The sequence below is a fragment of the Camellia sinensis genome, chromosome 12, assembly GCF_055761805.1.
Source record: "Camellia sinensis isolate YWXY chromosome 12, ASM5576180v1, whole genome shotgun sequence".
NCBI lineage: Eukaryota > Viridiplantae > Streptophyta > Magnoliopsida > Ericales > Theaceae > Camellia > Camellia sinensis.
Genome location: NC_138972.1, coordinates 150,327,682 through 150,399,770, shown reverse-complemented (window position 1 = coordinate 150,399,770; position 72,089 = coordinate 150,327,682). Strand labels below are relative to the sequence as shown.

The 72,089-nt window shown below is 39.3% G+C and overlaps 1 long non-coding RNA gene across 1 annotated transcript; it reads right to left on the bottom strand.

Annotated features, from left to right (window-relative positions):
* Positions 1-21,380: 21,380 nt before the first annotated feature.
* On the bottom strand, positions 21,381-51,098 carry LOC114268144 (uncharacterized). The gene is made up of 4 exons (XR_014347507.1): positions 50,652-51,098; positions 50,218-50,346; positions 23,607-23,839; positions 21,381-21,558 (listed from the first exon to the last, which is right to left on the bottom strand). It is a non-coding gene; the product is annotated as an uncharacterized LOC114268144 (long non-coding RNA).
* Between the last annotated feature and the right edge of the window lie 20,991 nt (positions 51,099-72,089).

The window sequence follows — 72,089 nt, the reverse complement described above, 5'->3', positions numbered from 1 at the left end:
GCATACAACTGGGGTGGCGCTGGCCTGGCCATACTCTACGGATGTATAAGCTCATCCTCTCACTGTAGCGGACAGTTACTCGGAGGCTATTGGCGGGCTTGGGAGGTATATGTCCCCTTTTCTGTTTTACATTTCTGCTTTACATTATCTGTACACTATACACTGCACACATGCAATCTACTTTACACTGACTGTATACTACACACACTATACACTCTGCACAAGACACTGCACAATACACGGTTTCGTGATTTCTGCTTTATTCTACATTCTGCTTTATCTGATAAGTGTACTGATGTTTGCTCTGTTACACTCTGCAGTTGTGGATATATGCCTACTTCCCGAGGCTTGCCCCAGTGCCAGATGAGGAGGTCCCCCTTGGCGTTCCATTCTCTCATTGCTTTAACGTGAGATGCGAGCGAAGGCCACGAGAGCCTTTCATATTCTTCTGCCGATATTTCGACACCATCACCGCCGCAGAGGTATTTTAGAATTTACAGTTCATTTAAACTTTGCTTTACATTATTCTTTCAATAACAGTAGATAACGAACTGTATATCATTTATAGATCACCTGGCAGCCCTGGGCTCCGTTGCCGGACGTGGTGAGGGATCGGTATGTGGGCGCTCAGGAGACTGCGCGATTCAGGATTCTGCTGGAGGGCCTGGTCTGTTGGGCTTGGTATTTGGGCGAGCGCTTCCTGCGCCAGACCTTGGGCTTACCGGAGCAAATAGTCCCGGAGATGCCTCCTACCCACATGAGGCATATTGAGAGGTATACCCTGGCAGAGATGAGGGACTACACGATCGGCTGGGACTCGAGGCACTTTCGAGACGAAGGCGACTACACCGAGTTTATCCAGGCCTATCTGATGCCATCTCTGATTGGTGCCTGCCGAGTCGAGAGAGAGAGACCTGCGGCGCCAGCGGCCGGAGCAGGGGCACCGAGGGCACCTCCGGCACGAGATAGGAGTGGATCTCGGAGGGGACGGGGAGCTGAGTGGCCAGCACTGCCCACGATGATCACATGCCGAGGGCAGGGTGGAGAGACTTATCAGATTCCTTTCGCTCCTCCTCATGCTGATCATGAGCTTGTCAGAGTCTATGGCTCGACCCCGGTATGTACTACTAGACTTTACATTCTCTACAGTCATTTCAATTCATTTGATATCTCGCAGAATACTAATGACTTCAACACTTTTGCAGGCTTCTGTCGAGTACACTCACCAGTCCCTGGAGTTGACAGCCTCAGCGGTAGGGATGCTGCAGCGGTGCATCGACTTGTTGACCATCTACAATATCCCAGTAAGTTCTTTCAACCGCAGTCTCAAACTCTGCCTAATCTGTTTCATACATGATCTGATGCATCATACTATCAACACGACACTTGATACACAGCACTCACGGAACTGACACACTGTAACACTCATACTACTCACAGCGTTGCTCACGGCATTCACACTGGACTCATACACTGCATTCTGTACTGATACACTGCCCACAGTATTTATACACTGTACTCATATACTGTATTCGGTATTCATACTCTGCTTTGCATAGCATAACTGATGCATTTGCCATTTGTCCTTTTCAGGCCCCATTCCAGATTCTAACCACGGGAGGTGCTCCAGTTGGACCATCTGTTCCTGTTTGAGGAGCAGGGAGAGCAGGGTGAGGGACCACAGTACACCCCCGCACCAAAGCTGGGCGTACTCATGTTGAGAGCAGCTCACGGGCACTGATTCCAGACGATGATGAGTCTGAGGCAGATGTAGATTCATCTGAGGATGAGACTGGAGATGACTCGGGCTCGGGCTCAGATGGCGGAGCTGGCGGTGATGGTCTTGGACCTTCGTCCAAGAAGAGGACGAGGACGGACTCCCGTGCCTGAGATGACTGATGCTGATTCAGACATTTTCTGCCCTTCTTCTTAGCTTTATTCAGACATTCTGTTGCCTTTTTCCTTTTTTTGTTTTACTTTTCTTTTTATTGGTAGTTTGAGCACATTGTACTGCCTCAGGCAGGTTTTATTTCCTCAAAACTATGTATTTGAAAAGATGGCGGAATGAAACAAGCTCTTTTGTTCAAAAAGTGTTACATTTTTACATTCTATGCATCGCATTGCATTACATAACAATGTAAATGAGATTGAACTTTTGTTTGAAAACTAAGCACTTGCATCATAATAATCAGGTAGTGAACCAATTAACGACAAAAACAACTCGATAAACAAAACAAAGAACTCGACAAGTTAACCAAGTGTAAATACAACTCGATAAGCAAAACAAAGACTTAAAGAGGGCGAAATACAACTCAATAAACAAAAGTACAACAACTCGATAAGCAAATTGAAGTAACACAGACGTGACTTCACAAAATCATCACTGGAAGGCACTTGAAGTGGAACCAGTCATAAGTTCTCAACACATTAAGCATTTAGACAGCTCATAGGACAAGAGGGGAGGCCGTCGGCTAAATGTAGAGGCTATCAGCCACAAGAAATGGCCATCGGCCAACATTTTTAGCTGATCGGCCAAAATGGATGGTCGGTCGGCACTATATTTGGTTGGTCGACACTATATTTGGTCAATCAGCCAAAAATGGCAAGAACCACCAGAATGTTGACACCTGTCTTCCACTTACATCTTATCTTCTACAAAAGCCCTAGCTTCGTAGTTTTGCTCATTTCAACACTGTTTTTGCACCAAATGGAGGAGTTCCTTGTCCAAAACCTCACAAATTGGATTGCCAACTTGGATGGCTCGGAAAAGCTGAATTTTCGGGGCTTCGACATAAATGCACTATTCACGTTGGGTTGCACCCCGCTGCATTTTACTTTCCTCTATACCGCGGCAAGATTTTGGAATCCGGTAGCACACGTCATTAGCTTTTGCAGTCAAGAGATGTGTCCTACTTACGAGGATTTCCAAGCTTTAATGGAATCCGAGCTTAATGAAGAAATCTTGCCTCAACTCCAGTTCGGCCACGTCCAAGCCCTAGGACGGATGTGCGGCCTTACTTTGCATGACGTTCGGTCATTGATTCATGATGGAGAGTTGGACATTTCGAGCTCGGTTCATCGGTTTTCTGATGCTGGTGACCGCGGCAACCATCATTGGCAGGGTTATCGACGACATGCGCTTTGCTTATGCTTGCTATCTCATTTCTTGCTTGTCCCGGGCTCCGGTGGGTTTAGCACTCGTTTGATTGGGGTCGCCGAGGGCCTGAAAGAGGGTAAAAGCTGCATTGCTATGACATTGGCCGAGACAATGATGGGCTTAGACGCTTTTCATCGCCGGGAGACGGCTATGTTTGCAGGGAGTCCACTACTATTGCAAGTAATTTTTCCCACCCCATCTCACATATATTGCTCATATCACTCAGCCCTCAGGCTCGGTTTTTCTCTCAAAACCCTTTTTCTCACTTTTTCTCTCAGTGTACACCTCTCTATTCTTTAATCTCTCATTTTTCATCCCTCTCCAGGTATGGTTGATGGACAAACTGAGAGTGGTGGACTCATGTCCAACGTATTCAGCTCGCAACTATTTCTCCCGACGACGTCTGGTCGATGCCCCAGATGAGGGATGGTAGTACGACTGGATGTGCCGTTTGTCCGCAGACCGCATTGCTTGGCACTGCCCTTGGCTCAATCTGCTGGCAATGAGTTACAGCATGACCCGTCAGCCCAGGATTCAGTTGATTGGCATGACACACTGTGTATTCTATTTTCCGTTCCTGCTCCGGCGTCAGTTCGGACATGATTAGACTTGCCCGGAAGAGGGAATTGTGTACCCTGCCACATATCCGGTCCGAGGCGCACAGCTAGCCTGGTATGCCACAACATGGAGGACGAGAGAGCTTCTGGCCCCCGTTCCTACTTTCAGTTACACCCTTTCTGATAAGTGCATGGATTGGCTCAATGAAGAGGCACAGGTAGGGCCCACTTTGGCATCAAAGGCTTCAACCAGCTCTGGGAGGGGACGTAGGAACACCTGACTATGCCCCGGATTTATTTGCTTTTAATCAGAACTTTCAAGTTTTCTTTATGAATGTAATGAAAAGCAACTTCAATTTGTATTCAAGAGCAGGAGAACTCTGTATTGAAATCAATAAAATTGAAGGTTGTGGGTACTGAAAATTCTCCGTTTGGTCCAAAAAATGGTCTAAGTTGTAAAAAGATTAATTTGAGCAAAATCAACTTTTATTAAAACTTTTCAAAACCATTTTCGATATGAATCAGAACTGGACACGCTTGAGATTTGTCACAGAGATGCACAACCCCGGATCCCAGCAACTGGAAAGTTGTCCCTAGTCTGAATAGCACTGCACCAGAGATTACAACCGAGCTCTTGAATGGTGAATAGACAAATATGACCAAACATGATCACATGGACAAAGTTGATCGGGGAAGTGTTTATGGCTGGACTTCACGATAAAGTTGCCTACGTATCCCAAAGATGGGAATCAAGCCTTACGTAGTTCGGCTTGGGTTCACTTGAGTATTTACGCTCTCCTTTTGCACTCTAACTTTTGCCAAGGCCGCCCTTTGCGGGTTTTCAACCTTGCGAGCTCAGTTTTTATAATTTCAAATTTTTCATGCTCTAATTTTTGCCTAGGTCGCCCTTTCGGGTTTTCGGCCTAGCGAGCCGCTCAGGGGTAATATTTTTTCAACTTGTCCATGTTGATCGGCTGTGAGAACTCTAGGCCATCTAGGTCCATCAGAACGACAGCTCCACCTGACCAAATAGACTTAATGATGTAAGGGCCAGTCCAGTTAGGTCTGAACTTGCCCCTAGGGTCGTGGATAGGAGCTCGGTTGTCTTTGAGCATCAAATCTCCTTTTTCAAATTCTTGGACTTAACCTTCTTGTTAAAAGCCCTGGCAATTCTGCGTTGATAACCCTGAACATGGTACAGTGCTTTCAGTCTTCTCTTGTCAAACAATATAAGTTCTTCGAACCTGCTCTGCTGCCAATCTGCCTCAGCTATCTGACACTCGGCCAGTACTCGTAATGACGGAACCTCAATTTCGATAGGCAGAACGGCCTCCATCCCATAGACCAAGGAATACGGAGTCGCCCCAGTAGAAGTTCGAATTATAGTCCGGTAGCCCCACAGAGCAAATGGCAACTTATCTGGCCAATCCCGATAGGTTTCCATCATCTTCTGCAGAATGTGTTTGATGTTCTTGTTGGTGGCCTCAATTGCTCCGTTGGTCTGCGGCCGATATGTAGATGACTTATGGAAAGCCACGTTGTACTTGTCCAACAAGTCAATCACTTCCTTCTTGAAATGGGAACCATTATCTGAAATGATCTCGTTCGGGACCCCATAGCGACAGATGATGTTGTTCCTGATAAACTTTGCAACATGCGAAGCCTTCAACACTGCGTAAGATTGGACCTCAACCCACTTTGTGAAATAGTCTATCGCGACCAGAATGAACTCATGCCCATTGGACCCCTTCGGAGTGACAGCCCCGATCACATCAATCCCCCAGACTGAAAACAGCCATGGCGAAGTCATGTTATACAGCTTCGACGGCGGGATGTTCGTGTGGTTTGCATGGATCTGACATTTGTGGCATCGCCGGACAAAGCCAATACAATCCTCCTCCATGGTGGACCAGTAGTAACCCCGTTTGAGAATCTTCCGGGCTAGCATCACCCCATTCATGTGCGCTTCACACTTTCCTCCATGGATGGCCTCCATCAGGCGCTTTGATTCTTCGTCATCAACACACAGCTTATGCATCTCGAGATGACCTCTCTTGTACAGTTTTCCTCTGTAGACGATGAACTGAGCAGCCATTCTTCTAATTGCCCTCTTATCTTTGGCATTTGCCCTTGGTGGATACGCTTCCTTTTCCTAGAAGTTCCAAACATCGTAATACCAGGGGTTCTCATCTTGAACCTCTCTATGGCAGCAAGAAGCTCATAGGCCGGTGCAAATTTCTATTCAATGATGATCGGACGCATCCGGACTCCAAAAGGGATGTCTATCATGGAAGATAGAGTTGCTAAAGAATCGGCGAACCTGTTGTTCTCTCTTAGTAGATGAGCGAAGTTCAGCTTCTCAAACCGAGGAATCAGCAAGTCCAAGGTCTGGTGGTATATTCTCATCTTTTCTTCTTTGACTTTTCAATCTCCTTTTGCTTGAGATACAACAAGGTTCGAGTCCCCGATGACGTCCAACCATTTTGCCCCTAATTCTAGAGTTGCTTCTAAACCGGCAATACATGCCTCATACTCTGCCTCATTGTTCAATACTTTGAACTGGAGTTTGAATGCTAAGGGTATGAGGGAATTGTCGGGTGCTATCAGCAACACCTCTATCGCATACCCATATTGGTTTAACGCTCCGTCAAAGTACATCATCTAGGTTTCATCTTCGATATACAGAATGGCCTCGTCTGGGAATAGGTACTCAACTGCTTCATCCCTATCCACTGGGTGATCGGCTAGGAACTCCACTACCGCTCTCCCCTTCACTAACTTGTGTGTCACATACTTCAAATCAAATTCGGAAAGCAGAAGCAACCAACGGGCTAGCCTACCCGTAAGTGCCGATTTCTCGAAGAGATATTTGATGGGATCTAATCATGAAACCAGTATTACTGAGTGAGCTAACAGGTAGTGCCGCAGTTTCCTAGTAGCCCATACCAAGGCTAAGCAAGCCTTTTCCAGCGGAGTGTAACGGGTCTCGTAATCCAGCATCTTCTTGCTCAGGTAGTAGATAGCTCTCTCCACCTTGTCCTCAGACTCTTGTGCAAGCATACAACCCATTGTAGTCTCAGTCACTGAAAGATACAAGATCAACGGTTTCCTCGACTCAGGCGGTGACAACACGGGTGGGTTCTGTAAATATTGCTTGATCTGTTCAAAAGCAGCTTGGCATCGGCTGTCCCATTGGAACTTCGTTCCTTTCTTCAGGAGACCAAAGAGTGGTTCACAAGTCAAGGTTAATTTTGAGATAAACTGTCTTATGAATTGCACTTTACCCAGAAAGCCTTGCATCTCCTTTTCAGTCCTTGGTGGTGGCATTTCTAAGATGGCCTTGATTTTGGAAGGATCGACCTCGATACCTCTCTGTGTAATCAAGAACCCCAGCATTTTCCCTGCTGTAACCCCAAACGTACACTTCTGAGGATTCAGCCGCAACCGAAATTCTCTGATCCTTTGGAAGAACTTTTGCAAGGTGGTGTAGTGGTCCTCTCTTTCCTTGGACTTGACAATCATGTTGTCCACGTACACCTCAACCTCTTTGTGGATCATGTCATGCAATATCGTGGTCGCGGCCCGTTGATAAGTAGCTCCAGCGTTTTTCAACCCAAATGGCATCACCCTATAGCAATAGGTTCCCCACGGGGTGGTGAAAGCAGTCTTCTCCCGGTCTTTGGGTAACATTACGATTCGGTTGTAGCCTGAAAAGCCATCCATGAATGAGAGTAATGCATGCCCCGCAGTGAAATCCACTAGCTCATCGATATGAGGTAGAGGAAAGTCGCCCTTCGGACTGGCTTTGTTCAAATCTCTGAAATCCACACATGCACGAATCCTGCTGTCCTTCTTTGGCACTGGAACTATGTTGGCCAACCAAGTTGGGTATTCAGATACCAGCAGGAACCCTGCGTCAATCTGCTTGGTGACCTCTTCTTTGATCTTGATAGCCCAATCTGGGCTAATCCTTCTGAGCTTCTGCTTGACAGGTTGGGCCTCTGGGTCAAGAGGGATCCGGTGCTGTACAATCTCAGGATCAATTCCAGGCATGTCTTCGTAGGACCACGCGAAAACGTCTTTGAAATTTTTTAATAAAGCGACTAAGCGCTCGCGTTCCTCCGAAGACAACGTGGACCCGATCTGGACCAGTCGCGGGTCCTTCTCAGTACCAACGTTAATTTGGATGATTTCATCAACTAGTGGTTTTACAAACCTCTTCTACTCTTGTTCTAGCAAATATTTTAAAACCGGAGGAATTTCTTCCTCGTCGTTTTCATCAAAGTTTTGAAAGTACTGATTAATACAATAAATCAAAGGCACAGAAAAATACTCAAAAGCCACAGCCACTTCATTCTCATCAAGTACTTCATCCAGTCCATCCAATCCTTCTGTTACAACAGATTCGAAAGAGAAAGAAAAAGGCGACCTGGACAAGACTGTGGCATCCGGGTTGTCATCCCCAGGAATACCGGACTCAGACTCAGACAAGTTGGAACCTGATTCCGACTCACAAGACTCGGTGGAATCAGATTCAGGCTCACTACCTGACCCGGTGCTGCTCGATAAGAATCCCTTCTCGTACTGCTAGACGAGGGAGGGTGCGATGGACGCATCCAAAATGGTTGAAGGTGGGCTCGCAGCTATTTCATTCCCTATCATAGACACTGAGAGATCATCCCCCAAGCACTCATGTATGATCGGAGGATCTGATAGTAGACTAGCCAGTGCTACCCCCATCTCAAACTCGGTGCCCTCGGAATCCATTTCCTTACATTGCTCAACCTCAGCTGATGGGTCTGCCTGCTCTGCGGCAATATCATCCCCGGACAACTACAAGTCGAAGAAGATCTCAAATCCCGGCAGCCGCCTCTTCTCTGCATTTAGCCATGGCTTTGGGAAGCCGCAGAATGGAAAGTCTTCCCCCTCCTAGACGAAGCGTCCGTTTAGGGTGCCTTGGATAGGCCGATGCATGAACTCAAAACGCTTCCCTGCCTGCTTGGCTCTGGCTCTCCCGGGCATTTCTTTGCCTTTTCTTACCCAGTTTTCTTTGGTGGGCAGATAGCCCAAACCAAAGGTATGAGGACTGTGCGGCACTTCGGCCGATATTGTAATGCCCTTCCGGCCACTTCTTCCTAGTCCCATCCTAGGGATATGCTGGAGCTTGTTCATGAGGTATACTGACTGTGCGCTGACGTACAACCCCTCATCAACAGCCAAAATGTTCTGTACGACCCGGGCCTCGGCTAGGGTAAATCCTGACAGGAACACATCCTCTGTGCCATGCTCGATTTCCAAAACCGATGTAGATACCTCTGGCGGCGGATGGATTGACGAATTCCCAAAAACAATAGCCACCCCCTTCCCACGGGGGTATTTCAACATCTGATGTAGAGTGGAAGAGACTACCTTTACTTGGTGCAGCCATGGCCACCCTAGGAGTAGATTAAAGGTTGCGGGAACGTCCAAGACATGAAAATCAACATCGTGTGTTCCTGGACCGACCTGGGTCTGAATCTACACAGTCCCTTTCACCTCTCTGCTTGTATTGTCATAGGCCCTTATTACCTGGGTGGTTGGAACAAAGTCCGCGGGCTTCAACCCGATTGTATATGCCGTCCTTGACGGGCACACGTTAATGGCGGATCCTATGTCGACAAGAACTACCGGTATTCATTTGTCTCTACATTCCACGGAGATGTAGAGTGGTTTGTTATGTTCCGAGCCCTTAGGCAGCAATTCCTTGTCAGAAAAGGTTAATGTCGGGGAAGCCCCTCCCGGAAAGACCAGTCCTACCAGCTGCTCGGGCGTGGTGTCGATCGAAAGCTTGGCCTTGTCCATCGCAGAGAGGACAGCCTGTCTATGTACCCTTGAAGCCATAAGCAATCCCCAGATGGAGATGTCTGTTTGTATCCTCTTTAGCTGTTTCAGCACAGCCTCCTCTTCGAGCAATTTATCCTTCTGCTTTTTTGCCTCCTTGTCCTTTCCGGACACCTCTGGTTGATCTAGGTGTGGGGGTTTGAAATACCGCCCGCTCCTAGTCATATGGTCAACCTCACCAATATACCAGGTATCATCCAGCTGGTTACTCCCCCAGTCCTCATCTGTGTGGGCAAGACATAGGTCGTCATCTTCCTACCACATACCATCGGCAGCCGACAGACACCTGTCTGGCTCCGTCACAACTATTCCTGTGCCCACAGGACCTTCCGTTCACGTGCCCGTAGTATGCTCTGTCCCCACAGGGGCCTTGGCTTTTCTGGCTCTCTCAGAATCTTCGATCCTTTCTCGCTCAAACTGCTTCAGTACAGCCTGCCGTTCGGTTTCCTTTATTCCTAAACTGCCCGTGTTCTGAGCAAAATTCGTTACACCGGTGCTCTCCAACGATGCAAACTGATTCCCGGCCCTTCCGACCACTGTTGATGTCCCCGTCCCTAACAGACTCTGTTCTGACTGAGGCTGCTTAACAACATCTGGCTCGTCACTGAGCCACCCAGTAGCTTCTGCTGACCCTTCCAAACGAAACCAGTTGACAGTCACGTCTCTCGGATCCTGTTCGTTGAAAAACTGAAGGTTGGCGATGTCCTCTTCCAAATCCGCTAGGTCATCTAGCCCTTGATTAGGTCCATCTTCACGTACTACACAAACCTTTGCCCCCACTGGCAATTCCACTCTTGACCTAACCTGGCCCGCTGAGGTAATGTAACCGTTCGGGTTGTATATGAAGCTTGTTGACTCCTCAGGCTTTGTATAATCATTCTCATCTACTCCGGCAGTCGACCCACTTCTATCTTCGATAGCTACCACCACCATTTCAGGTTGGGTTTGGGAGATGTCCAACATGCACAAGTCAGTGCCGTCGGGAATGAACACCTCCGGCTTGGGTAAGATATGTATGCTGGGGTCGTATGACACAATCGCGGTTTGGATTAGATTGATACGTTTGGGAGGTGGAGCTTGGTTGTGTGGTGGGAGAGGGTTGGTTGTGACATTCGGCTTCTCCGGAGGCACGATCACCCTATTGTCAATGAGATCCTGAATCTCGTGACGCAATCGAAAGCACTGGTCGGTTTCATGACCATGCTATTGGTGGAAGGCGCAGTACTTTGCTGGGTTATGGGAGGGGGGAAGTTTTTCTGGCAATGGCCGCGGCTCCAAGGGCTTCAAGTGCTCTTTTCTGATTAAAACCCCCAAAGCTTTGGACAGGGGCATGTATAGTGGAGTGAAGGTTCTTTGGCCTTTGGGTGCGCATCTAGCTGTTTGCGAGCTACTACCGGACGCACCAGTGAATGGCATAGCTGCAAGGGCTCTTGGGGTATTGGTGGTGGTAACCATACTCACATCTGAAGATCTAGCAGCTGCAGCACTACTTGTGCCCGCATTTACACTGCGGTTGAAAGTCCTCCTGGGTTGCTCTCTGTCATGGTCAATCAAACCTTGTTTCATAACATCCTCGATCTGCACCCTTATCTCATGTAGATTTGCAAAGGTGGGGAGGGGGAGAACAATCATTTTCTGCATGAGCTTGGGTTGGAGGTTGTGCACAACCATCCGAATCTGATCTTTGTTAATAGGCCTGATGGTCATCATCGAGGCCTTGGCCCTCCACCGGGTCACAAAATCGGAGAAGCTCTCCTTCGGCTCTTGCCTGGTTGTCTCAAGATCACGTGTTGTGATCTTGATCTGTGTATTGTAGGGGTATTGAGCTATGAAGGCCTCAGCCATCTCCTCCCAACTTCTCTTAACGGAATCTTCCAGTTTTGCATACCAAATGGCCGCTACACCCGACAGGGTCCGGCCAAACAAGGACAGCTTCTGTAATATGGTGAGGCCCATCGGCCTTAGTATATTTGAAAACAGCCGCAAATGCACCATAGGATCCCCAAACCCATCGAAATGATCTATGTGTGGCATTTTAAACCGGTCCGACAGCGTCACGGTTGAGTCGGTATACCCATTCTCAATATCTGGAATGGACTTCACACCCTGAGACTTCTTGAACAGCTTTTCAAGCTTGCTCACTTTCAACGTTGTGGGGTCCACCTCAAACTCAAAGGGAGAATCCAGTAGGTTGGTCTGTGCTTTGGATAGCTGGGGTAGGATCGGGGGCGGAGCAGGCCCGATTGGAATGTTCGTATTGTCTTGGACATTAGCTGTCTCCCCAAATATTGGAACTGCTGGTGGGGGAGGAACTTGGTGTGAAGCAGATGCTCCGATTTGCTGCTGTAACCTGGTGATTAACTCTGTCTGTTGGGACATGACCTCGGCCTATTGTTTGGTAAATTCTGCTTGACGGGCAGCGTCCTGCTGCATAGTTCTCATGCTTTCCTGGAGCTGACGCATCGTCTCCTCCATTCTTGCCATGCTGTATTGATCTATTTGAATGACCGGTATATCTGTCCCTACAGTAGAAATTGAGACCTCAGCCTGACTGTTCACTGGTGGGGTAGACCACTGATCTGGCGGCCGCTGTACCGATACACTGTGCCTTTTTGACCTCCGTCTAGTAACCGGGGGTAAAGAAAGGAACACTGCTTGTCCGTCTATCAGATCCCTGGATTGATTAAGTCTACGACCTCTAACCCAGAGTGCTCGGGGAATATCTACCTGGTCGGATGCAATTGTGCTAAACTACCTTGCAAAAAGCTAAATAAAGCAATAATAAGGAAATAATGAACAGAAAAACGGACAGCATAACAACTTAAATAAAGACAACACATAGTTGGCAAACACAAGCTGAAAGAACTGTTCTCGACGACTGATCACTGTTCCCCTAAATCACTGCCCCAAAACTGAATCTGATAACCACAGATATAACTGATTCTCAAAACACTGATGCCCGCAGGCCTGATACCCAGACTTGCAAACTGATACATGCATTCCTATAGAGACGCACTCTGAAAGCACATAGCAAGCAAATGAGAGCCAAAACACCCCTACATTAGGGTAGGGTTTCCCTGTCCTATTTTGTCAGGAGCTAGGGTTTCATTACGCACGCAGCGGTTTCAAACAACCTACAATCGGGTAAGCAACCTGTCCTAGTTTGGAATAGTCACTATGGATTCCGATATGCACTAGGTCGAATGGTCAAAAAGGGTGCCCCGGTGAAAACTGGGGTTTGTGTTCCCGTCGTGGCAGAGCCCGCAACCGATCAGCCTTATGGCACGCTTCTCAAAGCGAGCCTCCGGCAAACCGTTCAGGAATAGCATACGGCAAACACAGTGTCCTAGGCGCACCAATGCAAATACAATGCAAAGAGACACATAAGTGTTGTCAAAACAAGATATCATAAGTTCGAGTCAAGTTCTCTAACTCGCCAGCGGAGTCGCTAGAAACTGTAGACGCACCCCCGTGGGCCTTATGCTACAGTTCGGACTCAAAATGTCACGATTCTTAATCTGATCTCACAATGTGCGATGTGAGATTGATAAATCACCAAAGAGTCCAAATTCAGCAAATCGTTTTAGAAAATTGATTTTTGTAAAGAAGTGCCAAACATGGACTACTTTTCTAGATACAGAGTCGCCACCTAAATATTTATTTCGGGGGAACTTAGGAAACCTTGACTCGTTGCCTAAGGCCACGTGTCCGTCATCCCCAAAGTTACCTCAGCTCGGGAACTTGGGTACGATTGGAGAAGGTCATCTATGAGCACCCCCGCTCACCCGATCAAAGATCGGCCTTTACTAAACATGATATCTTGTTTTTGAAAAACACATGCGTTTTTATTCCGGTTAATTAGCTAATCTTACTATGTGATGCGCACAACACACAAGTATAGACTAGATCGCCTAATTTGGAACAAAGCATCGCATATCCGTTTGTTTGGAAATATTTTGAAGTTTGCTACTCACAAGTAGGCTAAAACACGGATTTCAATGAATTGTTCCAATTCAAGTAATCCAACCTTCACCCACAGGCATTCAGACTGTTATATCATATAAGTAATTAGCCTCATGGTAAGCATGCTGTCATGGCGAAACTCACACTCATGCAAGATGCTAAAGCATAAAAGCTTACCTAGTACTCCGAGCCAAAACAGAAACTAGTTAGTAATCAATGCATGATCCTAGTTCATGTTTAAGATGGCTAATGCAACACATGCAAAATGCAACTAGAAATAGTCTCGGCTATGCTAGAAATGGCATGTGAAATGCGACACTCGATACACGTATTCAACTTGGTATTGAAATACAATGCAGTTAGTATGATGCGCCGAGCCCGGTGCATGCAATACAGATGAATGAATGAAAACATGCTATCATAAGTATGCTAATCAAAACATGACCTAGAACTAACCATCAAAAGCAGGTAAGTAAAAGGGAGAAAGACGTAGGGTTGGAAGACATTCACACATGCACGCACACTTATTACAAAATTCGCCCTCTCGACGGAGGGTCCGAATAAATAATACAAATCAAATAACTAATCAACTAACAAGCTAATTAATTAATTACACAACCAAATCGAAATAAATAACTGGTCTAAGTTATTAAAACGCTGAAATGGTCTTGGGGCGAGGGATGTATGCACGCTTGTACGGCTTCGCTCGGAAATCCATCGCCATACTACATGTTGCCTTTGTTTGCACTGCTCTGTTCCTCTGAAGACTACACAAGTCTTTGTGATGCTCCAGAATCACTCCCTAAGCACTGTGGGAGGCCATCAGCCAAGAGGAATGGTCACCGGCCAAGGGGAACTAGTCATCGACAAGAAATGGGGCTTTCGGCCATAAATTTGTAGCCGACTGACACTGAAGATGGCCGACCGACCATCTCTTCCTGCGGAATCTTGTTTTTGCTGCAACAGAGGACAGACAGAGCATGGCAATGCATTTTCAAGGCAATGTTTGCACCCCCACCCTCCTTATCATGTTTAAGACTCAAAGGAGTATGGTTCTCGACCCTCGGGCCATCAATCACGCATTTTAACGCATGATGGCCAAAGGAGCCAAGTGTGCAAATTAATGTACAATGAATGCACAAAACACATGAATGCCTTACACTCTATTATGTTAGATCAAGAGCGTCGGCAACTAAGGATTGAGGCACGTTTCGTCACTTAAAGTACGAAACGTCCCTCGATCCTTATGTTTGGTTTGACACCCCAAACCAAGCATAATGCTATGCAAGTGTACCAAATACAATGTAAAACATGCAACCACTGCAATGCAATATGAGCATGCTAACTCAATGCCATGCAATGCTACCTAAGCATGCAGGCTAAGCTAATGTAACATGAACATGCCAAGTATGCAACAAGGTTATGTAATACAACTAGCTAAACATCATGCAATATACCAAACATGCAAACATGATATAATGCAAGCATGCAAATAATGTAATGCAACATGGAAATGCAATGCTATGCGAACTAAGCATGCCAAATGCAATAGGACTCAAACATGGGCACAAGGCTAAGGTAACAAGCATGCCAAATGCAATGCAACCTAAACATACAATGCGACAAAATGAGAGCTAGCAAGCATGCAAAATGCAACCTAAGCATATGATGCGATAAGCATGCAACAACTATTCCAACATCAAGCACGCAACAATATGCAATGCGATAAGCATGAAATCAACACACAAACCACATGTTCTATGGACTTATACTGAAAATGGATAGGCCTCAGCCATTACCAAAGCAGTGGCCAATACACCAAGACTAAGGCACCAAAATGCAAGACAAACATGCACACATATTAGTCCAATACTTAGGCTTAAAAGCACAACTCTCAAGAGTGCTCCAAGAGTGATAAAAGTGGAAGTGTAACAACACTATAAGCTCTGAAAATAAGCATGGAATGATTCCAAATCAACCAAACAATGCAAGCAAGGCATGCTAATAGACTTAAAGCTCAAAGCTAGCCATGGGACTTGAACCATGGCCATATCAACCAAGCCCCAAAGGACCAAGGCAACCCAAAACAGTCCCAAGGCAGGCCAAAACAAGGCTAGAACATGCATGGGATGAGGCCAAAACATGCTAGAAAGGTGAGCACAAAGCAAAACGCATACAAGGCCAAAAGGGGCAATTGCACTACACCTATTACAACCAAACATGGCAAGACTTAACCAAGGAAAATCAGAGCTATGATATGTCAAAATAAGCCCAAATACCCACTTAGATGGCATCCCGAAGGCCTAAGCATAGAAGCATGCGCAATGACCTATTCTTAAGGCATGAAACACAAACTGTGCAAAGCATGGAATAGGTGATAAATGTAAGTGTGTGACCATGAAACATGGACTGAAATCACATTTCACATGATGCCAAATCATGAAAATACTTCAATTAACACATGCTAATGAACTCAAGGCATAAAGCTTACAAGCTAAAATGCAAGGTGGCTATACAAAGCATTGCACATGTGATCCAAACAATACCAAACAGAGCTTAAACATGGTAAAACATGACTAAAAACTCCTTTGAATTAAGCCAAAATATGCAAGCATGATGGTCCAAGTGCATGATGCATATTAAGACAAATAAGAGGATTGCAAGGCAAGTGTATGACGCATGCAAGAGACCACTAAACCAACTTAAAACAGAGATATATCATGCCAAGATAACACCAAAAAACTTGCTGAAATGGGGCCAAAACATGCTATGCAAACATGCTAACATTATGAGCCAATAACACAAGCATATGAGACATAAGGAGAGGGGGGTGTCCCTCTCCTATTCAAGACTTCAAAACCACTTCTCCACCACTGAAAATCCTCTGGATTTCAGTGGTGAGAAGGTCAAAATGAGATGATACCACAACTCAAAAGTAAAGGCACAAAACAAGGCCAAACAAGGCCTAAGGGGGGGGGGGGACAACCCCCAACCAAAAAGTGACCTCAAACAATCATCTTAAGCACACAAAAACAGAACTTTTTCAGTTTATAGTTAAGCTTAAAACAATATGCAAAATAGGCTAAAAGCTTATGCAAGAATGGGGAATAAAGAGGATAGTTTCTCACCCTTGAAGAATCTTTTCAAGAACACCACTCCAGCACCTTCTTCTGATCAAAACCAACTCAAAAACTCTAGAATCAACTCTTTAGCACCTTTGTAACTAAAGGGTGGTGTATTACTAGGTGCTTTAGTGTAAGAATAAGAACAAAAACACCCTTTAGAGCACTATAACACACAAATATAGAGAGAGAGAGAGAAATATAGAGAGCGAGTGATATATATCTTCTATATCAGTTTCTTGAACCCCTGAGAAGGGAGGAAGAGCTCCCTCTTTATAGAAATCCAAATGCAAAGCTTCTTGGAGAAGCTTGCATAAGGATGAAATCCCTCCATACACGTGTATGGAGGGAGTGAATTGTGCATGCCAGCTATGACAGCTGGCATAAAGTATCTACCAAAAGCAAATAGAAAGGGGTTGGCTGGAAAATATGGCCGATTGACCAACAAAGGTGGCCGACCAACCATAAAAAGTGTCGACTAGCCAACACCTTTGGCCAATGGCAAGAAAAAAGGGCTGATGGCACAAAGCCTTGGCCTGTGGGTTGAGGAAATGGCCAACAAGCCACTCTCTTCCCTCAAAAACAAAAACACAAGTGTTTGGTCCATAACCAAGCACAAAACAGTCAAGTTGAGAGATCTTAAGGCAAGGCACACAGTCGAGGCCTTCGGGAACTCAAAACGAACATGAGCATGGCTGATCATCGAGTGTTCAAACGATGACGTCCAAGTCTTGAGGACGGTAAAAAATGGGGTGTTTACAGCCAATATTCAAGCAATACTAATGATTAATTTTATTTTTACAGATGGTTTTTGGTAGGGGTGCAACTCGGGCGGGTTCGTTTGGGTTGCGAGGTTGTCCAAGCCCAGCCCAAGTTGTCCTGAGATCTGCCCAGGCCCGCCCAAGCCCGAATTGTAACCCGAGGTTGCCTGCCCAAGCCCGACTCGAATTAAACCCGAATTGCCTAAGTTGCCCGAATTGCCTGAATTGTTTTTTTGTTTTGTTTTTTTTTTTTTTGCAGCTACATTATTAAATTATTAAAATTTGACTCTATTTACATTTTTTTTATATATAGAAAATTATTAATACCATCAAAACAAAAAATTTATATAATGTAAGAGAGATGCCGCTATAGTAGTCTTTACAATTTATAAGGGAAAATAAAAATAAAAAAAAGAGTAAGATTTTATGTTATTTGTATATATAATATATATTCAATATGATTTAATAATCTAAATTACTTTAATATCATGTAATAGCTAATAATTTATATATATATATATATTTAATATTTTTGTATATCTATATATGTATAATTCGGGTTTCGGGTTGCTCAGGTTGTTTGATGTCTTTGCCCAAGGCTGTCCAAATTTAATTCGAGCTTCTAAAATTTTTGCCCAAGCCTGTACCGAACTTGAAAATATCTTGTCCAAGCCCTAAAAAATTCAAGCTGGATTCGGGTTGCTCGAGTTGAGCCCGCCCAAGTTGCACCCCTAGGTTTTGGCGTGGAATTGTTGATACGACTTTTTTTGAACAATTACGGAGGACATTGTTTTAGTCTACATATTACTATCATCTGTATATATTATTTTTTTGGCGTGGTACAGATTACTTTTTTGTGTTTATGGGGCATGATTTTTGTTTAATCCTCTGTTCTGTATGAAATTATATTTTTGAGATTGGATTATACTTCGTTTATATAGAATTTCTATTACATTTGAAATTTGACGTTAAATATGAATTTTTTGGATGGTTGAAAGAGAAATGTGTGCATGTTCTGGAATGATTGATAATATAATCAATATATGGATTATTTTGTTTATATACAGGGTACAGGTTGCACCAATAATGTAATGAATACATGTGGTCAAGAAATTAATTAAAAAATCAGATTATAAAGTTTTTGGCTACTAAATATTTGGTAGCCAAAAATGTAAGCAAAGGTTTTGGGTGACTAAATATTTTGTAACAAAAAAAAAAACAAAGAACAAAAGACTTTTGGCGACCAAATAGTTAGTAGCCAAAACAATATTGTCGGCTAAATATTTTAGTCATGAAAGAACAATACACCTTTGGCGACAAAAATGTTTGGCCGTAAAATACAATGCAATGAAAATATCCAGTCTTTTGGCGACTAAACTATTTGGTGGCTAATGGTGGCATAAAATGGCGACTAAATTTTGTAGTCGCTAAATGTGTTATTATTGGCGACTAAAATATTTAGTCGTTGAAAAAGAATTTCATTTTTATTTGATCACGTTCGGCAACTAAATCTTTCGTCGCCAAAGGTTACTAAGTTTGTTTTAGTAGCTGAAGATAATATAATTAGCGACCAACGTGAATTTAGTTGCCATTGACTATCGCCGACAAGGCTTCGGTGACTAAATGGGCAACAAAAAACTTTAGTCGCCAATGACTTTCGACGACTAAAAAAGAACCTTCGGCGACTAAAAATTTGGTAGCTAAAAGTGTAATTTCCTATAATGAACCCTAGCAAGACTAAACATAACTAAAAATCATTTGACGAGGACAAACTCCATGAATGAATTTGAGAACCTTATCTCAGTAATTTTGGAAGAAAAAAGGTGAACTTTGATGTCTTTCTACTCCTACCTTATTTCATTCCTTTTATTTTTCCACCATCCAACAAAAAGAACTTCAAGCAATATAGCTTGGATTAAATTTTCCACGAATGGTTTATAAGAACTTTATGAATGATTTTGAAGAAGAAAAAGAAAACATGAATTTTGACCTAAACCTTCGAAATTCTAGTGGCACAACTATTCTAGTAGGATGAATCTTATACCTTTACCTTAATGCTTCGAATGGAAGCACTTTAATACCAATTCTCTCGACTACTTTAAGTATGAAATGAAACCCAAATCCCTTTATTTCAAATCCATCAACACACAACACCATGATGTAAAATACATGGAAAGCTAATTACTATCTAAGTCTCCAGCATGTGTAAAATAAAAATGTGTCCAACTACAGTGCTCTACCATGCTTGATCAAGTAACCAAGATTTATTGACTTAAAGCAAGGAATTGCTTTATAGAACCTCAAGCAAACCAAGATTTTAATAATAACATAATGAACCATATCTAATAAATCTAAAGCCAGAGAACTCTATTCACATCAAACAAATCGAAATATGTGCAAAAAACCATTCTCATATGGGCTCTAATATTGAAACATTGTGAGTCTTTGGGCTCCCTCTAAACCTTGGTTGAATGCATCTCCTTTATTATTTGTTATTACCTTTTTGATTTCCATTACCTTGCTTGACCATGAAATAAGCAGACAGGCATAAGGGTTTATCACAAAAGCAAAGGTGCACATTTGTACAAGTAGATGCCTTATATATTGAAACAGAATGCAGAAATAAAAAATAATAAATAAACTACTAACAAGAGGAATGTTAATGACAAGCAGAGAACATGACAAGATTAATCCTTCTTCGGGAATATAACCCCAGCAGATGGTCAAGTGATATGTTTGTGAGCATCTAGAAGTCTGTATATAGCGCATCTGGATGGTGAATAGGGAAAAGTAAACACAATGTAACAGCTTAAGATAAAAAAGTGAATTCAATTAATCTAGTACAAAATTATTTTGATTGCATGCAAGCTTACTTGACTTGATTGTCCATAATATCTTCCATTCCAGAAACTGGTGACCGAAAAATTGGGGGGCAAGGATCTCTAGCACAACGAGCTATATAACCATTGATTCCACCACTATATGTAGCCCTAAATAAAATCAGAAAATAATTCAAACAAATTTTAAATTTATTTTTAGCATAGGAAAGGTTAAACATGAAAATATTCAGGTGACTAGCAAACAAGATATATATCTATAACGTCCATGATTTAGCAATGATGTTATTGGACGAGGGACCAAGATCCGTTATTACTTGAACATAGTGTTAGACCATAACCTATTAGTTGGGTGGATTTGTTGGTCTCACTAACCCATCAAAAAGGTCAAGATTGGATGTGAAGGAATGTGATGCAAGTGGGTAATGTAAACCAATATGTATGTTCATTAAAAAAATGGGCAATCCTGACCATCCTGGAAACCACCATAAACTGAATACATGGAATTATTAAGACAATTATAGCACAAGTACAAACCTAACTCAGCAACAAACAATTTTTTGTCTGGAATATAGTCATAACATTAGGAGATAGTTAAGAAAATATTTGGGACAAGATTAGAGTAAGATGATTGTACAAGGAAAGCAGTGCTTGTTGTGTAAACACACACAAGACGACAAGCCACATCAGCACCACGCCATTATCCAGTGTCATTTGTGACGCATGGACCAATCACATATCTCTGTATACTTCCTTTCTAAGTTGAGTCATGGTTAGAGCTAATGTACACAATTTTAACTCTCAACCCTAGGTGCTTAGGGAAATTCTCTAGGTATCTCCAAGTCTGTAACCTACCCAGCATTTCAGTTTTCCGCTTGCTTGTTCACCTTCTTCCTCGATTGCAAACATAACCAACAAATACTAGTTCCTTTGCTTTGTTTGCAAAATAATGACCCATTTCAAGATTTATACGTTTCCCAATCCTCCTTGTGTAGTGTTTGGCTTTTACAAAAAGAAAAATAAGAGAGAGAGAGAGAGAGAGAGAGAGAGAGATTCCCTAAATATGATTACATTGGCTTTAATACCTTTGATACTTATAGAGGCGAGGCTTCTCATATCTTTTGTGATCATCGATAATTGGATAAGATGGCCAACAATTTATCCCTAAGGCTTCGGCGTAGCTTCCGTTGTGTGGGATGTATGTATAGCCACCTACACCCCACTTCTTCCCCCAAGAATTTTTTATCAGCCAGGCGAGTTCTCCATTGTAAGTCCCCATACCTACAAGACAAATCTCATGAAATTCCAAAAGTGGATGGTTGTCAAGATCAAAATTCATCACTCAACTTCAGCATATCAAGCTCGAATAAAAAACGAGGTCGCTTGTACAAACCCTACATATAAAAATAAATTACAATAACATTTAATTACAACTTATTTCAAAATTATTCAAATAAAACATTTTCGTATTTAGTAGTTTATACCCCTTTATAAAGATTGAAAGACCTATGGCAGGCTATACAAACAGTGATTGGGTGATACTGGAGAATTCTTGACATCTCATACTCATTTTCGGCTGCCATCTCACAATATCCATCGATAGAAACTCTCGGACTATGAAACTACAAAAATTATAAACATCATAAATACAATATATATATATATATATATTATCTGCAAAAACAAACTTTAATAATAATAATCAAGTAACAATACAAATGATTATTATCAATAAAGGGAGGGTAAGTGCAAAAGAGCATCACAACAAAACTAAACAATCCCAACTAGGTTGACATCGAAATAGCATGCCCAATCATTTGCTAGCACAGCCCAAAATTTTTGTCACCAACTAACAAGACAAGTACAATACGCAAAACAAAAAGAAAGCCAAAAGGGAAACAAAGGATAAACTAGCCAAAAAAACCCCAAGTAATCCACATGGCTGCTAGGAAAATACCAACCTATATCCCCTGCAATTAACATCCCACAGTAGTCAAGCATTCCTCCTTTCTCAGCTTCCACCAGATGCAGCCTCCTCCTAAACAAATCATATCAATAACCCAAGCTCCTTAACCAACAATCCAATTTACAAGATACCAACAATCCAATTCACAAGAATCATTTGTAATCACTGTTGGAAAAAATGGTTTTTTGGTGACTTTAATTAAATATTAAAGTGGGTCCCAATCATCTATTGTGTTGGGTCCAAGTGGGTCTAGATACTTTGCAATGAGATCTTTATACCACAAATAGAATGGCCAAAAACCATTGAGAATTGAATGAGAAATTGCCCCATGAAGTTAGCTTCATGAAAGAGTTAATGGGATTTGTAACTTCTGCCTTTATTGCAGAGTTTAATAGTGCATTAATGGGGTTTGTAACTCCTGCCTTTATTGTAGAGGTCAATGGTGCAATAGTGACCAGCCATAAAGGCTGGAGGCTTCTCCTCTCTCCCCTATACATGTATAAATTGAGACCCTCCCGTCAAGTCTCAAACACAAAAATTGTTTCTTCAATTCTTTAGTCAGTTTGCTAGAAATTTCTACAGTGAGAGAGTGCTGCCACAAGTTTTGTTCGCTAAGCTAGACAGAAAATGCTTCTGCCGTAGCTAGGTTTTGACCGTCGTATCCTGGGAGACATACGCCAGAATTCCTCAAGCACTCGATCCGTGAGGCGGCGAAAATCTGTTTTAAGGAAACTGCTTCCATGCAGGCTTCGGTTTTATTTCTCTACCATTTCGTTGTATCATGTATTTCTGTTTAATCTAGTCGTAATGTCCAACATGTGTTCTTGCTTTAATTTATGTTATCATGAATCTATGTATTTAAATTCACAAAGTAGACAACAATCACCACAGCTGCCAAACCCACAGTTTCCATCTTCATTTGAGCAGTCCTGACTTAACCACCTTGGTTCCAGCACCTTCTTATATGATGTATATTTGAAACAATCTCATTTATAGAGTAATAACACCTAACATTATGTGATTTCAACCAGATGGCTAATCCTACTTTGATAAACTCACACAATGCCTCCAAGTTTGGTTGAGTATCACTAAAGATATAAACATTCCTAAGCTTCCACACAGACCAAATAATTGCTCCAGGAATTGCTCTCCAAATTTTCCTTTCTTTTTTTTTTCTTCTGAATTTCCAGCCCATCCACCACTACATTAAGCTATCAACTGAACATGGGATAACCATTGTAATCCCCACCAGCCTATGATTTTTACCATACTTGCCACAAAAAGGGACAAAAAAGTAAAACATGATTCAGATGTTTGACCATACTTGCCACACAAATTGACTCTAATTAAAAGTAAAACATACATTTCTTGATTTTTTGTGTTTGCCTTTCACTCCTGTGTATGGATAATACTTCTCCAATACGATCCCATGCCTATAACTGTAATCGTATGCCCTAATCTTCGATCATCCTTTTTTTGTATTCCATGGTATACAGTCCAGGATCTTTTGTGCCGCCAGCGCAGCCAACTCTTCTCCATAATATATGTGACGGGCACTTGCCGTCACATCAACAACGGTAACAACAAAGCATGTACCTGAAAAATAAAGGATAAAAGTAAAATGATTATAAACTTAATATCAGTAAGAAAAAGAAGAAAGAAGAAGAAAAGAACATTTACTTCCAATTTGTCTTCTAACTGGAAGTAGTGCTCCCCTTTCCACCCAGTTAATTGAGACAGAAAAAGCAACATGTAACAGTGTAAATTTAAACTTGAGGGTTCAATTCAATGGCAAAGGGTGTTACTCTCCTACAAGGGTTGAAATCTTTCTATAGGCAAAATTCCCTTCTCCAATGCTATGGCCTCCAATGTATTAAAAAATATATATATTGACAAACTAATTAAGACATAAATTACAAATGAAAAATATACGTCATGAATTGATCTTGTTGAATTCACTAATCTTTTAGTGCTTTTAGCCAAGTGCAACAAAAAGATAGAACCTGTCAACAAAGAATCACGAGTCATGTAAAAATTAGGTTATAAAAACAATAATAGTAATAATAATCATGAAACTTCAAGTTAATCAATTATACCATTAAAATATTTTTCATGCTACATCTTTGTTTGCACAAATTTAAAATTTTCTAAATAGATTATAATGCTGGTGAAGTTTAGCTATAAAATATTAGAACCTAATGAAGTCAAGAAAATCTAACTCACAAAGTGAAACTGAGAGTATAGGAGATTAGATTTGAGACTTGGATGAAATAAATTAAGTTTAACAAGATTGTCCAATATGTCAAAATCGAAGGAAGATTTTTTATGACCCACATTCACTCCCAAAATATTTGATTCTGGAAATACAAATTTTTAACTCCTCTTATATATAAAAATATATAACAAGAAAAAAAAAAATTTGCAAGGCATAATTAACCAATAGCCTACCCCTATGAAGCTGTGACTAATCTTAGATTTCTTTTTAGGTTGTGTTTGGTTCATGTATTTGGGTAGGGAAAGGGGGAAAAAATGTGTGAAATTTAGTTATATTTCATTCACATTTCACCTATATTTTCCTTTTCCAAATCCATGAACCAAACATAACCTTAGGATAAAATAAGGAATTGATCTTATATTACATATCTATGATGCAAGACACCAAACTCTAAATTTTGCATTCTTGTGGCGTGGCTCAGAGCTGAAGAGAAAGGTACATAAGGTCAAATGGGTGGAAGTGACAAAGAACAAAGATCAAGGAGGGTTAGGCATTAGGAGGATAAGGGAGGTAAATGAGAGTCTTTTACTGAAATGGTGGTAGAGGTATAGGGCCGAAGATAAAGCTTTGTGGGCTGAACTATTTGTCTATTTTTGTTAAGTAAAATCGACAAATGGGTATTTTAAACATTTTATGTACACCCACATTAGGTTTAATGGCTAAAATACTATTTTTTCGTCGGTTTTAGTTAACAAAAATAGGCAAATGGTTTAAATTGAAAATAAATTAAAAATTTAGGATTTAAATGACAAAATTAAAAACTCAGGATTTATAATGTTATAAAGGTCAAACCCTGGAGTTTCTTTTGTAATTGTCCCTTGGTTCTACAGGAACCATGGTTGCTACCACTACCACTTATCGCAAAACAAAACTAAAATATACAATTTCAAAAAAACAAAGCAAATTCATTGAAGGATTTCTAATAAGACAAAAAAGCAAAAAAGAAGGACGAAATGAGTAGTAAAGAAAAAGGACCAAATGAGAAAACTAAAGTAAGCCACTAATAAATAAAACCAAGCAAAAAGACAAAATCAGAAAAAAAAAAATACAAGCCACGAAGGGTGAAGCGCTTCTTATATATATAGGTGGATATATCAACAAAGGAGGTGAGTGTAAGGAGCATCATGGCAAGACTAAGGCACCACAAAGCAAACTCAATCATGTGCTAGCACAACACCGAATTGGGGAAATTAGTCAACAATGAGATGACTTAAGTGAAAAAAGCAATAGATAAAGGGGAAAAGGTATGGGGCAAATGATTAAGTAACTTAAAAAAATTAATATATAATGATAAACCTATTTAACATGGTTACAATAAGTGTAAGCAAAAGTCACTATAAAATATCAAGATAATCTTACAAGTATAAGATTGGGTCTTGTTAATATGTGCTCTTAGGGTACGTATTGCGAAAGTAATAATTAACTTTACCTACTTCCACTAGCATGGGGAATGTTGAACAAAAGTATAAATACATTTAATGTTTTCTAAAACGTTAATAAATTTCATATTTTCTTTTAGAACCTGACTTCTCTCCAGTTCGTGATCGGATTGGAGCGTGCTGTTGGGCCCGTGGGGGTCCACCACAAGTTCCGTTTCGATGATCTGAATTGTTCAATATGTAAAACTCGTTGAGTACTTGATCGGATCAGATTTTTGTCAATGGTAAATCTAATTTTCAAAATAAATTGTTTACAAAAATCTGATCCAATCAAGAAGCTATCGACATCCGATCAATGTGATTTTTTACAAGAATAAATTACACGACGAGCTCTACACATTGAACAGTTTGGATCATTGAAACAAAATCCATGGTGGGCCCCACGGGTCCAACAATCTAGTCCATAGCTGAGCCCTTCTTTTATGTAGACAAAAATACCTCATTCTTGAGGTATGAAATTGATGGTAAGCTTTTTAACTATTATAGTGTAATGTTAAAAGATAAAAATTATTTATAAATATATAAATAAGAACTAAAATTGTAATATTAAAATCCAACAAACTTTTCCGATAAATGGTTATTCAATTATCCACCATTTATCTTCTATTTTTTTTTTTATTTTGAATTTTATGCACTGTATCTTTCAATATTTTTATAATAGGTTATTCTAAATTAGAAAGAACTTTAGTTGGAAATTATATTTGTTTGGTTGAGTTTTCAAAATTTATTTTGAAATTTTAGAAATTAATTTATTAAAAATAAATACAAAAAGAAAAAAGAAAAAGAAGAAGAAGAAGATTTTTTCATATTTTTAAAATTATTTCTATACCAAAAATAAATAAATTAAAAAGTTAAAATGAAAAGAAAAACAACAATGGTGTTTTGATGTTATAATAAAAAACAACTATTTGATGTAGACATGATTTAAGTTTTTACAACTTTCTCTATTAATGGAGATAGTTATACCTATTTAATACTTTCTTAACATGTGCCCTTAGGATATATGTTAACAAAAGCCTATAAAATTATACACTTAATAATTTAGTTGATATTTGTAAGAAAATATTTTACTAAACATAATTTTATTTGATTTTATCTCCTACATTGTAGGAGTCAATTGTTTGTGATTTATTTACTATTTCTACTTAATCCTGTATACATATACTACGCAAAGATATAGATCAACATTGCAAACGTATGCAGCATGTGCAGATGTGTATGTATTTGAGGTACCATGCAATACTTTAAATTTAACAAGTATTAGGAGGATACCTAGCTTCAACATCTTGATCAAATCCTCACAAAATTCCTTGGCAGCAACTCTACAAATGAACTTTACATCAAACAAAAATATAAATTACATCAAACACTACAGATGAATTGAAAATCAATCAATATACATAGAGAACATGTGGGACAACTTAATACATATATGAGTGAATTCAAGAAGTATAATACTTAGGTTTTAAGTTCAAGTCTCAAGTCGGTTCACTTAATTCGATATATATTAATTTATCATTTTTAATGATTATTTGAATTTTAGTCATTAATAAATCATTTGTAAATGATTTTGGGGTTCCTTTGTAAATGTTTAATATAAGATTTTTAATTAATATTTTATAAATAGATAGGCCAGACTGGGCTAGAATTTCTCATTCTAAGCCCAACCCAAAAGCAAGCAGGTTCCAAATTTTGGCCCAATTTGACTTTATAGACCAAAATACTTATTCTAAGTCCTAAAAATATTAACTTGAATTGGGCAAGCTGTCCAATAGGTCAGTGGTTACCCCAAATCCTCTAGTTGTCATCTCTTCTCAGCAGACCAGTGCATCTTTCTTTGTTTTGGTCCAATAGGTCAGTGGTTACCCCAAATCCTCTAGTTGTCATCTCTTCTTAGCAGACGAGTGCATCTTTCTTTGTTTTGGTCACCATCTTCTAGTAAAATTGGATTTCAAGTTAGAAGTACACTTTTTTTAACCTTTCTTTTTAAATGTTAGACTATAACTAACTTAACATTTTAATTTTTAAAAAGTATGTTGCAGCTAATTAGGAAGGGTTGTTGGAATCCCACATTAGTTACAACTTTCTTTTTTTTTTTGTCGGTAAAAAGAGATAAATCTTTATTGATGAAAACCAACATACAATACTGGTTTGGCATGATAGTTGTACACATCATCAAAAAAACAAGAAATCCAGATAAAAAAGAGAGAGAAGTTTACAGCGAACACAGCTCAACTCAGAGATTCTTCAATGGCAACTATTGAGGACCTATAATATATATATATATATACTAAAATTAATAATAATAAATGAAGATTAAAATCTTGAACCAAAAACTTGAACTGAAAACCCCAAAAAAACAAGAACCCAGATAAGAGAGAGAGAGAGAGAGAGAGAGAGAGAGAGAGAAGTTTACAGTGGACACAACTCAATTCTGAGAGATTCTTCAATCAGAGGCGGAGGCACGTTGGGACCAGGAGGGTCACGTGCCCCCCCTCAATTTTTGGAAATTACACTTTTACTCCTATTTGAAAAATCATTAATTTCTAAAATTCAAAGTATGTCACAATTTTTTATATCTCATTTTCTATTTTTGTTTTTGTTTTTTTATTTTTGACAAAATCTATGCAAAACCAACAGGGTTAATCTATTAGTCAGAATTCCTGCATTTTCATTATGAGGTTAGAGGTTCAAATACCTCAATCTGATTATTGATTGTATTTTTTATGTTATTTATTTATAATTTTTCTCTCTTATTTTGAAAATACTTATTTATATTAGTTATATGGTGTATTGGTTTTCATTATGATTATAATTCATTAGTTTCATTATAACATGATTCATTAATTAAAAACAAAATACAAATTCCTATAATTTGTCACTCTAAATATTTAATTTTGTTAAAATATTTTCTTTTAAATTCTATATTATTTCTCTCTTTTCTCTCATGTCTCTCTCTCTCTCCCCTCTCTCTCTCTCTCTCTCTCTCTCTCTCTCTCTCTCTCTCTTTTGGGTGTAATTTTGTCATTCTCATTTTTCATAATAGTATGTGATCGCATTTTAAATTATAATGATCATCATGTTTACAAAACTGAAATAACAAATCATATTAATAATAAACAAACAATAATAAATAAATAAATAAATAAACAAACAAAATTAACTAACTTGAGCATAAATTTAAAATTTGAAACTATATTCATTTTTAGTTGTTTTACCCTCAATTAAAAGTCAAAATTATTTGCGACGTGGTAGATCGTTATAACCTTAACTCAATGTTGCCCCTCCTAAGTCAAAATTCTAGCTCCGCCACTATCTTCAATGGTAACTATCGAAGACCTACAAAAATATATCTAACCAAAATTAATAATAATAAGAATAAATAAATAAATAAATAAATGAAGATTAAAATTATGAACTAAAAACTTGAACTAAAAACCCCAAAAAACAAAAACCCATTCAGAGAGAGAAAGAGGCACACATTAAACTAAAAAAAAATGATATGCAGAGAAAGAGAGGAGAGAGAAGAAAGAGACAGACCATAAACAAATTTACCCTCCTTCTATACACCGAGAATGAGACAGAAGAGCAAGAGTCACCGAGGAAGACAGAGACGAGCAAGAGAGTCACAACGCTACGGAGAGAGAGAGAGAGAGAGAGCAGAAATCTTCGTTGCAGTGTATATACGTTGCTGCCATTGAAAAAAAAATTGAGAGCTATAAAAGGAAGGCTAATGTGTGTCTATGTTGCTGTTTTTTTTTTTTTTTGGCCACATCATTATTATTTGGTAAGAAAGGAAACTCAATTTGTTTAAGATTTTCTATGTTAAAATTATATTGATTTAATTGAGGAGTTGTTTGGAAAGGTTGAATTTTAATAAAAAAAAAATTAAAAAATTAAAAATATTTAAAAAGTTATGTAAAAAAAGATAGGTTAGTGGTTATCCCAAATCCTATGGTTGTCATCTCTTCTCAACGGACGAGTGCATCTTTTTTTGTTTTGGTCACCATCTTCTAGTAAAATTGGATTTCGAGTTAGAAGTACTTTTTTTAACCTTTCTTTTTAAATGTTGGACTATAACTAACTTAACATTTTAATCCTTAAAAAGTATGTTGCAGCTAATTAGGAAGTGTTCTTGGAATCCCACATTAATTACAACTTTTTTTTTTTTTTCTTGATTCGGTAAAAGAGAGATAAATCTTATTGATAAAAACCAACATACAACACTGGTTTGGCATGATAGCTTGGAGTGAATTGGGGCTAAAATAGTCATAAAAAGACAAAATAGGCTTTTTAGTCTAATAAGAAAAAGTTTCACATCCAAACCATAATCATTTCATTTTTTCTCTCACAGAAGTAAAAAAAAAAACAAAAAAACCTATCCCAAATGAGTCTTTTTAGCCTCAGGCTAAAATAGCTAAAACAAAAAAGCCAAAAAGCCAACCCACATCCTAAACGAAACCAATAAGATCCTACATAAACAAAGAGGGAAGATGGTGTCTGCAAAATTGCATCATAACAAGGTAGCATGATCCCAACTAAGTTGGCACTACAGAACTAACCCAATCATGTGCAAGCACCGCATTGTGGAGGGTTGACGAGAGACCAACCAAACATCTCAAAACAGAGAACAACAAACCAACCTAATAAAAGAAAATCCATAAGTAGCATAATGGTGCTAAAGTTGATCGAGGAAAAAGCATTCACATTGTTTCAACTAACAGCAGGTCAGCATCATTGTTGTGGCTAAGCTTCCATAATGCTCCAATCCTAGGATATGGGCCTACTCTGCTTTATCAGTTTAATTCCTTCAAGAAAGTAAGTAAAATCATTGAATGTATAGTTACAACTTACAGGTGATGTCCAAGATGAATTTATGAGACATAGTCGGACACCTCCAATGTGAAAGCACCTTTTGGGTTAAAGCTCAAAGGGGATTGGGCCATATCAAACAATACTTCTAAATAGGGGCTAGGCCACATGTATGATATCAAAGCTAGGCTCATGCTTGCGCCAAGGCAGGATGTGGGAATCCACATTGACTGTGCATGATACCTCTATTACAAATGTCCTTTCTTGGATTGAATCCAAAACAACAAACCTATGAAATTAGTTGTTTGGCTCGTTTATGAGGGACAATACTTCCAAGTAGGAAATAGGCATAGGCCTAGAAACTTGCCGACCTTAGCACAATACTTATAGGGCTTGGGATATGTATATATATACTATGATTTCGTGTAACGCTCTACATGAACAACCTAATCCATACTTGGCATCTACACTAATGCAAATTTACCTTGTTTGATAAATTTCACCAAGCAGGCTCTTTATGTCAAGTGATAAGAGCACCCATCTATGCTATGATTTCATGCTTCAATGAAAAAATAACCAATTATAAATCAAGTGTAATTTTAACGTATAAAAATAACCAAATTTACCTAATTTTTTATATATTAAAATTCAACCCTTCCAAACAACTACTCAATTAAATCAATATAATTTTAACGTATAAAATCTTAAACAAATTGAGTTTCCTATCTTACCAAATAATAATGATGTGCAAAAAAAAAAAAAACAACATAGACACACATTAGCCTTCCTTTTGGGCAATGATAAAGACCACTAAGAGTGGTGCTCTAAAGCAACCACTAATGATGTGGCAGCAGCGTATATATACACACTCTGCTCTCTCTCTTTTACTCTCTCTCTCCGTAGTGCTGTGACTCTCTCCTTCTCTCTCTTCCTTGGTGACACTTGCTCTTCTGTCTCATTCTCAGTGTACAGAAGGAGGGTAAGTTTGTTTATGGTCGGTGTCTTTCTTCTCTCTCTTCTCTCTTTCTCTACGTATCATTTTTTTTAGTTTAATGTGTGCCTCTTTCTCTCTCTGAATGGGTTTTTTTTTTTTTGGGGTTTTTAGTTCAAGTTTTTGGTTCATGATTTTAATCTTCATTTATTATTATTATTATTATTATTATTATTATTATTATTATTATTATTATTATTATTATTATTATTATTATTATTATTATTATTAATTTTGGTTATATATATTTTTGTAGGTCCTCAATAGTTACCATTGAAGTTGAAGAATCTCTCCAAATTAAACTGTGTCCACTGTAAACTTCTCTCTCTCTCTTATCTGGGTTCTTATTTTTTTGGGGTTTTTAGTTCAAGTTTTTTGTTCAAGATTTTAATCTTCATTTATTATTATATATATAACTAAAATTAATAATAATAAATGAAGATTAAAATCTTGAACCAAAAACTTGAACTAAAAACCCAAAAAAAATAAGAACCCAGATAAGAGAGAGAGAGAAGTTTACAGTGGACACAGTTTAATTTGGAGAGATTCTTCAACTTCAATGGTAACTATTGAGGACCTACAAAAATATATATAACCAAAATTAATAATAATAATAATAATAATAATAATAATAATAATAATAATAATAATAATAATAAAAAATGAAGATTAAAATCATGAACCAAAAACTTGAACTAAAAACCCCAAAAAACAAAAACCCATTCAGAGAGAGAAAGAGGCACACATTAAACTAAAAAAAAATGATACGTAGAGAAAGAGAGAAGAGAGAGAAGAAAGACACCGACCATAAACAAACTTACCCTCCTTCTTCTGTACACCGAGAATGAGACAGAAGAGCAAGTGTCACCGAGGAAGAGAGAGAAGGAGAGAGTCACAGCACTACGGAGAGAGAGAGTAAAAGAGAGAGAGAGAGAGAGCAGAGTGTGTATATATATGCTGCTGCCACATCATTAGTGGTTGCTTTAGAGCACCACTTTTAGTGGTCTTTATCATTGCCCAAAAGGAAGGCTAATGTGTGTCTATGTTGTTTTTTTTTTTTTTTTGCACATCATTATTATTTGGTAAGATAGGAAACTCAATTTGTTTAAGATTTTATATGTTAAAATTATATTGATTTAATTGAGTAGTTGTTAGGAATGGTTGAATTTTAATATATAAAAAAATTAGGTAAATTTGGTTATTTTTATACGTTAAAATTACACTTGATTTATAATTGGTTATTTTTTCATTGAAGCATGAAATCATAGCATAGATGGGTGCTCTTATCACTTGACATAAAGAGCCTGCTTGGTGAAATTATCAAACAAGGTAAATTTGCATTAGTGTAGATGCCAAGTATGGATTAGGTTGTTCATGTAGAGCGTTACACGAAATCATAGTATATATATACATATCCCAAGCCCTATAAGTATTGTGCTGAGGTCGGCAAGTTTCTAGGCCTATGCCTATTTCCTACTTGGAAGTATTGTCCGTCATAAACGAGCCAAACAACTAATTTCATAGGTTTGTTGTTTTGGATTCAATCCAAGAAAGGACATTTGTAATAGAGGTATCATGCACAGTCAATGTGGATTCCCACATCCTACCTTGGCGCAAGCATGAGCCTAGCTTTGATATCATACATGTGGCCTAGCCCCTATTTAGAAGTATTGTTTGATATGGCCCAATCCCCTTTGAGCTTTAACCAAAAGGTGCTTTCACATTGGAGGTGTCCGACTATGTCTCATAAATTCATCTTGGACATCACTTGTAAGTTGTAACTATACATTCAATGATTTTACTTACTTTCTTGAAGGAATTAAACTGATAAAGCAGAGTAGGCCCATATCCTAGGATTGGAGCATTATGGAAGCTTAGCCACAACAATGATGCTGACCTACTGTTAGTTGAAACAATGTGAATGCTTTTTCCTCGATCAACTTTAGTACCATTTTGCTACTTGTGGATTTTCTTTTATTGGGTTGGTTTGTTGTTCTCTGTTTTGAGATGTTTGGTTGGTCTCTCGTCAACCCTCCTCAATGCGGTGCTTGCACATGATTGGGTTAGTTCTGTAGTGCCAACTTAGTTGGGATCATGCTATCTTGTTATGATGCAATTTTGCACACACCATCTTCCCTCTTTGTTTATGTAAGATCTTATTGGTTTCGTTTAGGATGTGGGTTGGCTTTTTGGCTTTTTGGTTTTAGCTATTTTAGCCTGAGGCTAAAAAGACTCATTTGGGAGGTTTTTTTGCTTTTTTTTTTTTACTTCTGTGAGAGAAAAAATGAAATGATTATGGTTTGGATGTGAAATTTTGTCTTATTAGACTAAATGTAACGCCCTAAAAAAAATAACAATAAACCCATCAGAGAAGACATGCATTTACATTTAAACTAACTGCATTCCTTTCATTCATTAGAATTCCATTACATAAGTATTACATGTTAACATCAAAACAAAATGCCCTACGAGCTTACAGCTTTCCAAGTTAACACTTGGTTACAACAAAGAGTTCTAACTCGTTTACACATTAAGCCCTTGGCTTGAAATTACATGTAATACATCAAAAGTAAATCGACAAAACTATGCCCGCCACTAGCCTCCCAGCTATGTCCTTGGAGGTGGCATGCTTCCTGCACCTGAAAATGATATTCCCCTATAGGGTGAGCCACAGCCCAGTAGAAATACACTAAACCAACCATGGACAATGACTAAAACATTAGCAATTGATAGTTGGTCGACATTGATACAATCACATAAATTACATATTTATGTCAACGACTTACAAGTCCCAATTACTTTTCATTTTCCCTTTTTCAACAGATAAGCATGCTAGCTCTATCATCATTTCCACAGATATGTATAAAAACTATATCTCACATTCAGATAAGCATAAAAGCTATATCCACATTCTCAACAGATATGTATATCAACAATATCCACAGATAAGCATACAAGCTGTATCCACACTTCACAACAGATATGTATATCAACAATATCCACAGATAAGCATACAAGCTGTATCCACACTTCACAAAGATAAGCATATGAGCTCTATCTTCACTTCTCTAGACAAGCATATGAGCTCTGTCTACGGAGTTCATCCCCTATCTCCTCCCAATACCTATCCGGTTTAGAGGTACATCCCCTATCTTCCCCTAAACCGCGGAGTACATCCCCTATCTCCTCCTCTACACATAACGTATATAAACACATTGGTTCTATATACAATCACACAATACACACATTTAATGTATTCTATCAACCGTCAAGTTCCATGACACATTCCATTGATCAGTTTCAGTTTACTTAATCATCAAGCATTGTCTACAACAATCACGACTATCCTCCACCGATAGCCCAAGGCAGTTATTTCTAAACAGAAAATAAATGCACAATGGATATTCAATCAACATTTCATTCCTTCATTCCTCACAATTAATTATCCCAATTAATTAAACAATGTAATTAGGTCAATTCCCATAATTAACATTTCAACCCTTAGGTCCCATTTTCATCAATGATTCAACATTAATTCCATTTTCCATGCCAAACATGCATCTAGGTTTATTATGAATAAAACCCCAACTTTTGTAAAATTACGCAAAAGTCCCAAACTTTCACCAAATTACCAAACCAAGCCCAACATCTCAAATTACCAAAATTTAAAGACAAAACCCATAGAGAGGAGTAGGTTATCCCTACCTCAAATTCGGAGTCCCAAAGGAGAAGACTACAAAACCCAACGTGCTCCAAAACCCGTGATTTTCAGATTAAAATGTAGCCCTCGACGATCAACAACTTTTTTGTAAAGGCCAAAGGTGAGTAAATCACTCCTACTAGATCAAAACCTAGAGAGAAGGTAGAGTCTAGAGTGAGAGGCTCAACAATGGTGATTTTGGAAAAGTAAGAGAGAGAAGAGAAAGTGAAAAAGTGATTTGAAAAGTCACAATTTCGGGACTTTAACCCAGGTCTCCGCTCGAGCGTAAAACACCCCGCTCGAGCGGCCACTCACAGACTTCCGCTCGAGCGGCCAACCTCCCGCTCGAGCGCAGAATGCACTCGCCCAGCACATTTGCAGAACCAGGCCTCCGCTCGAGCTCCCAACCCTACGCTCGAGCTCACAACACTGCACAACAAGATACTGGATGGATGTATTCCCCGCTCGAGCGCCAACACCTCCGCTCGAGCGGACAGGCCAAAAATCTAGGCAACTAGTTTTGGTTTCTAAACTCAACCAACCTGAAACAAACCTGCCCAACACATCCCATAACTCAAATACTAAGTAAAAAGGATGCAAACAAGATGATAGACAACTACCAACATCCACGGACACATGTCCGGATCACGGTATAACAAGGGTAAACCCGGGATCGCTATAACCTCCTCCCCTTAAAGAATTTCGCCCCCGAAATTAAGCACAAGTTGCAAAACAAGCTTTCCTCCATTTTAAACAGTGTTACACTTGAACAGTCAACAATTCGACCCATTACCGGTCATCCCATCCCTTTAACAAGAGACATATCACAATATGTAAACAACATATGTACTTTCAACATGCATTAACAACATATGTTTCACAACTTAAGACATATATAAAAGTTCTTAAGTTCAACAAAACGTAAAATTTAAATATAAGATCACACATCAACAAACAAGTCCGGATATTTCTCATGGACTTCCAACTCACGTTCCCAAGTGGCTTCCTCCACTCCGTGATGTTTCCACAAGACTTTCACCAAAGGAATGGTCTTGCCACGCAGAACCTGATCCCGCCTATCCAAGACCCGAACCGGTCTCTCCTCATACGAGGCATCCTCATCTACCTCTAAATCGCTCCAATCCAACACATGTGATGGATCTGGCTCATACTTCCGAAGCATACTCACATGAAACACGTCATGCACTCCGGACAACTGCGGTGGTAAGGCTAATCGATAAGCAACCTCACCAATCCTCTCAAGGATCTCAAAAGGACCAATAAACCGAGGGGATAACTTCCCACTCTTCCCAAATCTCATCAAGCCTCGTCGAGGTGATATCTTCAGAAAGACATGATCACCTACCTCAAACGCCAAAGGTCTCCTCCTACGGTCGGCATAACTCTTTTGTCGACTCTGGGCTGTAACAAGCCTCCTACGGATAAGCTCAACTTTCTCCGTCGTCTCCCTAACCAACTCCGGACCCAACAAAGGTGCATCACCCACCTCGGCCCAACAAACTGGAGACCTACACGGTCGGCCATACAAGGCCTCAAACGGTGCCATACCGATGCTAGACTGAAAACTGTTGTTGTAGGCAAACTCTACCAATGGCAAGTGCCTCTCCCACGTCCCACTGAAATCCAGGACACAACCCCGAAGCATATCCTCGAGGATCTGAATAGTACGCTCGGACTGCCCGTCAGTCTGAGGATGATAAGCCGTACTAAAGGTCAACTTAGTGCCCATGGCACTCTGCAAACTCTGCCACAACCTGGCAGTAAAACGAGGATCTCTATCTGAGACGATCGTCACTGGGACCCCGTGCAATCTCACTACATCCCGAATATACAAGTCGGCAAGATGATCTACCGAATCTCTCACGCGCATAGGAATAAAGTGCGCCGACTTAGTCAACCGGTCTACAACCACCCAAATAGCATCACTACCCCGCTGAGTCCTCGGAAGACCCACAACGAAGTCCATAGTGACATGCTCCCACTTCCACTCGGCAATAGGCAAGGGTTGCAACAAACCCGCTGGCCTCTGATGCTCGGCCTTCACTTGCTGGCAAGTAAGGCACTTCGATACGAAAACAGCCACATCTCTCTTCATACCCCGCCACCAAAATTGGCGACCCAAATCCTGATACATCTTAGTACCTCCCGGATGCACCGCAAGGCGCGAATGGTGAAACTCTCGGAGTACCTCCTCTCGGCAAGCCTCCGGTACAAACAAACGGTCTCGGTATCTCACACTCAGGTCGGGATACACCGTCAAACCCTTCTCAACTTTCCCACTGGAGATCTTCTCTCGGAGGGATTCTACCCCAAGGTCACCTCTCTGTGCCTCTAACACTCTAATCACAAGTGTAGGCTGCGCAACAATAGAAAATAAGGCCGCAGCCTCAACAGATTCGCCCAGTAGCAAATCAAACTCGCCAAGTGCTCCCAACATCACCCATTCCCGGATGGCTATACTAGCAACATCACTAATGGTCTTCCTACTAAGGGCATCGGCCACAACATTGGCCTTTCCCGGATGATAATGTAACTCAAAATCATAGTCTTCGATGAACTCCATCCATCTCCTCTGCCTCAAATTCAAGTCTCTCTGGGTAAACAGATACTTCAAACTCTTGTGGTCCGAGAACACCTCGAACTTCTCACCATAAAGGTAGTGCCTCCAAATTTTCAAGGCAAAGATCACTGCTGCTAACTCTAGGTCGTGTGTGGGGTAATTCTTCTCGTGTATTTTCAACTGACGTGAGCCATAAGCTACCACTTTCCCCTCTTGCATCAACACACAACCCAAACCCTCTCGTGAGGCATCACAATAAACCGCATAACCCAACCCTCTCTCCGGAATAATCAATACCGGAGCGGTGGTCAATCTAACTTTCAACTCTTGGAACGACTTTTCACAAGTCTCACTCCACACAAACTTGACTCCCTTCCGAGTTAGTCTAGTCAACGGTGACGCTAACCTGGAGAAATCTTTCACAAACCGACGGTAATACCCAGCTAATCCCAGAAAACTGCGGATCTCAAACACACTCTTAGGCTGTGCCCAATCTTGCACTGCCTCAACCTTGGATGTATCAACAGACACCCCTTCCCCGGATACCACGTGGCCTAAGAATTTGACTTCCCTCAGCCAGAACTCACACTTCCCAAACTTGGCATACAGCCTATGGGCTCTAAGTAGCTCAAGCACCACTTTCAAGTGTGCCTCGTGCTCCTCCTCAGAAGACGAATAGATAAGGATGTCGTCCACGAAGACAACTACAAATCGGTCTAAGAACTCCCGGAAAATCCGGTTCATCAAGTCCATAAAGACTGCCGGTGCATTGGTAAGCCCAAATGGCATCACCAGAAACTCGTAATGGCCATACCGCGTACGGAATGCCGTCTTAGGAATATCTTCCTCCCTGACCCTCAACTGATGGTAACCCGATCTCAAGTCTATCTTAGAGAAACAACGGGAACCCTTCAATTGGTCAAACAAATCATCTATACGGGGCATAGGGTACTTATTCTTAACCGTAGCCCGATTCAACTTCCGGTAGTCTATACACAATCTCAAGGCACCATCTTTCTTTTTAACAAAGAGTGCCGGTGCTCCCCACGGTGAAACACTAGGGCGAACAAAGCCCTTATCGAGCAATTCCTGGAGCTGAACTTTCAACTCAACCAACTCTGCTGGAGCAAAACGGTAAGGTGCCATAGAAATCGGTGCCGTACCAGGCACTAAATCAATAGAGAACTCTATCTCTCGGTGAGGTGGCAAACTAACAAGATCTTCGGGAAAAACATCCGAATACTCACAAACCACCCTCGGCAATACATGCTGGGTCTCACCACTCCCACCACTCTCAAAGCTAGCAAGTAGACTACTAAGCTCACTTCGCCCTCGCGAATCATACCCCGGTGGCAAAACACTACCAACCCGGTCTCCCAAGAAATGGAACCACTCCCCGCTCAAGGTACATAACGTGACCCTCTGGCGGTAACAATCAATAACAGCCCGGTATGACGATAGCCAGTCCATACCCAAAATAACATCAAAACCCTTCATGGGCATGACAACAAACGGAAAAGGAAGCCTATAATCGGCGACCTCAATATCACATCCTCTAACACCCTGTTTTAGAATCAACTCACCACCCAAAGGCGATACTACACAAATAGGAGATGCTAACTGTGCTAACTCCAATTCCAAAACAGATGCAAATGCAGCAGATACAAAAGAATGAGATGCACCCGTGTCTATCAACACATTAGCAACTGAGTTGCAAAACAGAAAAGTACCTCTCACTACTGATGGAGCCGGTACTAAATCCTGCGCGGTAACAACATACACGCGCCCCGTAGGCCCCTGGTCTACCTGCTCACCTCTCGGAGCAAAAGACTGCTGCACAGACTGGGATGACGAAGCTCCCGGATTGGCCCTCGAGGCCTGCACAGACTGAGCTGGCTGAAAACCCTGCGTCTGTCTAGAACCAGACGCTCCCGAAGTGGCACTCAACTGCGGACAAAACCTCTTCATGTGCCCAGGTTGTCCACACTGAAAACAAGTCAAGAGCTGCCCCCTGCCCAAACTCTGACTCTGCGGTCTAGCTGAAGAAGAAGCAGCTTTCTGACCCCCACCCTTCTGCGGGCAAACTGAAACCTTGTGACCCAGCTGGCCACACTTGTAACAGGTGAAGTCCCCCTGACCACCTCTCCCGGAGCCTGCACTCGGCACTGGGAAGGTCAATCTAGCAATACCACCCTGCGACTGCTGAGGGTTAGAACCCCTCTGCCTCCTGCCATCACTCTGACTATCCTGGCTCCTCTTGGAGCCTCTCTGCCCCTCATCCTCCTCCTGCATCATAAGCTCCATATGCGCTGCAGCGTCCACTAGGTGTCTATACTCTCGAATATAAGACCCACCAATTCTCAACTTGAGGCCCCGCCTCAACTTCCGCTCAAACTCATAGCAACGGCGTTCCTCAGACGCCACCAGTTCAGGTGCAAACCTAGACAGACTGGTAAAAGTAGCCTCAAACTCGGCCACTGACAAGCTCTGCTGATTAAGCCGGCTAAACTGATCCCTCAGCTTCTCCCTAGCTGCTGCTGATAAAAACCTCTCCTGAAAAGCATTCACAAACGCCTCCCAAGTACCACCAACACGAGCTTTCTCGTACTTCCACCATTGACCCGCATCTCCCTTCAGTTGGAAGGATGCCAAGGTCACTTTCAGTGCTCCGTCCTCGATGCCAAGCATCTCAAACGTCTTCGTTGTCTGTTCGAGCCATTCATCTGCCTTAAGCGGCTCTTTAGGATCCCCGATAAACTCGTCCGGATTACACCGAAAGAACTCCCTCTTCAAGAAGGAAGGCCCTGTCTCAGCTGCCTGATTCCCAGCTCTAAGAATACCTAAAGCTCCTGCTATCTCTCTGGCCAAGGCACCCATAGCCTGCTGACCTACTGGCTCGGCCACATTGGCCTGCCCAACTCCCTCCTGCACTGCCGGAATCTCACCCTGTAACGGTACTTCCTGCCTCGCAGGTCTACCACGCCTAGCACCTCTTCCTCATCCTGACATCCTAATAAAGGCAACACAGAACATTAGCACATTCACGAATGTGCCGAAACTAAACACTCACGTCCTAATGCATGGACAACTGTAATTCACTCCACATAAGCACATAAACACATAAGCACTTACGAATTTCATTTCCGGATAATAATAGTCCCGAGGCGTTACTAGAGTTCCGGTTAGAAACAGCGTTGATCAAGTGCTTTTCCAACAAGACTCCCAGAAACTCAAGGATCCAATCAACATCCTAGAAATTAAATCCCATACCCACATAGTCACATAAGCATGTTATCAAATAAACACATAGCATATGGTACTACATCTACGTCTCTATCAAGCGAGACAAACCCATTGTGATACTAATCACTTCCCACGTACCCAAAGTATTCGAACCCGGTACGCTCTGATACCAAGTTGTAACGCCCTAAAAAAAATAACAATAAACCCATCAGAGAAGACATGCATTTACATTTAAACTAACTGCATTCCTTTCATTCATTAGAATTCCATTACATAAGTATTACATGTTAACATCAAAACAAAATGCCCTACGGGCTTACAGCTTTCCAAGTTAACACTTGGTTACAACAAAGAGTTCTAACTCGTTTACACATTAAGCCCTTGGCTTGAAATTACATGTAATACATCAAAAGTAAATCGACAAAACTATGCCCGCCACTAGCCTCCCAGCTATGTCCTTGGAGGTGGCATGCTTCCTGCACCTGAAAATGATATTCCCCTATAGGGTGAGCCACAGCCCAGTAGAAATACACTAAACCAACCATGGACAATGACTAAAACATTAGCAATTGATAGTTGGTCGACATTGATACAATCACATAAATTACATATTTATGTCAACGACTTACAAGTCCCAATTACTTTTCATTTTCCCTTTTTCAACAGATAAGCATGCTAGCTCTATCATCATTTCCACAGATATGTATAAAAACTATATCTCACATTCAGATAAGCATAAAAGCTATATCCACATTCTCAACAGATATGTATATCAACAATATCCACAGATAAGCATACAAGCTGTATCCACACTTCACAACAGATATGTATATCAACAATATCCACAGATAAGCATACAAGCTGTATCCACACTTCACAAAGATAAGCATATGAGCTCTATCTTCACTTCTCTAGACAAGCATATGAGCTCTGTCTACGGAGTTCATCCCCTATCTCCTCCCAATACCTATCCGGTTTAGAGGTACATCCCCTATCTTCCCCTAAACCGCGGAGTACATCCCCTATCTCCTCCTCTACACATAACGTATATAAACACATTGGTTCTATATACAATCACACAATACACACATTTAATGTATTCTATCAACCGTCAAGTTCCATGACACATTCCATTGATCAGTTTCAGTTTACTTAATCATCAAGCATTGTCTACAACAATCACGACTATCCTCCACCGATAGCCCAAGGCAGTTATTTCTAAACAGAAAATAAATGCACAATGGATATTCAATCAACATTTCATTCCTTCATTCCTCACAATTAATTATCCCAATTAATTAAACAATGTAATTAGGTCAATTCCCATAATTAACATTTCAACCCTTAGGTCCCATTTTCATCAATGATTCAACATTAATTCCATTTTCCATGCCAAACATGCATCTAGGTTTATTATGAATAAAACCCCAACTTTTGTAAAATTACGCAAAAGTCCCAAACTTTCACCAAATTACCAAACCAAGCCCAACATCTTAAATTACCAAAATTTAAAGACAAAACCCATAGAGAGGAGTAGGTTATCCCTACCTCAAATTCGGAGTCCCAAAGGAGAAGACTAAAAAACCCAACGTGCTCCAAAACCCGTGATTTTCAGATTAAAATGTAGCCCTCGACGATCAACAACTTTTTTGTAAAGGCCAAAGGTGAGTAAATCACTCATACTAGATCAAAACCTAGAGAGAAGGTAGAATCTAGAGTGAGAGGCTCAACAATGGTGATTTTGGAAAAGTAAGAGAGAGAAGAGAAAGTGAAAAAGTGATTTGAAAAGTCACAATTTCGGGACTTTAACCCAGGTCTCCGCTCGAGCGTAAAACACCCCGCTCGAGCGGCCACTCACAGACTTCCGCTCGAGCGGCCAACCTCCCGCTCGAGCGCAGAATGCACTCGCCCAGCACATTTGCAGAACCAGGCCTCCGCTCGAGCTCCCAACCCTACGCTCGAGCTCACAACACTGCACAACAAGATACTGGATGGATGTATTCCCCGCTCGAGCGCCAACACCTCCGCTCGAGCGGACAGGCCAAAAATCTAGGCAACTAGTTTTGGTTTCTAAACTCAACCAACCTGAAACAAACCTGCCCAACACATCCCATAACTCAAATACTAAGTAAAAAGGATGCAAACAAGATGATAGACAACTACCAACATCCACGGACACATGTCCGGATCACGGTATAACAAGGGTAAACCCGGGATCGCTATACTAAAAAGCCTATTTTGTCTTTTTATGACTATTTTAGCCCCAATTCACCCCAAGCTATCATGCCAAACTAGTGTTGTATGTTGGTTTTTATCAATAAGATTTATCTCTCTTTTACTGAATCAAGAAAAAAAAAAGAAAGAAAGTTGTAATTAATGTGGGATTCCAAGAACACTTCCTAATTAGCTGCAACATACTTTTTAAGGATTAAAATGTTAAGTTAGTTATAGTCCAACATTTAAAAAGAAAGGTTAAAAAAAGTACTTCTAACTCGAAACCCAATTTTACTAGAAGATGGTGACCAAAACAAAAAAAGATGCACTCGTCTGTTGAGAAGAGATGACAACCATAGGATTTGGGATAACCACTAACCTATCTTTTTTTACATAACTTTTTAAATATTTTTAATTTTTTAATTTTTTTTATTTATTAAAATTCAACCTTTCCAAACAACTCCTCAATTAAATCAATATAATTTTAACATAGAAAATCTTAAACGAATTGAGTTTCCTTTCTTACCAAATAATAATGATGTGGCCAAAAAAAAAAAAAAAGAGCAACATAGACACACATTAGCCTTCCTTTTATAGCTCTCAATTTTTTTTTCAATGGCAGCAACGTATATACACTGCAATGAAGATTTCTGCTCTCTATCTATCTCTCTCTCTCTCTCTCTCTCTCTCTCTCTCTCTCTCTCTCTCTCTCTCTCCGTAGCGCTGTAACTCTCATGCTCGTCTCTCTCTTCCTCGGTGACTCTTGCTCTTCTGTCTCATTCTCGGTGTATAGAAGAAGTACGGTAAATTTGTTTATGGTCTGTCTCTTTCTTCTCTCTCCTCTCTTTCTCTGCGTATCATTTTTTTTTTAGTTTAATGTGTGCGTCTTTCTCTCTCTGAATGGGTTTTTGTTTTTTGGGGTTTTTAGTTCATGATTTTAATCTTCATTTATTTATTTATTATTATTATTAATATTATTAATTTTGGTTATATATATTTTTGTAGGTCTTCGATAGTTACCATTGAAGATAGTGGCAGAGCTAGAATTTTGACTTAGGAGGGGCAACATTGAGTTAAGGTTATAACGATCTACCACGTCGCAAATAATTTTGACTTTTAATTGAGGGTAAAACAACTAAAAATGAATATAGTTTCAAATTTTAAATTTATGCTCAAGTTAGTTAATTTTGTTTGTTTATTTATTTATTTTTTTTTTATTGTTTGTTTATTATTAATATGATTTTTTATTTCAGTTTTGTAAACATGATGATCATTATAATTTAAAATGCGATCACATACTATTATGAAAAATGAGAATGACAAAATTACACCCAAAAGAGAGAGAGAGAGAGAGAGATATGAGAGAAAAGAGAGAAATAATATAGAATTTAAAAGAAAATATTTTAACAAAATTAAATATTTAGAGTAACAAATTATAGGAATTTGTATTTTGTTTTTAATTAATGAATCATGTTATAATGAAACTAATGAATTATAATCATAATGAAAACCAATACACCATATAACTAATATAAATAAGTATTTTCAAAATAAGAGAGAAAAATCATAAATAAATAACATAAAAAATACAATCAATAATCAGATTGAGATATTTGAACCTCTAACCTCATAATGAAAATGCAGGAATTCTGACTAATAGATTAACCCTGTTGGTTTTGCATAGATTATGTCAAAAATAAAAAAACAAAAACAAAAATAGAAAATGAGATATAAAAAATTGTGACATACTTTGAATTTTAGAAATTAATGATTTTTCAAATAGGAGTAAAAGTGTAATTTCCAAAAATTGAGCGGGGGCACGTGACCCTCCTGGTCCCAACGTGCCTCCGTCTCTGATTGAAGAATCTCTTAGAATTGAGTTGTGTCCACTGTAAACTTCTCTCTCTCTCTCTCTCTCTCTCTCTCTCTCTTATCTGGGTTCTTTTTTTTTGGGGTTTTCAGTTCAAGTTTTTGGTTCAAGATTTTAATCTTCATTTATTATTATTAATTTTAGTTATATATATTGTAGGTCCTCAATAGTTGCCATTGAAGAATCTCTGAGTTGAGCTGTGTTCGCTGTAAACTTCTCTCTCTTTTTTTATCTGGATTTCTTGTTTTTTTGATGATGTGTACAACTATCATGCCAAACCAGTATTGTATGTTGGTTTTCATCAATAAAGATTTATCTCTTTTTACCGACAAAAAAAAAAGATTTATCATGCCAAACCAGAATTGTATGTTGGTTTTCATCAATAAAGATTTATCTCTTTTTACCGACAAAAAAAAAAAAAAAAAAAGAAAGTTGTAAGTAATGTGGGATTCCAACAACCCTTCCTAATTAGCTGCAACATACTTTTTAAAAATTAAAATGTTAAGTTACTTATAGTCTAACATTTAAGAAGAAAGGTTAAAAAAAGTGTACTTCTAACTTGAAATCCAATTTTACTAGAAGATGGTGACCAAAACAAAGAAAGATGCACTGGTCTGCTAAGAAGAGATGACAACTATAGGATTTGGGGTAACCACTGACCTATTGGACAGCTTGCCCAATTCAAGTTAATATTTTTAGGACTTAGAATAAGTATTTTGGTCTATAAAGTCAAATTGGGCCAAAATTTGGAACCTGTTTGCTTTTGGGTTGGGCTTAGAATGAGAAATTCTAGCCCAGTCTGGCCTATCTATTTATAAAATATTAATTAAAAATCTTATATTAAACATTTACAAAGGAACCCCAAAATCATCTACAAATGATTTATTAATGACTAAAATTCAAATAATCATTAAAAATGATAAATTAATATATATTGGATTAAGTGAACCGACTTGAGACTTGAACTTAAAACCTAAGTATTATACTTCTTGAATTCACTCATATATGTATTAAGCTGTCCCACATGTTCTCTATGTATATTGATTGATTTTCAATTCATCTGTAGTGTTTGATGTAATTTATATTTTTGTTTGATGTAAAGTTCATTTGTAGAGTTGCTGCCAAGGAATTTTGTGAGGATTTGATCAAGATGTTGAAGATAGGTATCCTCCTAATACTTGTTATATTTAAAGTATTGCATGGTACCTCAAATACATACGCATCTGCACATGCTGCATACGTTTGCAATGTTGATCTATATCTTTGCGTAGTATATGTATATAGGATTAAGTAGAAATAGTAAATAAATCACAAACAATTGACTCCTACAATGTAGGAGATAAAATCAAATAAAATTATGTTTAGTAAAATATTTTCTTACAAATATCAACTAAATTATTAAGTGTATAATTTTATAGGCTTTTGTTAACATATGTCCTAAGGGCACATGTTAAGAAAGTATTAAATATGTATAACTATCTCCATTAATAGAGGAAGTTGTAAAAACTTAAATGATGTCTACATCAAATAGTTGTTTTTTATTATAGCATCAAAACACCATTGTTGTTTTTCTTTTCATTTTAACTTTTTAATTTATTTATTTTTGGTATAGAAATAATTTTAAAAATATGAAAAAATCTTCTTCCTCTTCTTTTTCTTTTTTCTTTTTGTATTTATTTTTAATAAATTAATTTCAAAAATTTCAAAATAAAATTTGAAAACTCAACCAAACAAATATAATTTCCAACTAAAGTTCTTTCTAATTTGGAATAACCTATTATAAAAATATTGAAAGATACAGTACATAAAATTCAAAATAAAAAACAAAATAGAAGATAAATGGTGGATAATTGAATAACCATTTATCGGAAAAGTTTGTTGGATTTTAATATTACAATTTTAGTTCTTATTTATATATTTATAAATAATTTTTATCTTTTAACATTACACTATAATAGTTAAAAAGCTTACCATCAATTTCATACCTCAAGAATGAGGTATTTTTGTCTACATAAAAGAAGGGCTCAGCTATGGACTAGATTGTTGGACCCGTGGGGCCCACCATGGATTTTGTTTCAATGATCCAAACTGTTCAATGTGTAGAGCTCGTCGTGTAATTTATTCTTGTAAAAAATCACATTGATCGGATGTCGATAGCTTCTTGATTGGATCAGATTTTTGTAAACAATTTATTTTGAAAATTAGATTTACCATTGACAAAAATCTGATCCGATCAAGTACTCAACGAGTTTTACATATTGAACGATTCAGATCATCGAAACGGAACTTGTGGTGGACCCCCACGGGCCCAACAGCACGCTCCAATCCGATCACGAACTGGAGAGAAGTCAGGTTCTAAAAGAAAATATGAAATTTATTAACGTTTTAGAAAACATTAAATGTATTTATACTTTTGTTCAACATTCCCCATGCTAGTGGAAGTAGGTAAAGTTAATTATTACTTTCGCAATACGTACCCTAAGAGCACATATTAACAAGACCCAATCTTATACTTGTAAGATTATCTTGATATTTTATAGTAACTTTTGCTTACACTTATTGTAACCATGTTAAATAGGTTTATCATTATATATTAATTTTTTTAAGTTACTTAATCATTTGCCCCATACCTTTTCCCCTTTATCTATTGCTTTTTTCACTTAAGTCAGCTCATTGTTGACTAATTTCACCAATTTGGTGTTGTGCTAGCACATGATTGAGTTTGCTTTGTGGTGCCTTAGTCTTGCCATGATGCTCCTTACACTCACCTCCTTTGTTGATATATCCACCTATATATATAAGAAGCGCTTCACCCTTCATGGCTTGTATTTTTTTTTCTTCTGATTTTGTCTTTTTGCTTGGTTTTATTTATTAGTGGCTTACTTTAGTTTTCTCATTTGGTCCTTTTTTTTTAACTACTCATTTCGTCCTTCTTTTTTGCTTTTTTGCTTTTTTGTCTTATTAGAAATCCTTCAATGAATTTGCTTTGTTTTTTTGAAATTTATTTTGAAATTGTATATTTTAGTTTTGTTTTGCGATAAGTGGTAGTGGTAGCAACCATGGTTGCTATATAACCAAGGGACAATTACAAAAGAAACTCCAGGGTTTGACCTTTATAACATTATAAATCCTGAGTTTTTAATTTTGTCATTTAAATCCTAAATTTTTAATTTATTTTCAATTTAAACCATTTGCCTATTTTTGTTAACTAAAACCGACGAAAAAATAGTATTTCAGCCATTAAACCTAATGTGGGTGTACATAAAATGTTTAAAATACCCATTTGTCGATTTTACTTAACAAAAATAGACAAATAGTTTAGCCTACAAAGCTTTATCTTCGGCCCTATACCTCTACCACCATTTCAGTAAAAGACTCTCATGTACCTCCCTTATCCTCCTAATGCCTAGCCCTCCTTGATCTTTGTTCTTTGTGACTTCCACCCATTTGACCTTATGTACCTTTTCTCTTCAGCTCTGAGCCACGCCACAAGAATGCAAAATTTAGAGTTTGGTGTCTTGCATCATAGATATGTAATATAAGATCAATTCCTTATTTTATCCTAAGGTTATGTTTGGTTCATGGATTTGGAAAAGGAAAATATAGGTGAAATGTGAATGAAATATAACTAAATTTCACACATTTTCCCCCCTTTCCCTACCCGAATACATGAACCAAACACAACCTAAAAAGAAATCTAAGATTAGTCACAGCTTCATAGGAGTAGGCTATTGGTTAATTATGCCTTGCAAATTTTTTTTTTCTTGTTATATATTTTTATATATAAGAGGAGTTAAAAATTTGTATTTCCAGAATCAAATATTTTGGGAGTGAATGTGGGTCATAAAAAATCTTCCTTCGATTTTGACATATTGGACAATCTTGTTAAACTTAATTTATTTCATCCAAGTCTCAAATCTAATCTCCTATACTCTCAGTTTCACTTTGTGAGTTAGATTTGCTTGACTTCATTAGGTTCTAATATTTTATAGCTAAACTTCACCAGCATTATAATCTATTTAGAAAATTTTAAATTTGTGCAAACAAAGATGTAGCATGAAAAATATTTTAATGGCATAATTGATTACATGACTCGTGATTCTTTGTTGACAGGTTCTATCTTTTTGTTGCACTTGGCTAAAAGTGCTAAAAGATTAGTGAATTCAACAAGATCAATTCATGATGTACATTTTTCATTTGTAATTTATGTCTTAATTAGTTTGTCAATATATATATTTTTTAATACATTGGAGGCCATAGCATTGGAGAAGGGAAATTTTGCCTATAGCAAGATTTCAACCCTTGTAGGAGAGTAACACCCTTGCCCATTGAATTGAACCCTCAAGTTTAAATTTACACTGTTACAGGTTGCTTTTGAATCTCTTTTAAAGAGGGCAAGGTTACAATGTCTCAATTCACGTTATGTTTAGCAAGGTGGAAGACATGTTTCTCTTTTATTTGCTATATATATACCAAAAGTTGGAATTAAGCATAATCAAACAATCATTATGCTAAGAGGTTGTTTGGGTTTTGACTTTTTACGAAAATATCTGAAATGTTATACAGAGATAATATAACTCAAATAAAAGGTAACGTGACCTAAATAAGATAAAATGATGTGACCCAAATAAGAGAAGTATTTATAAGAGTTGTAATGTGACCTAAATAAATAAATTAAAAATGTGCTAACCTAGATTAACCCAAACAAGGCCTTAATATTATTATTGTAAAGATAAAATACAGGAATACACAAACACAATAATAATAATAATAATAATAATAATAATAATAATAATAATAATAATAATAATAATAATAATAATAATAATAATAATAATAATAATAAAACCTGCTGCCGGTTGTACTGCTTAACCGCGATTTGAGCTATCCTTGAAATCTCAAGATGGTCTAAGGGTTTATACAGGGCACATCCACCAAGAAGGGGGCGACGGGAAGCCAAGCGAGGAACTATAATGTCCTGTTATTAAAAAGAAAAATGATTTGCACCCCCAATTTTGAAGACCCCCAGTGACCCCCAGCTGATGTGGCAGCACGCGATTGGTTGAATTTTTTTTTTTTTTTTTTTTACTTGGTCCACAGCCTCCCACGTGGAGTTGGGGTGCTGAGGGTCACCCCCAACTGGGGGTCCCCAGCACGGCTGTATTAAAAAAAAGCTCACAATCAATTAATCAATCACATACAATACGATACAATAATAACAAACAATAATATTGGGCAAGGGAGTGTGAGTGTGTGTGGGTTAGAGTCTAGAGATAGAGAGACCTCAAACAGAGGATAATGGTCAGTACGCGGCAAAGAGGAATACAACTGGGGTTTGAAAGCGCTGCTGGCAAACCAAAATCCAAGCTTTGGATTGACATACCCAGTTTTGATTCTCACCGTCCTCTCAAGAACAAAACGCAGAGCCATGGGGTTTTAGTTTGATTGCGCTGTGGATATACCCTGCAGATTAATGGTACTGGAGATGAAAACGGGGCAGTCGGCGGCTAGGGTTTCTGCCTGCCCACGACACTGTAAAGTTATTTACCTGACCTGTTATTATCCAATCCGATGTTTGTTTAATAGCCTTAGCCTGCTCACAGACTGGATTCTCTGCCCTCGGAGCATTGGCGTGAAGTGATGAACTTTCCCCAAATTGTCCCCAGTTTGAAGGAGACGGAGCATGTGAATCTGGTTGTTTTGATTTGGGATGATTCAACCCTACCTTGGCTTTACCTTTGTGATTCTTAGCGTGGGTTGGGCCTATTGAGTGACTGGACTCTCCTTGGTCTTTGTCAGCACCTGGTCCATTGTTTTTCTTATGGGAACTTACTGATAAGTCCCATGTATAAAGTTAAAGATCCAGCTAATCTTTAAACAAAATATTTATACCAATTAGTTCAATGTATTTTTAATTATTATTAAATTTTTTTTTTTTTTAATTTACAGACACTGTTCACATTACTACCGTCAGACTTCCGTCAAACGGTCGCCGGAGATTCGTTGAAATGTTCAACATCACCGGGAAGTCGCCGGAGTATCACCGGGAAGTCGCCGGAGTTTCGTTGGAAGTTCAACAGAGTGTTAAGAACGTTAATGGAAGTCGCCGGAATGTTCAGAACGTTCACTGGACGTTAAGAACATCACTGGAGACTCACCGGAATGTCTAGAATATTGCCCAAAAAAAAGAAGAATAAATGGAAAAATCAGAGCAAAAAAAATAGCAAAATGTGCTAAATATTGATAAACTAAAAGGAAAAAAAATGAAACGACAAAAAACAGCAACAATGGGAAAAACATATGCTATTTTTCAATTTTTGCAAGGTTCAAGCAAATAATTTTCAATATTGATCAAACTGAAAAGTAAGTTACAGTTTCAAAGCAAAAACCTATTAAGTATTTATCCTTATTAATCAAACTGGAAAACATGTTATGAAACTGTAAAATTTTATAGTTCTAAAGAATGTTATAAAACTGTAAAATTTTACAGTTTTATACCATTATTCATTCCAGTACCAAAAACATTTGAAACTGCAAAATTTTATAGTTTTAAACCATGATTCATTCCAGCCCCAAAAAAATTTTGAAACTGCAAAATTTTACAGTTTTCACTACCTGTAACTAAAACTCGAAAACTACTTGTTCAGAATTTGAAAATTTTCTCCATTAGACCAGAAAAACAGAAGCGTATAGCAGAGAAAAAAGAAAAAGAGATCGAAGGAGAAAGGCGGATGTAGAGAGAAGATTGTACTCTGACAACTATTTTTTATTTAGATCTAGCCAAATCTGATGTAGATCTACTCAGATCTGATGTAGATCTGAGTAGATCTACATCAGATCTAAGTAGATCCACTCATCTTCTTCGCCGGAAATATATCATCTTCGCCGTCGGTGAAGGTGAAGTCACGAGCTGATTTCGATGGTTGGTGGTTATCGGTGAACCCCGATCAATGGAGAAAGACATGATCACCGGTCGTCGTCCATGGCAAAGACGATGAGAGAAAAATGCAGAAAAAAAGAGAGAGAGGAAACGTAAAGAGGGAGACAAAAAGCAGAGACACAGAGAGAGAGAGAGAGAGAGGGGAAAAGACTTTTGGGTCTACTCAAAAAGTTACAGGTGGTGTCCACATGTTCCACATAGGACCTGTGGGTAATTTCCCCTTTTTCTTATCCCTTTGATTGTTTCCTGGGCTGTCTTGGGCCTCTTCCAAATACGTGAATGGATTCCTAGTGGTAACTGGGCCAGATGAGTCTTAGGCCTTTTTGGACTGCGCTGGTTTTCTAGCTCTTTTATTCACAAGCATCCATGGGCCATATGTTTCATCATCAAGAGATATAATCCAAGAATTTTCAATTAAAGTTGTCCATGACATTGTTGAATCGGCTTCAAATTCTGTAATCAAGGCAGTGATCTCTTCGAGTAAGTTCATAGTCCTGTGTTTTGGTTTTAAATTGATGGGTTTGTCCTCTTCTGTTGTCCAATTGAACAAAATGCGATTATTTTTTATTCTTTAAAAAATTAAAAAAAAATTAGTTGAATTTGTGGTTTTGGCTCATGTGTTTGATGGGTTGGTTTCCTTTTATGTTTGTTGTTTTTTGGTCCATTTTACTCTTCTATTTGAGTCAATGAATCAATGTGCATTAGTGTTAGGTTGAATAGTCCTTAATTTTTTGTTTTGTGGAAAAATTTAGCACCAAGTTAAACCTTTGATTGTTAGTTGAGGAATGGAACTGACCACAATGTTACGGTTTGGTTTTGTTGTTTAGTTTCATATGAAAATGAATGAATGAAGATGTATGTATATCTACATTTGATTCTGTGATTTGTATCTATTTTTGATGAACAAAAACTTAAGGATTTGTGGCCAATCTGTAGATGGCATTTTTTGTAAAGCATATTGATATAGTTATGTAGCCTGAATCGATAATAGGAAGGTATTCCATGCTTTAAGATTATTCATTTTTACTTGAGGTCATAGAAACATTACAAACATTATCAAATGCTTATGTCAAAATTTTAGTGGTTGCATTCATGTAATGTCATAATCTCACACCATAGGGATGATATAACAGGACCCATTTGGCCTAAACACAAATTAGTTGGTAATATTCTTTGTGACAAATTGAAATTTTTTTTTTTTGGTATAGTTTTTTCATGGATTTAATTCATTATCTCAGCCTTATAAATTTCATCCTATACTACATATTTGTCTGGAAGCATAATTTGATGAATATACTTGTTGTAGCAATTATATTTAACTTCTATGAGTTATCTATATAGTTTTGACAAACATAGTATATTTATTATATACAACATATATTACTTTCTAAGTATTTTTAACATTTAACAATCATAAACAAGCTTGTCTATGTTTGGCAGATACATCGGTACCAATACAAAGTATAAATTGCACAAAGAGTAAAAACTATGAAATCAATATCTATAACTATGATTTTACTATGTTCAAATACATTAAATATTGGACTAGATACTTTCTCAATCAACCTACTTTTGTATATGAGATGATGCAGATGCAGAAGAAGTTGCAAAGGATGAGGTGAACTTGGAAGAATTTGTGTTGTAACTATAGCTTGAAGAATGAAGTTGGCTGCTATTACAAACAGAAGTAGAGCCATAGGTTAAAGAAACCAAAGATGAAGAAGTATTCATAGGAGCAAAATATGTTGCCACGGGCATTTTTATTGGGAGAATGGGCGGTGGAGCTTCAAAATTAAGTTTGGTGCCACATCAGCAAATTCTGTTTGATTGTAAACGGAATGCAGCGGTAGGGGTCAAATTGATTAAAATTTCGTAAGTTTGGGGTGGCAAATTAATATTATATGAAATCTGGGGGCCAAACTGAAAAACTCATGAAAGTTTGGGGAGCAAAATAATATTTCCTTTTGTTTTATACCTATACTTTTTGGAATTAAATGTTAATTATATGTTGGATTTTAACAAACTAAACCATTTAATGAATTTTTTCATTATTTTAAATTAAAAATAATTTTTTTTACTAGCGTTCCAAACTGTACTTGTACAATACTTTTTGGGATTAATTATATCGACGTAGCCGTAGCTATGCTTCATAGGTCTCAAATTATCTTGAGTAAAACCAATTGAGCCGAAAATTTCTTGACTACTCTCTGTGTGTGTAACTAGTTTATTTCTCAAATTAATTTCAATGGAATTGATCAACTAATAGTAATTTCAAAATTGAGTGGATAAAAAAAATTTAAAAGTCAATTACTTTCTAAAGAATACTAATATGACTAATACTCAATTTTTTTATTTAAAATTTGATTTTTTTCATTTTTCAGATAAAAAATTATTAATTAAATATTAAAAAAATTAATATTTTGGGGCAAATTGATTTTTAAGATATAGTTAGAGGTAAAATGAAATTCTAAATGAATTTTGGTATCACGTCAGCAACTCTCGTTTGATTGTAGACAAAAATAGACAGTGGGGGTTTAAATTGATCAAATTTTAAAAAAAACGTTTAGGGGTCAAATTAAAATAATGCGAAGTCTCTGGATGCCAAATTGAAAAATGCGTAATAGTTTGGAGGAAAAAATGATATTTCCTTTTTGAAAAGTATACATTATTTATAGTAATAATTAGGGTCAGGCTTCTCTTTAGTCTGAGATTGGACTGGAGCGTGATGTTGGGCCTATAGAGGCCCACCACGAGTCATTTTTCAATAATTCGAACCGTAAAATGTGTAGAACTCGTCGAGTACTTTATTTCTGTAAAAAATCACGTTGATCGGGTATTGATAACTACGTGATCAAATTAGATTTTTGTCAACGGTAAATATAATTTTTAAAATAAATTATTGACAAAAATCTAATTCAATAAACGTGATTTTTTAGAAAGACAAATTACTCGACAAGCTCTACACATTAAATGGTTCAGATTATTAAAACACGACTCGTGGTAGCCCCACGGGCCCCACAGTTAGAGAGAAGCCTCTCCTTTATAATTATTATAAGAAGCATTATATTACTTTCTAAGTATATTTAACATTTGATAATCATAAACACACACACACACACACACACACATATATATATATATATATACATATATATATATATATATATATGGTGATAAATTCAAAACAAACACTGAAATACATGGGTATAGTACATACTTACACAATGTACCAATATTAAAATGGGATTTTTGGTGAAATGCCCCTCCTATGGGGCTTTTTTGTGTGAAACCCACTAGATAAAATAATGGTTTTAAAAGTCCCACAAATGAAAAAATATGGTGAAAGACTGAAATACCCTTCCATATAATCTGAAACCCTTATTGAACCATTTCTCTTCTTTTCTATCTTCACGTTACTAGTATCCTATATCTCTTCTCTTTATTTTCTCTCTTTCTAACCCCTAAACCCTTTTGATCTCCATCTTTGATCCATCTCACAAAATTGAAATCTTGAAATCGTCCATTGAAATACATCACCATATCATATTTGCTGCCTATGAACTTATGTTTGAGATCAATAACTTCAAATCTGAGATAAAATGACCTCATATATGTCAAAAAAATGATAAATTGATATATTACAATGAAAAATTGAGAGTTTTTGTTTGTTTGTTTGTTTGTTCATAGATCTAAAGTAAAATTCGACTATGATTTCTTTATTTAGTATGTACTCTGTTTTCGTAAAAGTAAAATTTTACTGTGGTTAATGAAAAATAAAGTTCGTTCTCTTATGCTCTTTGTATGCTTTTTTTTTTGGCATTGCAATGTTTTAATTTGCTTAAATGTCAGATGAATGGATTTTATCTCTGTTTTGTGTTGGTAATAATGGATAATTTTTTTGTTTTTATTACAATATATGGATTATAATGCGAGTTTATTCGATATTCATTTCCCCTCTTGTTGCTTTTGACTTGAATTGATGCCCAATAAACCGTCGATTTTGATGTAGTTTGGTTTGTTTGGTTGATTTCAATTTTGCCTTTCTTGTTGCTTTTATGTGATTTAATTGCATTAATTTTGAAAGTAAGTGGTAGTGTAGATGCTTGCCTACTTGTTTGCTGCTTTATTGACTTATGTTACAAACAAAACTACTAATCAATCAAGGTAAAATTTTACTTTCAGTGAGAGTAATATTTTACTTCTAAACAGAGAAAAATTTTACTTTCACAATAAAATTTACTATTTTATTACAATATTTATGCATTTTTCCCTACTCTTTTTTTTTTTTCTTTAGCCTCATGAATATTCTTTGTTTATATGTTAGAAAATGATAAGCTTTATGATTTTGTTGATTTTCAAATTTGAGTAAATCTAACAAGATTTTGATTTCTATTAACAGTGTTGATTACAGAATTATTGTATGTTATATCATGCGTCAAATCATGAAAGATGAGCCTATTGCAAAGTCTACGGAAGAGGATGAAATTAACAATTTTCAAGCAACAATAGTGCATTAATTTTTGAATGATTCTTCAAAGGCATAGGGTGAGAAACAATTCAACCTCAAAAGAAAAATAGCCAAGCAATAAGACCTCATGGACAGTGATGTGGACGACTTTTGAGAAATACTTTTTTGTATCTGATGTGAATGTTGAATGTAATTTTGCTTTTTTGTAAATGAAAGAATGAGGAAAGAGTAATTGTAGGTGAAAGAGTACTAAAAGAGTAACAATGATACATGTTATACTTGTTATGGATTAGGATGGCACATTGTTATAGAACATTGTTATGGATAGAATACAATGATACAATTTATATTTTGTGTCTCTTGATAATATATGTAGTTGTGGTGTTATATTATTTTTGCACAAAGATTGTGTTATGAGCAGCCAGGACTTTATGTATTGTTGTAAATTTTGGTGCAGGTTGGAAATGTTTTCCTATAAGACTCATATACTTTAAAGTAAAGTTTTACTTTGCACTAGAGTAAAATTTTACTTTCAATTCAGAGTAAATTTTACTCTGAAATACAATAAAATTTTACTTTGAAATAAAGTAAAATTCTACTTTCATGTTAAGAAAACTATTGTTTTACTATCTTTTAGACTAGAATTTCATTCCTATTAAACAAACTCTAACATAATAAAATTTTACTTTCAATTCAAAGTAAATTTTACTCTGAAATACAGTAACATTTTACTTTGAATGAGAGTAAAATTTTACTTTCATATTAAGAAAAGTAATGTTCACTATTTTTAAGACTAGAATTTTACTCAAAATCTTCGTGTTAACAGACTCCATTATAAGTTCTCTTACATGAAACTAATCCAACCAAATGAAAATAAAATAAAATTAAAATGTCAAATTTAACCACAATGCAAATCATAAACTTGGATAGACAACCATTCATCAATATAGTAAAAATGTCTTTTATTGAGCACACAGTAGTGACCCCACACTCGTCATTCTTTACATACACAAACTCAAATCCTATATCAATGGCATATTTACATAACGTAGTCCGGAAATCCTTTGCACCTCTAACAAATCTTTGACCTATATGAGTAATTCCATTCACCCATCCAGAAGACAACAATAGTCCTTTCTTCATGGCGACAAAACATAGGAAGTAAATCCATTTCATTATCAGTAATGTTGGATCCACTAGCCTCACCCAATTCTCTAACTCCATGTTTTGCATTTGAAATGCCTATTTCAATAATAGTCACGTCAACCTGGTCAAAACCAAGGAGATAAACAAGCGACAACCTATTCTGAAAATCAGAATCATCATCGATTATGCATTGCGATTGTCCAGGTAAATAGTACGATAACAGTATGCAACCACTACTGTCAAACTTCTTAAATTTACAACTAAAGTATAACGACCCAGATTTTTATTACTCGAATATCATTATCCAATCTCTGATTATAGTCCATTTCCATAATAATAAAAGCGGAAGCAAGAATAAATAGCTAAGGAATAAATGTTCTCTCTCGTACGCACGGTGATGAACTGTTCAATTACAATAATTTATAACATGTGCCCTTAGGCTTACATAGAAGAAAATAAAACAAAACAAATAAATAAAACGGGATCAACCATTACTACAATAAAATGGCATTCCGCCTACAAGTAATATACCTCGAGGTCAACAAATAAGGAGACTCCATGGTCTTGAACAATATTCCAAACTTCTCACCTGAAAACTGGTTAACAACGTGGGATGAACACTAATGTCCAGTACAGATCCCAATGATTCTAAACAACAGTATAATATAGATATATATGATCATGAGTGCTCCAGCTCAGTAAATATACATAGATAGTGTTGTTTCGCATATCCAAAATTTACATACATACGTATACTTTTCTCAAAAAGAATCATTCTTTATCGTTTCAAGAAAAATCCATTTTTTAGACCTTTGTAACTCATTATTTTCAATTCAAAAGATTTCCAAATCGAAGTCACATCTCAAATATAACACACAATAACCATATCGGCAACTCTACGACTCATCTTTTATAATCCAAATGACTTCATCACATTGTTTATTTTCAAAATCAAATCCACAATTAATTCTTTATACTCCCGTGTGTAACGGGTCCGCGAGGGAACTCACGGATTACAGTTCGGACTCAATTTGTCACGGTTCTAGATCTGAACCAAAGAGTCCAAATCTAGCAAATCGTTTTGAAAAAATAGATTTTTAAAAGAAGTGCCAAACATGGACTGCTTTGCTAGATACAGAGTCGTCACCTAAATATTTTTAATGGGGGAATTTAGGAAACCCTGGCTCGGTGCCAAAGGCCACGTGTCCGTCATCACCAAAGTTGCCTCGGCTCGGGAACTTGGGTACGATTGGGGAAGGTCAGCTATGAGCACCCCCTCTCGCCCGATCCGAAGATCGGCCTCTACTAACCATGATATCTTATTTTGAAAACGTTATGTGTTCTTATTCCGGTTATTAGCCTAGATTTACTACGTTATGCATACAGCAAACAAGTATAGACCAAATCGCCCAAATTGGAACAAAACATTTCATGTTGGTTTTAAAAAATGGTTTGCTACTTGCAAGTAGGCTAAAATACGGATTTCAACGAGTTGTTCCAACTCAAACAATCCAACCTTCATCCACAGGCATTCAGGCAGTTATATCACATAAGCACATAGCCACATGGTAAGCATGCTGTCATGTTAACATTCACACTCATGCGGGATGCTAAAGCATAAATGCTCACCTAGTACTCCAAGCCAAAACAGAAACTAGTTAGTAATCATATGCATGATCCTAGTTCATGTTAAGATGGCTAATGCCACACATGCAAAATGCAACTAAGATAGGATCGGCTAATCTAAGATGGCATATGATGATGCTACAGCTATCACGTATTCAATCTTGGAATTGAAATACAATGCAGTTAGTATGATGCGCCGAGCCCGGTGCATGCGAAACGAATGAATGTATGCAAACATGCCATCGTGCTAATTGAAACATGACCTAAACTAACCATCGAAAGCTAGTAAATAAAAGGGAAGAAAGACGTGGGGTTGGAAGACATACACACACGCACGCAAACTTATTACACAATTGCCCTCGCTCGGAGGGTCCGAATAAATATTACAGTCCGAATGAATAAGATTAAACTAATTATTACAGAACTTCTAATTAATTAACAAATTAAATGTAAATAGAAAATGGCCACAACCTCGCCTCAGAATGCGTGAATGATGCATGCTTGACTCGTACTGCCCGGAAGCTCGCTGCCATAGCATTGCTGCCTCTGTTATCACTGCCTAGCTCCTCTGAAAACTACACAAGTCTCAAGACAGATTCTATGCACACTATGGAACACCACCGGCTAGGAGGAATGGTCACCGGCCATGGGAAATGGCCACCGGCCACTGATGAAGCTATCGGCCATTCATTGATGGCCGGTCGGCACTGGAGATGGCCGGCCGACCAAAACTTCCTGCAGAAATCAGTTTTGACAGCAACAGAGGGCAAGCAGTGTATGGCATGGAATTTTCAAGCAAATGTAAGCATGGTCACACTTCCTATCATGCAATAAACTCAAGGGAGCATGACCCTCGACTCTCGGGCCATCAATTATGCATGATGGCCTAATAAGCCAAGTTTGCAATTTAATGCAAAAATGCATGCAACAAAAAAGATGAATGCCAACACCCTATCATGTTGGGGTCAATGGGATTGGCGACCGAGGGTTGAGACGTGTTTTGTCACTTGAAGTACAAACACTCCTCACCCCTCAAGTTTGGCTTGACACCCCAAACCAAACAATGCAATGCATGTATACAAACTTGGCTCAAAGATGCAACATGAGTAATGCAATGTGCCAAACATACAAGATGTAATGCTATGTAACTTATCATGCAAACTATGACATGAAATGCAATAAGCTAACAATATGCAAGCATGCAACTATGATACTAGGCAAACATGAAATCAAAGCAATGCAACATGATCATGCAATGCAAAGGGGCAAACCTTAGCCCACCCCAAAATAGTGACAAAAGATGCCTAAAATGATGAACCAACACTCATGTAAGCATACACTCCAATAGGCCCAAGATTAAGGCATAACAAAGGAGTGTTCTACTACCACTACCCCAAGCAAACATAGCATGAGCTATACAAGTAAAAACAGAGTTTGAGTGCACTGAAATAAGTCCTAAAACCCACTGATATGGCAGCCCTGAAGGCTTAAACGCTTAGGCATGCACAATGCTCATTTCAAGGCATAAAAGGACACATCTTCAAAACATGAAAGAGGTGATGAATGCAAACATTTAAGCACAAAACATGGACTGAAATGGCATGGTAAGTGATTCCAAATTACTGAAATAGCCTAGCCAATGCATGCTAATGACTCACACATCCGATGCTAAAATGCTAGAATGCTAAGGAGCCATACAAAACATATCAAATACGACCAAACCAGCACCTAACAGACCTCAAGCATGGCAAAATATGACCGAGAACTTCACAAAGCAAGGTCAAAACATGAGAGCATGGTGGCCAAATGGCATGATACACTTCTAGGCAAATAAGGGAATACAAAGCAAGTGCAATATGCATGTAAAGGGGCATAAATCTAACCAAAGACAGAGGCAATATATGACTCAACAACAACTAAAAACCTCTGAAATGGGGCCTAGAACAACCAAGCATACATGCTACCCTTATGAGCCAAAAACATGGATAAATGGGACACAAAGGGGAGAGGGGTGTCCCTCCCCTATACAAGACCTCAAACCCTCTTCTTCACCACTGAAAATCCACTGGATTTTAGTGGTGAGAAGGCCAATACACCAAGGTAACCAAAGCTCAACAAATGAAGCACCAAAAGGGTCAAACAAGGCCTAAGAGGGGGAGGTCGACCCCAAACAACAAAATAACCTTAATGAAGTATCTTAAGCATGCAAATACAAGACATTTTTCAGTTATACACAAAGTCTAAAACAGTAAGCAAGATAGGCAAAAGTCTAGTGCAAGATTGGGGAATCTAAAGTAAGAATGTTACCCTTGAAGAACCCTTGAAGAACAGCAAGATCAGCCACCTTCCTCTGGTCAAAACCAGTCCAAAACCTCAAGAACAAACCCTCAAAGCCTCTCAAAATCGAAGTATGGTGTAGTAGTGTGTGTTTGTGAGCAAAACTAAGGATAAAATGCACTTTTAGGCTTCCAAACACACACAAAGGATGAGAGAGAGGGAGATATAGAGAGAGAAAGTATATGACAGATATATATATATATATATGTATATTGCTCTGGTTTTTTGCTCAACCAAGACAAAAGAGGGGGATGATCTCTTATATAGGCAAAGGGAAGGCTCTAAGCTTCTCAAAGAAGCTAAGTGAAAAGGGGCAAAGGGATTAAGCTTCCCATAGAAGCTACCCCAGGGGTGCAAGCTTCCTGAGGAAGCTAAGACAAGGGGTCAAAGCTTCCTTAAGAAGCTTTGAGCAAAAGGTGCAAAGAAAAGGGTCAAAGGTGCAAAACAGCCACATTTGTGCACGGGAGCAGGTCTAGTGCATTCCAGCTAGCAGAACTGGCATGCACCATGCCTAAAAAAGGCAAAAATGTAGTACCGGCCAAAAAAGGGGCCATCGGCCAAGCATGTGGTCGGCCGGCCACACTGAATGTCGACCGGCCAATGGTATATTTTACCTATGGCCGGTAGCCTCAAGCCACGGCCGGTGGCCTCAAGCCACGGCCGGTGGGTGCCAGGAGTAGCTAACAAGCTACTCTCTACCCCTAGAAGCAAAAGCACAAGTGTTTGGTGCAAAACCAAACACGAAACAGTCGAGTTGAGAGATCCTGAGGCAAGGCGTGCAGCCAAGACCTCCAGGAACTCAAAACGAAACACGAACATGGGTGATCACCGAGTGTTCAAGCGGTGACGTCCAAGTCTTGAGGACGGTCAAAAATGGGGTGTCTACAGTTGCCCCTCTTTGACAGAACTCGAAAGTCATAACAATGACGGGAGTGAGTGTCAAAGCCTAGAGATGACCCATTTTTGACAAGGCCGAAGACTTAGACAAGCATACAAGCTGCAGATAAAGATATGCGCCGAAGGCAGGGGCAAAATGCAACCGACAATGCAAGGAGCCGAGCATAACTTATGATCATGCAAAGAAAGCTGTAACGAAGCATAACATGCGACAGTTTTAAGCTAGCATACACCAAACTACACTACAATGCAGAAAGGATGTAAGAGAATTATGCAATTCTCGATACGTCTCACTCGGAGGATACAATACCTGTCTGGTTCGTTTGGTTGCACCTGCCTCAAATGAACCGTACATACAACATCGTGCCTGCAAAAGAAAGCAACTTAACAGGTACAATATTGTTAGCAACCTGTATATCAATGCAATTGAAAGTGTGTGACGACGCAAAGCAAGTGGGAAGCATAACAATGCTGTGACGGCACAAACACATGTAAGTAAAATATACGCGACAACGTATAGAATGTGTATAAAATGAACTTGGACACTTGTAAGTAGAGCAATGCACTTATGCAAGCAATGTGTAGGAACTCGAAATTGAACACATGTGAGTAAAGCAGTGCACGTATGCACGCAATGTGTACAGAAACTTGAAATTGAACACATGTAAGTAAAGCAATGCACGTATGCATGCAATGTGTATAGAAACTTAAAATTGAACACATGTAAGTAAAGCAGTGCACGTATGCATGCAATGTGTATAGAAACTTGAAATTGAACACATGTAAGTAAAGCAGTGCACGTATGCACGCAATGTGTACAGAAACTTGAAATTGAACACATGTAAGTAAAGCAGTGCACGTATGCATGCAATATGTATAGAAACTTCAAATTGAACACATGTAAGTAAAGCAGAGCACGTATGCACGCAATGTGTACAGAAACTTGAAATTGAACACATGTAAGTAAAGCAATGCACGTATGCACGCAATGTGTACAGAAACTTGAAATTGAACACATGTAAGTAAAGCTGTGTATAGAAACTTGAAATTGAACACATGTAAGTAAAGCAGTGCACGTATGCACGCAATGTGTATAGAAACTTGAAATTGAACAAATGTAAGTAAAGCAGTGCACGTATGCACGCAATGTGTACAGAAACTTGAAATTGAACACATGTAAGTAAAGGAATGCACGTATGCATGCAATGTGTACAGAAACTTGAAATTGAACACATGTAAGTAAAACAGTGCACGTATGCACGCAATGTGTATAGAAACTTGAAATTGAACACATGTAAGTAAAGCAATGCACGTATGCACGCAATGTGTACAGAAACTTGAAATTGAACACATATAAGTAAAGCAGTGCACGTATGCACGCAATGTGTACAGAAACTTGAAATTGAACACATGTAAGTAAAGCAATGCACGTATGCACGCAATGTGTACAGAAACTTGAAATTGAACACATGTAAGTAAAGCAGTGCACATATGCACGCAATGTGTACAGAAACTTGAAATTGAACACATGTAAGTAAAGCAGTGCACGTATGCACGCAATGTGTACAGAAACTTGAAATATAGTAAAGACGAGCTATTCATGATGTTGGAATGTAAAGTACTGCAACACAGTATGATTGAAGGGATTCGCGGAGTTCATAAGATACAAAAAGGATACGGGAAAGGATGTTTCTCGTACGTACAGAGCATCGCTCATAGTAGACACAATCTTGAGGTCAACTCGGAGGTCTATGAATGTTCTGAAGGTGTACTTCCTTGCACTGCCTCGAGAAATGGAGGTGCTAAACCATACAATTGATCCAAACAAGGGCGCGAGAGGTGTATTAATCGCAAGGGAGGGGCTTCTAGTATCAACCTTGGTACTTTGCTGCCTTGCTTCTTCTTTTTTGCTTTACTTTCCTTTTTACTGGTAGTTTAAGCACATTGCACTGCCTCAAGCAGATTTTAAAAAAACTGCGTATTTTCGCAAAATACATGATGGAAATAAAACTGCTATTTTGTTCAAAATGTGTTGCATTTGTACGTTCTATGCATTGCACCGCATGGCATCACATAACAATGTAAATGAAATTCATTTGAAAATAGAGCATTCGCATCGTAATAATCAGGTAGTGAACCAATTTACAACTCGATAAACAAAACAGAGAGAGACTCGACATGACCAACCAAGTGCTAGTACAACTCGATAAGCAAATCAAAGACTTGAAGAGAGTGACATACAACTCGATAAGCACTTGTATAACAACTCGACAAGCAAATAGGCGTGACTCCGTAAGAATCAATCACCGGAGGGCATTGGAGGTGATGGAATTCCCCAATCCTCAGAATAAACAGCTCAAAGAACAAGGAGGAAGACCACCGGCCAGAGATAAAGGCCATCAGCTATGAGAAATGGCCATCAGCCAGCAACTTTGATCAATCGGCCAAAAGTGGTGGCCGGTCGGCACTACATTTGGTCAGTCGGCCATGAAATGTCAGAACCAGCAGAATGCTGACATCTGTCCTCCACTCAACCTTATCTCCTACAAAAGGGTCTCAGCTCCGTGGTTCTTCTCAATTCAACACTGATTTGCCCCAAATGGAAGTGCTCCTTGCCCAAAATCTTACAACTTGGATTAACAACTTAGATGGCTCGGAAAAGCTGAATTTTCGGGGCTTTGGCATAACCGCACTATTCACTTTGAGTCGTACTCCGCTGCACCTTTCGTTTCTCCATGCCGCGGCGAGGTTTTGGAATCCGATGACACATGTTTTTAGCTTCGGCAGGCAAGAGGTATGTCCTACCTTTGAAGATTTTCAAGCTTTAATGTAGTCCGAGCGCAACGAAAAGATCCTGCCCCAACTTCGTTTTGGCCATGCCCAAGCCTTAGGACAAATGTGTGGGCTCTTAATACCTGACGCTCGATCTTTGATTTGCGACGGAATGCTGGATATTCCGAGTTTGACTTGCCGTTTTTCTAATGTCGGTGACCGCGGCGACCGTCATTGGCAAGGTTTTCGGCAACACGCCCTTTGTTTATGCATGCTATCTCATTTTTTACTTGCCTCAGGCTCCGGAGGATCTAGCGTCCGGTTGATCGAGGTTGCCCAAGGTTTGAAGGAGGGTAGGAGTTGCATTGCCATGACTCTGGCGGAGACGTTGATGGGCTTGGATGCTTTCTACCGTCGCGAAACGACCAAATTTGCGGGGAGTCCACTACTATTACAGGTAATATTTCCCACCCAATCTCACATATGTATTGCTCACATCACTTGGCCCTCAAGCTCGGTTCTTTTCACAAAACCCTCTTCTTACTTTTTCTCTCATCGTACACCTCTCTATTCTTTATTCTCTCATTTTTCATCCCTTCCCAGGCGTGGTTGATGGACAAGTTGCAGGTTGTGGACTCTTGCCCAACCTACTCAGCCCGCGGTTACTTCTTCAGACAACGCCTAGTTGACGCCCTTGATGAGGGTTGGTGGTTCGACTGGATGTGTAGCTTGTCCGCGAATCGCATTGCTTGGCGATGTCCTTGGCTTAATCTACCGGCAATGAGCTACAGCATGATCCGCCAACATGGGATTTAGCTGATTGGCTTGACTCACTGTGTCTTTTATTTCCCGTTCCGGCTTCAGCGCCAGTTTGGTCATGACCAGACTTGTCTGCCAGAGGAGATAGAATATCCAGCTGCATTCCTGATCCGAGGCACACAACTTGCCTGGTATACAACAGTATGGAGGACTAGGGAGCTCCTGGCCCCCGCTCCCATTTTCAGTTGTACTTTGTTTGATGAGTGCTTGGATTGGCTTAATGAAGAGACACAGGTCAGGCCCAGCTTGGCATCAGAGGCTTCGACCAGCTCTGGGAGGGGGCGCAGGAACACCTGACTTAACTATGCCCCGGATTTATTGCTTTATTAGTACTTTCAAGTTTTCCTTATGAATGTAATAAAAAACAACTTCAATTTATATGCAAGAGCAGGGGAACTCTGTATTTAAATCAATGAAATTGAAGGTTGTGGTACTGAAAATTTCCCGTTTTGGTCTAGAAATGGTCTTAGCTGTAAAAAGATTAATTTGAACAAAGTCAACTTTTATTAAAACTTTTCAAAACTACTTTCGGTATGGATCAAAACTAGACACGCCTGAGATTTGTCACTGAGATGCACAACCCCGGATCCCAGCAACTGGAAAGTTGCCCCTAGTCTGCATAGTACCACTGTGTATTAAGGGAAAGTTGCCCCTAGTCTGAAAAGCACTGCACCGGAGATCTTAACCGAATTCTTTGAATGCTGAATAGACAAAGATGGCCGAGATGATCAAATGGACAAAGTTGATCGGGGAAAATTTTTATGGCTGAACTTCAGGATGAAGTTGCCTACGTATCCCAAAGATAGGAATCAAGCCTTACGTAGTTCAGGCTCAGGTTCACTCGGGTATTTTCACTCACCTTTTACGCTCTACCTTTTGCCAAGGCCGCCTTTTGTGGGTTTTCAACCTTGCGAGCTCAGTTTTTATAATTTTAAATATTTTTTTGTGCTCTGAGTTTTGCCTAGGTCGCCCTTTCGGGTTTTCGGCCTAGCGAGCCTCTCAAGGGTAATATTTCTTCAACTTGTCCATATTGATCGGTTGTGAGAACTCTAGGCCATCTAGGTCCATCAGAACCACAGCTCCACCTGACCAGATAGACTTAATGATGTAGGGACCAGTCCAATTGGGTCTAAACGTGCCCCTTGGGTCGTGGATGGGAGCTCGGTTGTCCTTGAGCACTAAATCTCCTTCTTTTAGATTCCTGGACTTAATTTTCTTGTTGAAAGCCCGGGTAATTCTACGCTGATAACCTTGAACATGGTACAGTGCTTTTAGTCTTCTCTTATTAAAGAGCATGAGTTCCTCAAATCTGCTCTGCTGCCAATCTGCCTCAGCTATTTGACACTCAACCAATACTCACAAAGATGGAACCTTAATTTCGATAGGTAGAACGGCCTCCATCCCATAAACCAATGAATACGGAGCCACCCCGGTAGAAGTTCTGATTAAAGTCCGATAGCCCCACAGAGCAAACGGCAGCTTATCTGGCCAGTCCCGATAGGTTTCCACCATCTTCTGCAATATGTGTTTGATATTCTTGTTGGCGGCCTTAACCGCTCCATTGGTTTGCGGCCGATAGGTAGATGACTTATGAAAAGTCACGTCGTACTTTTCCAACAAGTCAATCACTTCCTTCTTGAAGTGGGAACCGTTATCTGAAATTATCTCGTTTGGGACTCCGTAACGACAGATGATGTTGTTTCTGATAAACTTCGCGACATGTGAAGCCTTCAACACCGCATAGGATTAGGCCTCGACCCACTTCATGAAATAATCTATCGCGACTAGGATGAACTCATGCCCATTTGACCCCTTCGGAGTGACAGCCCCGATCACATCAATTCCCCAGACTGAAAATGGCCATGGCGAAGTCATATTGTACAGCTTTGACGACGGAATGTTCATGCGATTTGCATGAATTTGACACTTGTGGCATCGCCGGACAAAACTGATACAATCCTCCTCCATGGTAGACCAGTAGTAACCCTGTCTGAGGATCTTCCGTGCTAACATTACTCCATTCATGTGCGCACCGTATTCCCCTCCATGGATGGCCTCCATTAGGCACTTCGACTCTTCGACTTCTACACACAGTTTATGCATTCCCAGATGACCTCTCTTATACAGTTTACCCCCCGCAGATGATGAACTGAACGGCCATTCTTCTGATTGCCCTTTTATCCTTGGCATTTGCCCCTAGCGAATACGCCTCTTTCTCCAAGAAGTTCCAAATGTCATAATACCAGGGGTTATCGTCCTGTACCTCATCTATGGCAGCGATCGCTTCATATGCTGGCGCAAACTTCTGGTCAATGATGACGGGACGCATCCGGACTCCGAACGGGATGTCTATCATGGAAGATAGAGTTGCTAGTGAATCTGCGAACCTGTTGTTCTCTCTTGCTAGATGAGCAAAGTTTAGCTTTTCAAAGCGAGGAATTAATAAATCCAAGGTCTGGTGGTACATTATCATCTTTTCTTCTTTGACTTTCCAGTCTCCTTTTGCTTGAGATATAACAAGGTTCGAGTCCCCGATGACGTCTAGCCGTTTTGCCCCTAGTTCCAGGGCTGCTTCTAGATCGGCAATGCATGCCTCATATTCTGCTTCGTTGTTCAAGACTTTGAACCGGAGTTTGAATGCTAAAGAAATACGGGAGTTGTCGGGTGCTATCAACAACACTCCTATCCCATACCCGTACTGGTTTGACGCTCCATCAAATTACATCGTCCAAGTTTCATCTCCGATGTGCAAAATGGCCTCATCTGGAAATAAGTACTCAACTGCTTTACCCCCTTCCACTGGATGATCGGCTAAGAACTCTGCCACTGCTCTTCCTTTGACTGACTTGCGCGTTACATATTTCAAATCAAATTTGGAAAGCAATAGCAACCAGCGAGCTAACCTACCCCTAAGTGCCGATTTCTCGAAAAGATATTTGATGGGATCCAGCCGTGAAACCAACATTACGGAGTGAGCTAACAGGTAGTGCTGCAACTTCCTAGTAGCCCATACCAAGGCTAAGCAAGCCTTCTCCAACGGTGTGTAGCGAGTCTCATACTCTAGCATCTTCTTGCTCAGATAGTAGATGGCCCTCTCCACTTTATCCTCCGATTCTTGTGCGAGCATACAGCCCATTGTAGTATCGGTCACTGAAAGGTACAATATCAACGGTCTCCCTGGTTCTGGCAGTGACAACACGGGTGGGTTCTGTAAGTATTTCTTGATCTGTTCAAAAGCAGGTTGGCATCGGCCGTCCCATTGGAATTTATTTCCTTTCTTCAAGAGACCAAAAAGTGGTTCACAAGTCCAGGTTAATTTTGAGATAAACCGTCTTATGAATTGCACTTTACCCAGAAAGCCTCACACCTCCTTTTCAGTCCTTGGTGGTGGCATTTCTAAGATGGCCTTGATTTTGGAAGGGTCGACCTCGATACCTCTCTCTGTAATCAGAAACCCCAGCATTTTTCCTGCTGTAACACCGAACATACATTTCTGAGGATTCAGCCGCAACCGGAATTCCCTGATCTTTTGAAAGAACTTTTGCAAGGCGGTGTAGTGGCCCTATCTATCTTTGAATTTGACAATCATGTCGTCCACGTACACCTCAACCTCTTTATGGATCATGTCATGCAATATTGTTGTCGCGGCCCGTTGATAAGTAGCTCCAGCATTCTTCAACCCAAACGGCATTACTCTGTAGCAGTAAGTCCCTCACGGGGTGGTGAAGGCAGTCTTTTCCTGGTCCTCAGGTGCCATCACTATCTGGTTGTAACCTGAGAAGCCATCCATAAACGAAAGCAAAGCATGCCCCGCTGTGAAATCCACCAACTCATCAATATGCGGCAAGGAAAAGTTGTCCTTCGGACTAGCTCTGTTCAAATCCCTGAAATCCACACATACTTGGATTCTGCCATTTTTCTTCGGCACTGGAACAATGTTGGCCAACCAAGTCGGGTATCCGGATACCAGCAGGAAGCCTGCGTCGATCTGTTTGGTGACCTCTTCCTTAATCTTGATGGCCCAGTCAGGGCAGATCCTTTTGAGTTTCTGTTTGACAGGTCGGGCCTCGGGGTCAAGAGGGATCTGGTGCTGTACAATCTCAGGATCGATCCCAGGCATGTCTTCATAGGACCACGCGAAAACATCTTTGAAATCTTTTAATAAAGCGACTAAGCGCTCGCATTCCTCCGAAGACAACGTGGACCTGATCTGGACCAACCGCGGGTCCTTCTCAGTAGCAACATTCACAGTAGTGATTTCATCACCTAAAGGTTTAACAAATCTTTCCTGCTCTTGGTCAATTAGTCATTGCAAAATCGGAGGAATTTTTTCCTCGTCGTTTTCGTCAAAATTTTGAAAGTCCTGATTCAAGCAATAAATCAAAGGCACAGAAAAGTACTCAGAAACCACATCCATATCATTCTCATTATGTACTTCCAACCCGTCCGATTCTTCTGTTACAACAGACTCAAAAGAGAAAGAAAAAGACAACCTGGACAGGACTGTGGCATCCTGGTTATCACCCTCAGGAATACCGGACTCAAACTCAGTTGAGCTGGAACCTGATTCCGACTCACAAGACTCGGTGGAATCAAATTCCGGCTCACTACTTGACCCGGTGCTGCTCGACAAAAATCCCTCTTCGTACTGCCAAACGAGGGAGGGCGTGATGGATGCATCCAAAATAGTTGATGGTAGGCCCGCAGCCGTTTCATTCCCGATCATGGATTCCAAGAAGTTATCCCCCAAGCACTTCTGTTCGATCGAAGGATCTGAAAGTAGACATGCCAGTGCTACCCCCATTTCAAGTTCGGTGTCCTCAGACTCCATTTCCCTGCCATGCTCAGCCTCAACTGTCGAGTCTGTCTGCTCTTCGGCAACATCGTCCCCAGATAACTGTAGGTCAAAGAAAATCTCGAACCCCGGCACGCCCTTCCTCTCCGCGTTCAGCCACGGCTCCGGAAAGCCACAGAATGGAAAATCGTCCCCCTCTCGGACGAAGCGTCCGTTTAGGGTACCCCGGATGGGCCGGTGCATCAACTCAAAAGGTTTCCCCATTTGTTTCGCTCTGGCTCTTCCAGCCATTTCCTTTCCCTTTCTTACCTAATCCTCTTTGGCGGGCAAATAACCCAAGCCAAAGGTATGGGGGTTGTGTGGCACTTCGGCCAATGTTGCAACGCCCTTCCGGCTGCTCTTTCCTAATCCCATACCAGGGATGTGTTGGAGCTTGTTCATGAGATATACTGCTTGAGCACTGATATATGTCCCCTCGTTAGTAGCCATGATGTTCTGTACAACTCGAGCCTCAGCCAGGGTAAAACCCGATATGAACACATCCTCCATACCATGCTCAATTTCTAGAACAGGCGTAGATACCTCCGATGGTGGATGAATCGATGAATTTACAAAAACAATGGCTACTCCCTTCCCATAGGGGTATTTCATCATTTGATGCAAAGTGGACGACACTGCCTTTGCCTGATGTAGCCACGGCCGCCCCAAAAGCAGGTTAAAAGTCGCAGGAACTTCTAAGACACAGAAATTTATTTCATGCTGTCTCGGCCCAACTTTAGTCTGAATTTTCACCGTCCCCATGACCTCTTTACTTGTGTTGTCGAATGCCCGAATTACCTAGGCTGTTGGTAAAAAGTCCGCGGTTTTCAAATCGATCGCATACGCTGTCCTTGCCGGGAAGACGTTGATGGCGGATCCGGT